The sequence below is a fragment of the Spinacia oleracea genome, chromosome 4 (genome assembly GCF_020520425.1).
Source record: "Spinacia oleracea cultivar Varoflay chromosome 4, BTI_SOV_V1, whole genome shotgun sequence".
NCBI classification, from domain to species: Eukaryota; Viridiplantae; Streptophyta; class Magnoliopsida; order Caryophyllales; family Amaranthaceae; genus Spinacia; species Spinacia oleracea.
The window spans coordinates 14604916-14677004 of NC_079490.1; the positions used below are offsets into that span (position 1 = coordinate 14604916).

Below are 72089 nucleotides of genomic sequence, written 5' to 3' on the forward strand. Positions count from 1 at the left end.
GTTTTAAAGATAGAGGATCGTGCAGTTTGTACGCGCGCCCGGCGGGCGAATGGCTGCCCGGCGGGCGGGAGCTGGCCGACCGGGCGCGTGCCGATGATTTCCAGAATGTCTTCCTCCGCCCAGCGGGCAGACCTGCGCCCGACGGGCGGATTTCGAGCTGGTCGCCCGACGGGCGGAAGGCTGCCCGACCGGGCGACGACAACCCAGGTCCCTTTTTCCGCGGTTTTCTTCCGGTTTTTCCTTATGTTTATGGGCAAACTATAAATACTAGGCTTAGTTATTTTAGTGGGGCACCTTATTTTCTAGTATTAGCCCCTTAGTTTATTTCTCTTAGCTTTGTTTTCTCTCTAAATTAGTCCAAAATACTTAGTTTCAATTTCAAAAAAAATTCAAGCTTTCTATTTCCATTGTTCTTCAATTAGGTATTGTTCTTTATTTCAATTCTTTGTTTTTCTATAATCATGTTTCCAATCATGTTAATTAGTTTGTTTATTGTTAATATGCTTGAGTAATCTAATTTCTAGGGTTTGGGGATCCATGATTAATATGAAGGGATATTGAATAGTTGTGATTGTTGGCATTGTAATTAATTCCTATTGATTGGTTTATTTCACTATACAATTAGATTTGCACAGGTCTAATTGTGGTAGTCAAGCAATATCAAGTTAAGATTCGAGAGATGCAATTTGATGTTTAGGCTTGTGTCAATAGGTAGAATTAGGATTAATACGTAGCGAGAGCCCGTTAATTCTAAGTCTATGATTAGTATCGATTCGAGAGAGCATGCTAGTCTAATTAATTACCTTGTTGATTATCGTGATTGTTCATTGTCCTGGATTGTTAATTGTTGGTGAACCTGTGCCCTAGATTCTTAATACTTTGATTCTTATTCGTTTAATTATTGTTCGTAGTTTTAGCATACAAACCACCAACCAATTCCTGCTGTTCCCAATAGTCTAGATTAATTAATTGATAGTAGAAAGAACGCCTGTTTTCCTGTGGATTCGATCCTGACTTCCCTTGCTACCTAGCTAGTGAACTTAGGTTATTTTTGACTAGGTGATACGACTTTGGCCTGTCAAATTTTGGCGTCGTTGCCGGGGAAACGGTTTAATTTTCTGTTATTAATTTTATGATCTAGATTATTTTCTTGAGTCTCATAGAACTTCCAGTTCTTTGAGACCATGTATATATTTTATTTTCTTTAGTTTATTTTTTTAAAAAAAAATTTTTTTTACTTTTTTTCCCCTAAAAAAATGGATTATTATTCTTTCCCTCTCTTTGTAAATGAGCCTTTTTGGGTGTATTTCGATAGGCTAAATGATTTTATTGGTTACCAAAATCTTAATCTTTGGGATTCTTGTGGTTTTGCTTATGGTGGTTTAAATGAGCGGTTTTTTCATGAAATGCCCACGAGGTTTAACGAAATGCACCAAATACACCCGCGTGTTTCAAATTACATAATATACCCCTATTTAAACTTATTTGCACCAAATGCCCCTAGACTTAACGGAAGTCTAACACCGTTAGTCATTAGTTCGAATTAGCCCTTAATTAACTTAATTAATTAATAATTAACTAATTAACTCCATTTTTTATTTTCTTTAATTTTTTTTTTCCTCTTTTCAATCGCCTATTCCTTCTCTTCTGGTTCGAGAATCTCAACCCATTAGAAACTGAATTTGAAAATCCCTTAAATCCTCATCCATTGACAAATCCTCAAAAAATTGAAACCTTGAAAACCCAGATTCAATCTTCAAGAACTAAAACCAAGAAGAAGCCGAAACCAGCCTTAAAGACGCAAGCCAAGATCTCTCACTCTTCAAGTTCAAATCCAGTGTCGTCGTTGTGCTCGTTCTCTTCATGGTTTTTGGATTGCTCAATTCATAGTTCGATGGTAAAGCCGTGGCTAAAATCCCATTCGTAACACAATTTATGGAAATTGAAGAACAGACTCAAGAACAATAGAAAATGAATTCGAAATTTCTGAATTCTAATCCTATAATCGAAAATCTAAAAACCAAAATAGAATTACTAGGTTCTCTAATCTCTACTAATCGCTGCTGCTATATCTCATAATTACGATGTTGCTGCTGCTATGTGCGAACAGAATCAAAACAAAAAAAAAATCCAGAAAGAAGGCAAGGAAAAACGAAGAAGAAGAAGAAAACTGAAGAACGAAAAACTGAAATTCTAGCTACAAAATTAACTTTTTCCTCTTCTCTTCTCTAATTCTATGTGCTGATGTCCTATACTTCCACCAACATATAATTCGCATTTCTAGAAATCGAATTGAGACAATTTGGGGAAAAAAAATGAGAATTTAGATTGAAGATTTTTTGTACGGGAGTTAGATTGAAGCGGAGCTCGGTGGTGGTGTGGGCGGAGGTCGGTGGGGCGGAAGTCGGTGGTCGGTGGGACGGAAGTCGGTGGTCGATGGTGGTGGAACCAGGAGGGAAGGGGATGGATTGTTGTTGAGCTTGTTGAACCAGAAGAGAAGGAAGGGGGTGAGTGAAAATAAAGAAAAAAGAGAAAAAAATTAAATTAAAGAAAATGCATAATGGAGTAAATTATTAATTAGGGGTTAATTATTAATCAATTAGGTTGATTAAGGGATAATTCAAATTAATGACTAACGGTGTTAGACTTTCGTTAAGTCTAAGGGCATTTGGTTCAAATAAGTTTAAATAGGGGTATATTATGTAATTTGAAACACGCGAGTGTATTAGGTGCATTTCGTTAAACCTCAGGGGCATTTCATGAAAAAATCGTTAAATGAGTATACAAGGAATGTGATAGAAAGTAGATTTAATGGTGATTTAATAGAAAGTAGATTTAATGTGATAGAAAGTAGTTACCAACCCACGGACCTACCCGCATTTTTTAATGCAATGACGATGCAACCTCCGGACTCTAATTGGTACATGGATACCGGTGCAACTTCTCATCTTATGAATGGTTCAGGTATTATTTCTTCTATTGTCAATTGGCGTAATTTGAATTCTCATATTATGGTTGGTGATGGCAATAAAATACCAGTTAGGGGGTCCGGCACCACTATTCTACCAAAACCTTTCCCCTCTCTTACTCTAAAAAATATTCTTTATGCTCCTAGTATCATTAAGAATCTAGTGTCAATACGTCAATTCACTTCCGATAATTTTGTGTCTGTTGAATTTGACCCTTTTGGTTTTTCTGTGAAGGACCCCCGGACGGGGACTATTCTGACGAGGTGCAATAGTGTTAGGAATCTTTATCCTCTATCCTCCATCAAATCAACTCCACCTTCTGCCTTTGCTGCTTTATCTTCTGACGTCTGGCACAATCGTTTGGGTCATCCAGGCGATCATTCCAATCAGCTATGAAATGAGCTGGCAGCCATACCAGCAACTACGAGTGCTTTGATAGATATTGGAGACAAATCCACTAAACTTGTACTGCCCTAGCCTTTCATCAGCCCTCGCGCACAGGTTTAAGACCTCGCGTGACCACTCAATTGAAGCCTTCTCTCTTGCAATCTTTAAATCTTGAGTTGGGGGCTGTGGAAACAAAGGGCGAGACACACAAAAAATTTCTTCCTTATTTTTCGGGATAAGAAAAGCGCTCTTAGTTCAGTTCGGTAGAATGTGGGTCTAACATTGAAGGCTTCGCTGCTATCCAGAAGAGAGCCTTCTGATCCGAAAATGAATGCCATGGACACCCCAATGAGCCAAGATTAAATAATATTTCATTCTGGTTGTTACCCCCAAGTCTCTTGATCCTTTCTTAGAAATCGTAATTTTATTCATTGTAATAAATGGAAAAAACATACAATTTTCCATGGCTGCCAGTTAGGCAAGCATTATCGCCTTCCATTTTCGGTTTCTTATACTAAGACTTTTTCACCTTTTGATATTATTCATACCGATTTGTTTACTTTTCCTATAAATAGTCATATGGATTTTCGATACTACTTGCTTTTCCTTGATGATTTTTCTCACTATTTATGGGTAATTCCTCTTAAATCAAAATCGGATGTTTTTTCCACATTTGTACGTTTCCATACGTATGTTAAGACTCGATTTGGGTTTTCTATTAAGGCTTTGCAGAGTGATAATGGTCGAGAATATGATAATGCTGTTTTCACTTTATTTTCTCACAACCATGGCATGATATGGCGCCATTCTTGCCCACACACTTCCCCACAAAATGGGAAAGCTGAGCGGATGATACGGACTATAAATAATATTTGTCGTTCTCTTCTTTTTCATGTCGCTCTCCCCCCTTCCTTTTGGGTTGAATCTCTTCACATGGCCGCTTATTTACTTAATATCTGGCCTACAAGGCTTCTTCATAATCTCACTCCTATGCACATCCTATATAATAAAGCTCCATCGTATGACCACCTTCATACTTTTGGTTGTCTTTGCTATCCCAATCTTACGGCCACCACACCGGATAAATTGAGTCCACGGTTTACTCCGTGCATTTTTCTAGGATATCCATCTTCTCATCGTGGTTATCGTTGCCTAGATATTAAAACTAAGAAAGTTATCATCTCTCGCCATGTTATTTTTGATGAAACAATCTTTCCCAATTCATCAAATTATACACCTAAAGCTATAGAATTCGATTTCTTAGTTCCTGACATTGAGTTTGTGAGTCCACCTCCCCTTCTTCAGTACACGACCCATCCTTCCCCTTTCCCCACTAGGCCCAACCCACACTCTTTTCCTGGTGACTCACTAACCCACACCTTTTCAAATTCCAGCACTCCTCCCGTAGTCCAGTCAAACACACGAGACTTGTCTCCCTCGCAAGTTGTTAGCCCACCTTCTGGGTCTAGCCCAGTTTCCATTTTCTCTACTCCAATACAAGTTTGGAATGGGCAGAATGGGTAACTGATAGAACGTGGGCCTGTTCAATCATCCACGGCCCATCCCTTGCCTACACACCCATCTTCTATGGAGTTGTCCTTTGTAGCCCACTCCCCACCTTCTGTTTCTCAGCCCACGCCACATCTGATCCCCCATCACCACGTCAGTCCACTCACACTATGCGGACTCGTTCCAAGTCGGGAATTTTTAGGCCCAATTCGAAATATGCAAATCTGGTTTTGTTAGCTTCGTCCACACCTAAAATATGACCCATTCCAAAATCTCCTTTGGTTGCTTTATGGGACCCTAACTGGTTTAATGCCATGAGTAATGAGTATAATTCCATGATCAATACTCATACATGGGACTTGGTTCCACGTCCGGTGGATGCGAATGTTATTCGGTGTTTGTGGGTGTTTACTCACAAAGAGAAATCAAATGGGGACTTTGAGCGTCATAAGGCCAGATTGGTGGCTAATGGTAAAAGGCAAGAGATTGGTATTGATTGTGGTGAGACAGTCCGGCTGTAAAAGCTACTATGATCCGTACGGTTCTCAGTTTGGCTTTTTCTAGAAAATGGTCTATTCATCAGCTTGATGTAAAAAATGCTTTTCTACATGGGCATTTGCAGGAGACAGTTTATATGCACCAACCACCCGGTTTTGTCAATCCAGACAAGCCTAAGCATGTTTGTCTTCTCCGTTGGTCTATTTATGGGCTGAAACAGGCTCCCCCGGCTTGGTATCAGCGTTTTGCGACTTACATCATATCGATGGGGTTTATCAACAGCAAGAGTGATACTTCATTATTCATCTACCGTCGTGGTACGGATACTGCTTATCTTTTGTTGTATGTTGATGATATTATTCTGACTTGTTCTTCTGACTCTCTTCGAACGAGCATCATAGCCCGTCATAGTTCTGAGTTTGCCATGAAGGATCTTTGTCCCCTGTCTTATTTCCTTGGTATTTCGGTCTCCTGCACAAAGGAGAACATGCTCTTGTGTCAACGTAAGTATGCACAGGAAATTCTTGCTCGCGCTGACATGTCTGCATGTAAATCGGCTGCCACTCCCGTTGACACTAAGTCCAAACTTAGTGCTACTAGTGGGAAACCCATTGCTGACCCTTCCTTCTATCGTCAGCTAGCTAGGGCTCTTCAGTACCTCACTTTCACCCACCCAGATATATCTTATGCAGTTCAACATGTGTGTTTATTCATGCACGACCCTCGTGAACCTCATCTACATGCTTTAAAGCGTGTCCTCCGTTATATCAAAGGTACTCTAGACTTTGGCATGCACTTCTCTTCTACTCCTGCTACTGGCCTGGTTTCTTATACGGATGCTGATTGGGGTGGTTGTCCGGACACACGCCGGTCCACTTCTGGGTATTGTGTCTTTGTTGGTGATAATCTTCTTTCTTGGTCGTCTAAACGTCAAGCTACTTTGTCTCGTTCCAGTGCCGAGGCGGAGTATAGAGGCGTAGCTAACGTCGTGGCAAATCGACGTGGATTAGGAACTTGCTACTTGAGCTCCATTGCCCTCTCAAATGGGCAATTGTGGTTTATTGTGATAATATTAGTGCGGTATATATGTCCCATAATCCGGTACATCACCAACGCACTAAACACGTGGAGATGGATATACACTTTGTTCGGGAAAAGGTCGCTCTAGGCCAAATTAAGGTTCTTCATGTGCCTTCATCGTTTCAGTACGCCGACATATTCACAAAGGACTCATTTTATACTTATTACATGTTTAATATGAATAGTTTTAACTTTCTAACACTCATTCCAATCTACTTATGCAAATTTAAGGCTTGTTTGGTCGTTATAGGTCATATTAGGCTAAAATGAGGCTTTTTTGCTCCCAAATATAAAATAAAGAACCTTAGGACTCATTTTAAACATATTAAATGTTTTATATGATTAGTTTTAACTTTACAAGACTTAATCCAATCTATTTATGCACATTCATGACTTCTTTGGCCGTTATAGGTCATATATAGGCTAAAATGACATTTTCGCTCCCAACTTTGATCTAACGAACTTAAAAACTAATTTCAAACTTATTACATGATTCATATGATTATTTTTAACTTTTCAAGACTCAATCCGATCTATTATGCACATTTGGGACTTGTTTGGTCGTTATAGGTCATATTTAGGCTAAAATGCGACATTTTCACTCCTAAGATTGAACTAAAGAATCTAATGACTCATTTGAAACCTTTTACATGATTAATATGCATAGTTTTAACTTTCTAAGACTCATTTCAATCTATTTATTCACATTTAAGGCTTATTGGGTCGTTATAGGTCATATTAAGGCTAAAATGAAGCATTTTCCCTCCCAACTTTGAACTAAAGAACCTAATGACTCATTTTATACTTATTACATGTTTAATATGAATAGTTTTAACTTTCTAACACTCATTCCAATCTACTTATGCAAATTTAAGGCTTGTTTGGTCGTTATAGGTCATATTAGGCTAAAATGAGGCTTTTTTGCTCCCAAATATGAAATAAAGAACCTTAGGACTCATTTTAAACATATTAAATGTTTTGTATGATTAGTTTTAACTTTCCAAGACTTAATCCAATCTATTTATGCACATTCGAGACTTCTTTGGCCGTTATAGGTCATATTTAGGCTAAAATGACATTTTCGCTCCCAACTTTGATCTAACGAACTTAAAAACTAATTTCAAACTTATTACATGATTCATATGATTATTTTTAACTTTTCAAGACTCAATCTGATCTATTATGCACATTTGAGACTTGTTTGGTCGTTATAGGTCATATTTAGGCTAAAATGAGACATTTTCGCTCCTAAGATTGAACTAAAGAATCTAATGACTCATTTGAAACCTTTTACATGATTAATATGCATAGTTTTAACTTTCTAAGACTCATTTCAATCTATTTATTCACATTTAAGGCTTTTTGGGTCGTTATAGGTCATATCTATATATTATACTAAAAGAGAGGAAATCAATGTGGTGCTGACAAATGTCACTCATTGATTGGCCTCTCTTTTAATATCAACAATTAATTAATATATAATTTTTTGTTGTCATATTTAACTTATTGTATTTTATGGTAACACTAACTAATATGGAAAATGCATAAAAAATGATCCACCAATATCTCATATTCTCATTGACACAACAATTTAAACTAATTTTCCTTTTAATTCTCAAACCTCTCCGTGTACCACGTACTGTAAAAAATCCAATATAGAAAAGAATACTCATTATATATTACCAAACCCATAAGTCATAGATAAAAATAATCTTGCATCCTAATTCAACCAAGATTATGTTAAAACAATGCGCGATGATCTTCGAGCATTTCTTCTTATTTTTCTCAAAAAAATATGCAAAAACAATATAAATAAGAGAGGATTAATAAATAAAAAAGGGCATTACAAGAATTTGTATCTGACAACCCAATAACGACAGATTAAAAATTCTGTCACAAAAGTTTTTTGTGATGGGGCAAACAATCAAATAAAGACGGGAACAACCATCGCATATCCCTTTTACGATAGGCTAACGACGATATTTTTCATCAATTCATCCCCTTTTTATAATGGGTTTGCGACTGGAAATCCCACCACTATTGATCTCTAGGGACGGGATTTCTCGTCATTAAATGGTACAATTTCTTGTAGTGGGATGACAAAGCAAGTAAAATGATAGACTAACACCAATATCAAGGTCTTTAAAAAAATGGAAGTCTATGTGTTCCACTACTTATCTAGGTCTTTAAAAAAATATCTAATTGTGATTAATTCTTATCTAGGTCTTTAAACATCTATATATATACGGAGTATATGTTATCCTAGATAAGTAGACGAACACATCAAGGTCTTTTCGTATGTATTATATTTATATTTTTGTAACATTTGTATTTAGATATATATTAAGAAGCATGTGATAAAATTAACATAATATTTTAAAATATAACATGTTCTATGTTATCCTATCACATTAGGTACTACTACGTATATATTATAATTTATTTATTTTTTCTCTTCAACAAACACTTCATGGAGTGAAACTTTACGGTAGATTTTCACGATATATTTTAGTAAAATTATAGTACAACGTAAGATAGATTTATAATTGTTATATGGAAACCTATAGAGTTGTAATTACTTAATGATTTTTAGTAACTCCTACTACATATATTTTAAATATTGTATTACAAATTTTATAATCAAAATATTTACTCCGTAGATATTATGGAGATAATTAATAAAATAAAGGGTACACAAACTTATTTAGGTACAGTCAAGCAAACTAAGACGTTAGAAGATGGTAGTATTTTATTATCCGTACTTTTATTTATTTATTTATCCATACTTAAAGCTTATAAGTTTGTACTACATGAATCATATATAAATATTCTCTTTATACAATATATCGTGTAGCGCTACTAAAAATATAAGACCCTTAACTGCCGCATTCATTATAAGGGAGCTTAACTCATTTTGGCATACATTATCTCTTATTTTATTTTTCAAAGAACACATTGAAAAATGACCGTGCATATTTGCTGAGCTATTAGAGTGCCACGTAGGAAATCTAATGGTTTCGACCAATGAAAAGTAAGATTTCTAATTTATTTTTGAATTAAAAAATGTGTGTGTCACATAGATATTTTAATTAATTAATTACTAATATATACAAGTTATACAAATCCATCCAAAATCAAACACTTTAATAAAATAAAATAAAAACTACAATAAAGTCAATTCAAAATCAAATATTAATCTATTTTTTTTTTAAAAAAACCCCAAAAACACAAATCTTCATATTTACGTGAAAAATACAGGACTTTTAGTATTGTCCAAAAAAAAAGTGTGTGCGCCAGGTAGATATTTTAATTAATTAATTACTAATATATACAACTCTATCCAAAATCAAACACTCTAATAATTAAAAATAAATCTAAAATAAAAGTCAATCCAAAATCAAACACTAATCAAAAAATTTGTAAAATAAAAAAAACGACAACTTTGTGTAAGACCCCCTTAACCAAATGACCGCTTATATTTCTTAACTTATTGGTTCAATTGCTTAATTAACGTTAAAGATAATATTTTGAGCAAACAAGTACTGATTATATTTGACCAGCCATATTTTTTACCCCGTATAAAATATTTCTCCCCCTAAATCTAATGTATAATTGATAAATCTTGAACGTACATATTGATTGAATCATCTAATACTTCGCTTAATTTTTGTATTATTTGTTTTTTTTTTTTTTTGATCATTTGGTGGGTAATATACTTTTACATTATAATCTACTGAATGCAATTTCAGATAACCAATACTTCGTATAGAAAATCTTATAATAGTTGAACTTGTACTATCCATTCAATTGTTTAAAAATTTGTGTCATATATTAATACTATCAATTATTTAATTTTTTTTGCCATATAATAAATACTATCAATTATTTTAAAAAAGATTCACGTTCTCATTATCGTGATATTTTTACACGAATTCAGAAATAACCAGTTATTCCCTCACACATAGTATTATTGAAGTCGTAAGGGCATGTTAATTTAAACTTTTGACTAATTTATCGTAATCAACTATTTCTAAAATCATACTCCCTCCGTCCCATAATATAGTGTCCGTTTGACCAAAATCACGGTTATTAAGGTAAAGGATAACATTGATAATAAAAACAATAATTATTTGTACTTTTAAGATAAAGTACATGTTACTTGGCTTTTATGAAGAGAGAAATTAGAGATTAAAGGTGTGTACATAATAAATAGGCCTAAAAAAGACAAAAATCAAGCACATGAGTTGAATAAAAGTCAAAAAGTATAATTTTCAAAGTAAAAATTCTGACTTATTTAGGACAATATTGGAATTACAAATAGTGCATGAGGGTATTATGGGTAAAAATTAATGGTTTAAAATAGAAATATGCACATCATTTAGGGACACAATTTTAGGAAAACAGGCGCTATATTATGGGACGGAGGGAGTAAGATTTAGATGATTCGATCTGTTTGCTTATTATGTTTGGAACAACAAAAATAATCTTTATATGTTAATGTAAAATATTACAAATCATTTACTCCGTGAGGTATATTTTAGATAAGGCTGAAGACGAAGATAACGTGGATGATTGACTAATATTACTAATAAATATAGATTTGGTGTTGGTGAGCGGGTATAAGGATAACATGTACCCACCTTGGTGATGGGGTGAGTTTACATTTCCTGGACTTGGATCACTAACCCAATCCTAACTATTATGGATGTCATTTTTAAATATTTTAGCTAATACAATTAATTTTAATAATAAAGTTATGCCAATATATTCAAAAGTTAGGTAAAGGTAAAGTGACTTATTTACCGAATATAGAGATGTCATATTGTCAGCGGAGGTGGTTTTTTGGGAGTCCTCCGGGCATCCTCTCCAAGTGGGAGAGAACCAATGAAAGTTTGGTGGGAGATGTGGTTAAAAATGTATCCGCAAGCGGGTAACGGGGGCGAGAACGAATTTTAAATTGGACCCTCCCGCCCGCATCGAATCGCTTATCTTTCATCAAAATGATTATGAATATATCAACATTTTTTTACACTAACGTACATATGATAATGTTTATATATTTACTCAATTAATATAACCAGACAATTGAATTATCGAAGACGTCAGAACATAGTTTTACAATTCAAAACTCTTTTACCAAAAATAAAATAAAAATTGACACTAGGGATGAGGTTACATAGGTGGGTGATGGAGCTTGGATGAATTTTATTTTATACCTGATCTCTCGAGATGGAGATTGGGAGGGGTGGGTAGGCGTTAAATGATCGAATAATGAGATAAATGAGACAAGTATTAAGTAGATATGACTAACGAAAAGAAGGGTGGATGAGATAACTTAATGTTTGACATGAGATGATGAATAGGGATGAATAATAATTTTGTCCATGCACTATTTTAATGATAATTGACTGCCAGATTTTCATATAAATTTATATTTAGATCATAAATCGTGCATCGCATGGGTATTATACTAGTTAAGGCTAAAATGAAGCATTTCCCTCCCAATTTTAAACTAAAGAACCTAAGGACTCATTTTATACTTATTACATGTTTAATATGAATAGTTTTAACTTTCTAACACTCATTCCAATCTACTTATGCAAATTTAAGGCTTGTTTGGTCGTTATAGGTCATATTAGGCTAAAATGAGGCTTTTTTGCTCCCAAACATGAAATAAAGAACCTTAGGACTCATTTTAAACATATTAAATGTTTTTTATGATTAGTTTTAACTTTCCAAGACTTAATCCAATCTATTTATGCACATTCGAGACTTCTTTGGCCGTTATAGGTCATATTTAGGCTAAAATGACATTTTCGCTCCCAACTTTGATCTAACGAACTTAAAAACTAATTTCAAACTTATTACATGATTCATATGATTATTTTTAACTTTTCAAGACTCAATCCGATCTATTATGCACATTTGAGACTTGTTTGGTCGTTATAGGTCATATTTAGGCTAAAATGAGACATTTTCGCTCCTAAGATTGAACTAAAGAATCTAATGACTCATTTGAAACCTTGTACATTATTAATATGCATAGTTTTAACTTTCTAAGACTCGTTTCAATCTATTTATTCACATTTAAGGCTTATTGGGTCGTTATAGGTCATATTAAGGCTAAAATGAAGCATTTTCCCTCCCAACTTTGAACTAAAGAACCTAAGGACTCATTTTATACTTATTACATGTTTAATATGAATAGTTTTAACTTTCTAACACTCATTCCAATCTACTTATGCAAATTTAAGGCTTGTTTGGTCGTTATAGGTCATATTAGGCTAAAATGAGGCTTTTTTGCTCCCAAATATGAAACAAAGAACCTTAGGACTCATTTTAAACATATTAAATGTTTTATATGATTAGTTTTAACTTTCCAAGACTTAATCCAATCTATTTATGCACATTCGAGACTTCTTTGGCCGTTATAGGTCATATTTAGGCTAAAATGACATTTTCGCTCCCAACTTTGATCTAACGAACTTAAAAACTAATTTCAAACTTATTACATGATTCATATGATTATTTTTAACTTTTCAAGACTCAATCCTATCTATTATACACATTTGAGACTTTTTTGGTCGTTATAGGTCATATTTAGGCTAAAATGAGACATTTTCGCTCCTAACCTTGAACTAAAGAACCTAAAGACTCATTTTAAACCCTTTACATGATTAATATGCTTAGTTTTAAGTTTCCAAGACTATTTCCAATCTATTTAAGCACATTTATGGCTCATAGGGTCGTTATAGGTCATATTTAGACTAAAATGACATTTTCGTTCCCAACTGTGAACTAAAGAACCTAATGACTTATTTCAAACTTATTACATGTTTAATATGCTTATTTTTAAAGTTTTCAAATACTCATTTCAATCTATTTATGCACATTTAAGGATCATTGGGTCGTTATAGTTCATATTTAGACTAAAATGACATTTAATCTAATGCTCCCATCAAATTTTTGTTTTTGAAGGTCTACACTACGAGGAATGCGCCTTATGCTAGTGAGGAAATTGATGTGGTTCGTGAGCAATGGGCTAAGTTTTTTACCAGCAAGTATTTATTATTGGCCTGAGCGCGTTTGATCGAGTTGGCTTAGATGTTATAGAACAATATTTTGTATTAAAATGTATGCGTACGTTGAAATTGGAACGTACATATATTTAAATGTATCAGTACGTGCACTTTGATTTTGGAATATATACAAAACTACAGTTATTGTTTATATATTTGTTATACAGGTTGCGATATTCTATTATTGTTATGACAGGTTTCTATATTTGGTGCAAAGTCCCTCAACAAAATTAGAATTTTCCCGCCAAAATTGTTTGTTGCAGCGTACATATATATGTGTACGCTGCAACAAGGGTGTAAATTTTGGCAAATTTTCAGACTTGTTGCAGCGTACAAATAGATGTACCCTGCAACAAGTGGAGTTTTTTGCAGCGTACACTTCTTTGTACGCTGCAACAAGTCACTATTTTTGCCAAAATTTTGACACTTGTTGCAGCGTACATGCATATGTACGCTGCAAAAAAGTACTTTTTGCAGCGAACATTGTACGCTGCAACAAGTTCAGACTTGTTGCAGGCCCCCCAGTTGCAGCATACGATGTACGCTGCAACAGGGGTCTAAAAGCCCGCTGCAATAAGGGTTTTTTCTACTAGTGTCACCATTGTTTGTTGATTTTCGTTTCAGTCTTAGCGTTCGTCCTCCTTCCGCCCCGACTGAGTGGGTGTGTTAGACACAATAATATGTAAATATTATTGTTTCATATTTAGTATTGTAAATATAGTAAGGTGTAAACCCTAGTTGACTTTGTAAACGATATATACTTGAATATTAATGCATAGCCTCTCAAGGGAGATTCTATCTAAACTTACACCACCCAATATAAAACCCTAGAGGGAAAAAATACATTACGAAATTTCCAATTTACCATCATAGACAGATCGAGTAAAAGTAAAAGTATGGCTGGTATTGCTCAAATTAATGTTGAGGATATTGAGAATGAGATTGCATATTGGCGTTCTGCTATTATTTTCTATGTGTACGTTAGTATGACATTGCTCCGACTCCACAGAGCTATCACTTGAGTCAATAGGAGTTCTCATATGAAATCCTGATTTGGATGCATATTGTTGTTGATGGTAATAAAGCCAATAAGGATCATCTGGCATACTGAAATTAAGCCTTAATTTGATGATTTCCAGCATTAGTGTAACTGCTGCAAAGACAAATGTTGACCAAGCCCTTCCACAACATTCTCATCAGTAAAATCATCCTATGGCTAGAAGTATTCAGGACTGGAATTATCATCAACAACCATAACATCATCATTTTTTTTTTGATCAGTAAGAAATTTTTATTAAGTTTTCACGAGCCAACAAACTCAGGAGATACAACACTACAAAGAGACAAAACGGCCAAAAGAAACCCCCAAAGGGCTAGACTTGGCACCATACTCATCACCTAGAAGTCTAACAGAATTATAGGAAGCAATAGTTCGTACATAACCAAGAATTATCACTAGAGAACAGAGGGCTACATACATCTACTCAATTACAAACCTTCAAACCTTCAAACCATGTTTTATCTATGTTTGTAACGTTATGAGGGATAAGTTGAGTAACCCTTAGTATAACTTCCTTTTTAATTTGAGTTACTAACCTTTCAGGTCTGAGGATCTTCCATTCCCAGATTGCACTATTCCTTTGCATCCAGACGTTGTAGGTAGTAGCTGCCAAGGCACAAAATATAACCTTCCTTTTAAAATTGCCCTTCACATTCTTGAGCAACCATTCCTGACATCTTATAAGCATGTGGTACCTACAAGGGACACCAAGCCAATTTCTAACAGCAATCCAAACTCTACTGCTGTATTGACAAGAGAAGAAGATATGGTTTGTGGTCTCTGGATCATTGTCACATAGTGGACAATTAATCTCGTTAATGACCCCATGATTAACTAGTCTTGTCCTTACCTTTAGTCTATCTAGCATTGCCATCCAACCAATAAAACAATGTTTTGGAATATTGTATCTACTCCACACCCACCTGTGCCAATTAACTATGGGGTGACTCGGAATCAGCCATTTGTACCCACTGGCGATATTATATCCCTTTTCAGGCCTCACGTTCCATGTATTACCAGTGTATCCATTCTTTATTGCATCCGTAGCTAGGCATATCTGCTTCCAGTTCCAGCTTGCACTCTTCGGTGGCCTATATGACCACCAATCCTTGCAAATAAACGTGATTAACCCATCACAACCACAAGCTGTCATCTTTATTTGCGATGTTCCATGTATACTTGGCTAGAGCTGCTATGTTCCAGATGTAACAATCTTTGATACCAAGGCCTCCATTTTTCTTAGGCCTGCAAATAAAATCCCATGCTACAGGAGGAGATCTGCAGCTTAATGATATGCCTTGCCATCCCAAAGGAAGTTTCTACATATTGCAGTCATTTGTTTGAGAACGCTCTTTGGGATAATGAATACTCTGGCCCAATAGGTGTGTAAAGACAAAAGCACAGAGTTAATTAATAAGCAGTGTTCTCCCTGCATAATAGGGCACGAGTTCCCCAAGTTCTCAACCGAGCAGTAATTTTATCAGCTAGGATAGCACAATCAGCAACAGAGAGTTTTTTAGGGGAAATCTTGATACCTAAATATCTGAAAGGGAGGAGAGGCTTGACAAATAAAGTGCAAGACTGTTTGATCAACATTACTCGAGTAAATAGCAGTTTTGGTATTGTTTGCTATTAGACAGTGGATGCAGAGAATGTGGCCAGAGCCCTTAACACCAGCATGATGGATGAATGATCACCTTTACAGAAGAGAAGAAGATCATCAACAAAAATCAAGTGATTAAGCCCCAGAGACGCACACTTGCTGTGAAAATTAAATCCCTCCCTATGAGCCACGTCAGAAAGTAGTCTAGAAAGGTACTCCATACAGATTACAAATAAAGGGGTGGTATTGATTTCTTTGAGGATTTTCCCAGACTTAAAAAATTGGAGGATGGCATCTGTAACATCACCACCAACTACCTCCCAACTTGCCTTAAAAAAATCACTGTTAAATCCATCAGGACCCGGAGATTTATTACCAGGGATAGAGTGAATAGCAGACTTTACCTCAGCATCAGTGAAGGGAGCACACAAGGTGGTGGCATGTTGCTCAGATACCAAAGGACCATTTTGAACCACTGCAGCATTAACAGTAAGCCTGCAATCAGAAGTAGAACCAAGTAGCAACCATAACATCATCATTAATTTGGTAGTTTGGGGAAACTGGTCTTGTACCCCTTGTCACATTGATTGCAGACCCTCTCAGAACATGCCCCTTCCCCAAATCATCACCACCATTAATCTCATTAGCAGGAATATTATGTCCCGTATTTTGGCTACCCACGTTGTCCCCAATATCAGGTTCATCCCTTTCAAGATCAGTATCCCCACCATCATTAGCTGGCCCCATGATTATCATCACCATCCTCATTACCCCGTCCATCATTATGATCATCATCATTAGCATCATTAGGCATTAGCATCATTATCATCAACATCTTCCCTCTCCACATTATATTCAGTTTCTGTTGCAAAAACAACCGCCTTAGTACTTTCATCAAAAGCCATTACAAATGGCTGAGTGTTTGGGTTATAATGGTGTAAGTTCACTGTGGTATTACGGTATTGCAAACGACCAGGAAGCCCTCTAATCATATTAGAATGTAGTTGGCCATTATGGGAACCAAGTACTACACTGCCAAGAACAGTAGTATGTGAGTTTAACAGGCCTTCTAGATCATACTCATGTGAACATTCAAAAATATAAAAACGTCCTCTTTTATGGGGATCTTTTACCAAAATGACTACTTTTATAATTTTATTTACCAAAATAGCTACTTTTGAATTCTATTTCCCAAACTAGCTACTATTTATTTACCAAAACGACTATTTTAACTTTGAGGCAAAAAAAAACCCCGGGTTTTTTTTATATATATATATCTATTGAACCGGTTTTTTCTTTTTTGATGATTGAGGTTTGTTTTATTAAGTAGGAAGGAGCCATAGAATTGGACAGTTGCCCAATCATTGTGAAAGCTCAGAGTACAAATCAGTCTTAACACTTACAAACCAAAATAATCAAAATACAAAAATCGCTGGCCCTTAGTTACAGCCAAGCTAATGAAATCATCAGCTCTCGTGAGTCCTTTCTGGTTTTGTGGATGGTTTCAATGCCATCCCCGTCCTGCGATGCGCCCCGAATATAGATAGTGATGAAGTTGAGGTTCCGCGGTCCACCATTAATCTCGTTACACCACTTTACCGCGATTGCGGAGTCCGACTCAATTATGAGTTTGGACTAAAAAACAAGTAATTTTTGCTACTAGCCGTAAAGCATTCTCAAATAAAATCAACCCAAAACATAAATTACAAACCAAATAATAATTACTTTATTATTAATGAAAAATAACTTGTATTATTAAACAAAATCACCTATTCTAAAAAACAAAAAACTCAAACCAAACCGGTTCAGTAGTTCACAATTAAAAAAAACCCAAACTGGTTCACAATTAAAAAAAACCCAAACCGGTTCACTATTAAAAAAAAACCAAACCGGTTCACAATTAAAAAAATCAAACCAATTCATTGATTTTTACTTCAAAATCAAAATAGTAGCTAGTTTGGAAAATAGAATTCAAAAGTAGTTATTTTGGTAAATAAATTTGTAAAAATAGCCATTTTGGTAAAAGGCCCCTTTTATGGACTGTATTCCAGTTATCTTCGTATGAAGTTTATTTCAACGAAAATGATAAAATGATTGCCAACTGTAAGCCGCGTTACAATGATGACATGACATGCTTATGTAATGTCATGAACATAATTGGTAACTAAAATATTTAACTTATGTAACCTATTATACATGTTACAAAAAAGGTAGAAAAATCTTAATATTCTAATTTATTACAAATATAATAAATATTTGTTTCCTTCTTTGTATCGACTACGTACCTTATCTACATATTTTCATAGTAAAAATATTGCATTTATCGTAAAAATATTTTGATGATGTATCACATATATGACGCCTATATGTACCATTTAGAGTCCGACACGTAGGATTGCCACAACTAAATGTTATCGCAATTTGCGACCTTGATCATTCCCCTTATTTCAATATGCACGGGCATTTTAATTTAGGTTAGGTTTATGTTTAGATTATTATCAAAACTTTGTCGTATTTATTACCAGATCATCATCGGGTCAATTTTATAAATTAAATCGCGTAATATTAATTATCAATAGAATGCGAATAAGTGAACATAGAAAGGAAAATCGTATCCAGTATACGTGTTGTGTACATATTAATTAGCTTGTCTTATATCTAGTTCTTTTGGACTAAATTTCATGAACTGAAATTAAAATAACAGAATACTCCTGAACTTAAATTAAATTAATTTAATTGAAATAAAATTAAATAATAATAATCACAATAATAGCACTCCAAATTATTAATAGTAATAACAAAAAAAAATACACTACTCATATTTATGTTGTTAATGTTTTTGAATTAGTTATAATGTCGGAACATTAGTTATATAATATAAATATAAATGGAGGAGGGGTGATGATCAATAATTAACTCCATTATTAAGTGAGCTATTCATAAGTTGACCTACATTTGCAAGCTCATAGTTAGAATCAAGAATGCAAGCTCATAGCTATTTATAAGTTGACCTACACAATTCAAGCTCATAGTTAGAATCAAGAAAGGGAGTGGGAGATATATTTAGCATATAATCATAAACTACAAAATATTCGGTCTTCTTAAAATACTTTAGACCAACAAATAATAATTTTATTGTAGTTAGTTAATAGTTAGTTACGTGCGTGATGCCATTTACTTGTGAAAATGGACGGATGAGGTGACATTTGCACTTGATTAAGATATTAGTTATGTTAATGAACTTAATTAAGTACAAGTGGTAAGCTTGAACTGGTCATATATGCATAGAGAAGTACACAACTTTTTGCTTAATTTGGCTTTTGTACGTGTTATAGAGTTATAGGTTTAATAAAATCTTTATATTACCGCACACAAAAATAACTTCAATTAAGTTAAGTTGGTTAAATTTGTTATAGAATTAGATCAAAGAGTAATTGGCAAATTAGTAGAACGAAAGTGGTGCTTAATTAATTAATTAATTAATTATGAGCAGCAGTGGGATGAAACTATATAGAGGGAAGAACGTGTTGAGTTGTTTAAGATATTGAAAGTTTATTGATTTTAAGGAGACAAAAGACATCATCGATTATTATACGCTAACGAAAAAGAAAGTTAAAATTAATAAAGAAAATATTATCTCCATTTCAAAATGATATTTACACTTTTCCATTTTAGTCTGTTTCATAATGTTATTTACATTTAACTTTATTCTACTTTTGAATATGAAAATTTACTATCTTACCCCTCTTATTCCACAACATTTACAACTTTCCACCAATTTACTCTTAATTAATTTTTTTTTCTTACACTCAACTCCCTTCTTAGTTCTTAGTTTCTTACACATGTACTATACCTTATCAAATTTTTATTTTTATTTTTATTTTGTCTTAATATTTGTACAAATAGTAACTGTAAGGATCATTTAGAAACGGATTAGATGTAGTATTTGTTTAAAGTCAATGTTGTACAGATAGTAACCGTAAAAATCATTTAGAAACGGATTATAAGTAGTATTTGTTTAAAGTGAATGTTTTACAAATAGTAACCGTAAAGATCGATCATTTAGAAACGGATTAGATGTAGTATTTGTTTAAAGTCAATGTATTACTGATAGCTGGGCATTACCATTAAATCATTAATTACTACGGAGTTGTCATACTAGTTGTAAGCACGAAGTATAATTTATAAAAGGGGAAGAATTGAAGGTGAGACGCGTACTACATCCGATCCCCCTCTTAAGTCTCAACCAAAAACTCAAAAAGTCAATCTCATCTGAAAACATCCATGTCTCTGGAAATGGATGAAGAGCTTGAGAGAGCAGCAGACAGTGGAGATGTGGAGTTCCTTAGAAAATGCAAAGCCTCTAATAAACCCAACGAATACTACCTGTCTTTCAATGGTATGAATATATTTCACATGGCAGCAGAGAATAACAGAGAAGATTTTATTAGAGAAGCAATTAGTATGTTACCTCCCGAAGACGTACACCAACTCCTCATCCAACCAGAGGAAGAAACAAGATTGTTTAACCCTCTTCATCACGCATGCTACATCGGTAATGTAGAGATAGTAAAGATGTTTCTAGAAGTTTACACATCTTTATCTGATATTTCTGAACGACCTTGGTTACTCAAGGATAACCAAGGAAGTAGCCCTTGCCATATAGCTGTTTATAGTTTTCACGAGGAATGTGCGTTGGAAGTATTAAAAATGGATATGGAGTTGATTGCTAATATGCCTAGTAATCGTGGCTGCCCTTTACTTTACGAAGCTGTAGTTTGTAAGTTAGGCAAATTAGCTTTGGAGATGTTGAATTCCCCTCATTCTTTTCCTTGCAACGGGAACGACGGCTACACTCCTTTCCACTCGATTCATTTTTTTGATCGCTCAGGTAAGCTTCCTGCACTTTTATTTGACATTTTACAAAATCAAATCAACTACTCCCTCCGTCCCTTAATACTCGCACTGTTTTGACTGGACAGGCTTGTCAATGCACAACTTTGACCATCAATATCTTTAACTACAAATTATAAAAACATTAATACTTCGTATTTTAAAATATATATTAAGATGAAGTCAACAATACATTATATACTAACATTTGTTTTCATATACTAGAAATAAAATGTTAAAAAAGTCAAAACGGTGCAAGTATTAAGGGACAGAGGGAGTAGTTTATAATATCACCATTTATATTTCTGTTGAAACAAACGGAGCCTTAGATTTAAATATATACTACCTCCGTTTCAGAAAGTTCTTTACGCTTTGGAAAATGTGTCCAAAGTATAAAGACTTTGACTGTAAATTCTCACCATTTTATACATCAAAACGTTACATGTAAGATCTTGTTAGATTGGTCTCGGAATGTAATATCAAATTTTTATAATTTTTTCACATACGAAATTGGATATATTAGTAGTTAAATATTAAATTGGAATCCGTACAAATAGTTACTGTAAAGATCTTTTTGAAACAGAGGTAGTATATTTCTAGTTTATACGGAGTACTTTCACGTAACCCCTGGAAAATGTTACTTGAATACAGAAGAAGCAACAGAAATCTTTCGACTATTACTTCAAAAAGGGTCGGAGCTACTTGAACAACAAAATGACAATGGATTTTCAATATTCCATTTATGGGCATCTGAGGGTAAATTGTGGCCATTCAAATATCTTCTAGAAAGCCATGTTACTATTCCAAATGTTAAGGGGATTTTCGCACACTTGATCTCTTTAACAAACATATATGGTGACAATCCTTTACATAATCTGGCTGAAACTACCTCCAATGAAGAAGTTGCTATTGAAATAGCAAAGTTGCTCATAGATATATACAAAGAAGAAGCATCTGATCTTTCAGAAGATCTACCTCCATGGTTAGTGGAGGACAATGATGGTGATACACCTTTGTCTTTGGCCATAGCTCGTCAGTACGAAAAGTTTGCACTATATATCTTGTCAATTGATGAAAATGCAGTTATTGAAACCCAGAAGAATGTTTTGTTCTTGGCTATCGAGAAGGGATGACATAAAGTTGCGGAAAAAATTCTAGAGATAGTGGATGCCAAAGATTGGAATCAACTTCTTACTAATGATCATCAGAATGTTTTGCATCTTGCACCGTTATGCACAAGTGAGTCTACTTCTCTTTTCATATATTTTGCTAACAATTATATAGGGTGAGGTTCCGGTGAGAACCCTTTTATGATGAGAACTTCCTTTACGGAGAAAACATTTGTGCGTATTTTTCGAACTATATGTGCATAATTTTTGTGCTCTATGTGCATATTCTTTAAGCTAACTTTGCACCTTTGTTATGTATATATAATTTTTGAGATCCTGGAACACTTAAAAAAATTACGCATATTTTATTTGAGTCAAATAATATGCACATATATCTCAAAAATATGTATATTCAGTTTAAAAAATATGCCGCATAAAAAATGTTGAGTCCAAGTGTCAACCTAAGGGGAGCCTTGTCCTACTTTGGCCCTTTAGTTGCCTCACCCCGCCCCGACTCCTGAGCCAAGTGGATATGTTACTTTGAATATTACAATTTGATTTTGGCTTACAATTTTGTTAGTTTGAACTATTTTCTCCCTTTAGAAATTATTTGGTATCAAGTCTCGCTATCAACATATAGTGTAAGTATAAAATAATTGAAAATTTTAGTACTTATAGTAATTTTAATAAACATTCATTGTTCCAAGTTACATATATCTTACGTGGAGTAAAAATCATTACGAATAGTTGAATAAGATGATAAGATTTATACCCTATATCTTGTTCGTCTAATGTTTGAACTTTACTATATCAATTTTTTCGAGTGACAGAAGGTTCTACGTGCATATGATTTTTTTAACCCAAAAGTTGACGAGTGGCATTATTGTAAGCAAAAGTTCATGTTCAACTCCCTCCGTTTTTACCAAAAAATTAAATCATTGTACGCACAAATTCATGTTTTATTCCCTACGTTTTTACTTAAGTGTTACACTTCCATTAAATTATCCTAAAGTGCCAATGAGAACTAACTGAGAGAGATAAATGAAAACTATGAAAACTAACTCTAAAATGATAATTAAAAACCATATTCGTCTACTAAAAGTAAATCGAAAAAGAAAATTAAGTATATCGTATAAGTTGGGAGACCAGTAATACAAATATTCCATTATGCAACTTTTATGGTTTTGGATCCTCTAGAGTTCTAAAATAACTCTACAAGTTAGAGTTTGAGCATATTAACCATTGAATGAAAAATCAATGGTTCATTTTGTTTTTCCACCTCCGAACAATCGCACTCAAGTGAAAGAAGGTTGTATTCCTGTCTCCATTCTTAATCCAGTCAACACGCGACTTTTGGTACCAGAATGTTTCCAAAAGGAGATAATGGTGAGTGGATTAATGATAAAGAACAAATCAAAAATCAGGTTGTCTCCTATTTCACTAACCTATTCACAGAAGAGGGGGAGCCAAGCTCATTCAATGTTCCGTCTGATGTTTTCCCCGAACTCCCTTTGTCAAACTGGGAAGCGATCTCAAAGCCATTCACTAAGTGTGAAGTTGATATTGTTGTCAAACATATGGGAGCTCTCAAGGCTCCTGGACCAGACGGTTTCCAGGCACTTTTTTACCAAAAAAATTGGGAAGTCGTAGCCAACAAAGTGTATGATATGGTACTACCTGTGCTTCAAGGCCGAAGTTTACCAGCAAAAGTCAATGATACTCACATTGTCCTCCTTCCAAAAGTTGATAACCCGGAGCTTCCCTCACAATTTCGACCAATAGGGTTATGTAATGTAACTTACAAGATCATAACCAAGGCAATTGTGAACCGTATCAAACCAGCCCTGCCCCTCCTTATTTCCAATACTCAGGCCAGTTTTGTTCCAGGGAGACAAATAACTGACAATATAGTCATCTTTCAAGAAGTGTTGCATACTATGAGAAGAAAACAAGGGGGGAAAGGTTTCATGGCTCTGAAAATTGATTTCGAGAAGGCATATGACAGGTTAAGGTGGTCTTTCATTCGGGACACACTACTTCAAATGAACTTGCCGTATCTTCTTGTTAATATCATCATGGAATGTGTTACTTCAGCATCTCTGCAGGTCCTTTGGAATGGAGAGCCGTCTCAAAGCTTTAAACCCAGTAGAGGGATAAGACAAGGGGATCCCTTATCCCCCTACCTCTTTGTAATGTGTATGGAACGGCTTTACCAAACCATCGAAGAAGCAATTGTTGCTGCTAAATGGAAGCCCATTCGGGCTAGTAGAAATGGACCCCTCCTGTCCAATCTGTTCTTTGCGGATGACATCCTGTTATTTGCCGAAGCAAGCAGTGACCAAGCTAAACTATTCGTAATTGCCTTGACAGATTCTGCCAGGCCTCGGGGCAACGAGTAAGCCTTCCAAAATCACGTGTATTCTTCTCGAATAATGTCACAGATGCTGTACAAGGTGAAATCAGCAGATCATTGGGGATGGAAATTACTACGAATCTAGGCACGTACTTGGGTATGCCTGCTATTACCAGCAGAGTAACCAGAGCAACCTTTAGCCATCTATGCGAAAAGATTGACCGTCGGCTAGCAGGATGGAAAACCAAATATCTTTCTCTAGCAGGACGCATCACCCTTGCAAAGTCTACATTATCGTCAATAGCTTGCTATTCTATGCAAACAGCAAAAATACCCCGAACGGTATGTGATGACATTGACAGGAAAACCAGGAAATTTGTTTGGGGTGGTAATGAGGAAAAAAAAGGAACCCACCTACTAGCATGGGAGGTTTTACAGAAACCTCGAAATCATGGGGGTATAGGAATTAGGTCGGCAAGGCAAGCCAATTCTGCTTTCTTAACCAAGCTTGGTTGGAGAGCTCTTATGGAACCAAACACCTTGTGGTCACGAGTGCTAAGATCAAAGTACTGCCAAGGACGGTGTGACATTGACATGTTTGTGCCAAAAAAAAGCATGTCCAACGTATGGCGCGTGATTACAGATAATGCCCGCCTTCTCTGTGAGGGAATGAAAATGGCAGTAGGTAACGGCTCTCAAACCCTCTTTTGGGACCACAAATGGGTGACAGACCAACCACTCAATGACTTGGTGACACACCCCCTTCCAATGAAGCTTGCCGGGGCAACCGTGGAGGAAATGTGGGAACCGGAGAATGGTTGGCGCTGGGAGGTGTTCTCACCTTTCCTCGATGCAGACACTTTAAAGTTGATTCAATCATATGAATTAAAAGTAGACACTGACATGGGAGACTTAGTGTACTGGAAGGATGGGGAAAAAGGTAAATTTTCCATTAAATCTGCACTAAGAATCATGAGACATGAAACAGATGTAGTTGATGATACCTGTTGGGAAGCAGTGTGGCGAGCACCAGTCCAGCAAAGGGTGTGTGCCTTCCTGTGGCTCTCATGCCATGATCGTATTCTTGGCAATCTCAATAGGTACAAAAGACGCATGACGGACATCCCCAAATGTTATATTTGTGATGCTAATGAGGATTCCACTATACATATACTTAGAGATTGTCCAGCTGCTCGCATGATTTGGAGGAAACTTGGAGGTTGTGCATAATCAACTGCCTTCTTTCAGGAAGGGCTGAAAGACTGGATCACCAATAACCTCAGTGCTAAGACTGATGCATATGATGAAAAATGGCCGACTTACTTTGGAATTGCAACATGGTGGATATGGAAATGGCGTAACGCCTTTGTGTTTGGCAGAAGACATGATATCCCAGTAGATTTTGGTGCCTTTCTCATGGTCCGATTCAATGAAGCTAGGAAGTGTATGGCAGATTTAAAATCAGAAAGAGGACAACAAAGTGGAAACAAAATACAAACCTATGTTCAATGGAAACACCCACAAGACAGTGCCTATATTCTAAACTGTGATGGAGCCGCGAAGGGCACACCGGGGCCTGCTGGAGGTGGAGCAATTATTCGAGACCAACAAGGTACTTATGTATCAAGCTTAGCTGCCAATTTTGGGTGTTGCGTAGCTTTCAAAGCTGAAATCATGGCTCTTGAAAAGGGATTGGAACTGGCTCGAAATCTTCGCATTCATGACATAGAAGTTCAACTAGATAGCCTAGCTTGCATCCAGGCACTTAAAAGCAATGACAACTCCCATGGTGAATACACGCACATCATCAATCATTGTCGCACTATGCTAAGCAGCCCAGAATGGAAGGTTAAAGTGGTTCATGTCTATAGAGAGGGGAACCGCGCGGCGGATTGGCTTGCCAATCACGGTGTCGCTCAAAGCGTTAGGCTTCACATTTTTCAATTTGTTCCGGTAGGGATTAGTCGTATCTTAGAGGAGGACCTTAGGGGTGTGGCCTTGCCACGCCTAATCCCTCCTTAATTTTTTGCTTATTGTTTGTTTTCCTTATTTTGTTGGCTTTTCGCCTTCTCTTTTGAATCAAAAAAAATAAAAAATAATCAATGGTTCATATATTATCTTTCCAAAATTCCCCCTGTTTTTTCTCATCAATATGAGCCATTGATTTTAAAATGTATGGTTTAGATACAACTCTACCCTGTAGAGTTTTATTAAAACTCTAGAGGATCCGAACTCAATTTTTATACGCGATTTTTTTAACATTTATAATTATCAAGTAGTAGGACTGATAATATTTTCATTCTCTTTGATAATAAGAAATTTAAATCAATTATCCTTTATTTAATTTTAAAATTTTGAATGAGAATGTCACAAAAAAAAAAGTTTAAAATGAGAATTGAGACCTAATTTACTTTAGTTCCACAAAACACAGCAAAAAAAAACATAAAATCAATTATTATTTGTTTTTTTTTTGTTTTTGTTTCTTGACATATAAAGGTTGTAATTTGCATAAATAAAAAAAGTGTTACAAACTACTAAACCACTAAGGACTTTATAGACCATCACACATGTTACATAGTTAAGAAAATACGTACGTAGATAGGCCGCACCATTCTCATTTGCATTAAGTATGATCTTCTTGTGTCATCCCGTGTTTATCGAACCTGCCTTGTTTGCACCACCGATCGACAAAGTGTTACCGTGTGATCTGTGAATCCTTTATAACAAATGGCGTAGAAGCTAGGGTGGTTACCCAGTGGAGTCTCTTTCAAGAACTTGTAGAGATTGAAAAACAATAAAAGAAACAAAATGATAATAATGTCTCGGGAAAGGGTGAAAGAGTAAAAGACCTTGTAAATTTAACACAAGCGGCGTGAGACATTAAACACGACTTGGTTAGCGTGCTAACCCCTCCCACCCAACCCCAAAAAAAACAAGGAGCAACGTTCAAATATTGGGTTTTGAAAGCATCAAGAATCACTTAACACTGACTTAAGAGGGAGATTAACATAACCTCTAAAGCCAAAGAACAACCACTACCCGAGGAAATAGGAGTGGATCCTGGAATTAGTTCTATACTAAAGTCTGTCTCTCTTGGTGTGGGCATACCAGGTATCTCCTCGGGAAAAACTTATGGGTATTCACAAACAATGTGTATGTCGGTAATGGATGGTTCAGAAGTATTAAGGTCAACCACACTACAAAGATAACCGGTAAAGCCACCCTCAATCATTTTCTGAGCTCTCAAATTATAGACAATTTGAATTAACGGTTTTCTCCTTAATATTTGGAACGAAATCCTGTCCCCATTTGGTGTTGTAAGGGTCACACTCTGCCTTAAACCATTAATGCTAGCCTTGTGCTTAGTCAACCAGGTAATTCCCAAAATCACATCAAAATCAGATAGGTCAAAAGCTATTAGGTCAGATAGGAAATATACTTCCTCTAACATGATAGGGCAATTTCTCTATAGGATTCTACGTTTCATAATTTCTCTAGTAGGAGGGAAATGCCCATAACCTGAAAATCATAGCATGGTTTGAATTTTAAGCGTTTCACAAATGATGGAGAAATAAAAGAATACGAAGCTCCAGAATCAAAGAGAACATGGGCAGGTTAAGAGTGGATAGAGAAAGTACCGGTGATAACATTATCGTCCTCATCTGCCTCTTCTTGCCTCATTGCAAAAACTCTTCCAGTTGTCGGTGGTCATGGTGGATTGCGGTTTACGCCTCCTGTATTGTTGTTGTTGTTTCTTCCACGATCAATGCCAGTTGAGGCTGGTCCATGATCCTCTTGCGGTTGGTGCTACTGGCCTTGGACAGTCTCTGAGGTAATGATCAGGGCGTCCACATCGAAAGAAGATGTTTGTGTCATCTCGAAACTCGCTCTCAACATGACTCCTTCTTCCACATTTGGCACATTCTTGTGATCTATTATAGTGATTTTTTGTTGCCTCCGTGATAACTTTGACCCTTATTGCCAGCATCATTCCTCTTGTGATTTCCTTAATAGCCTTGGTTAGGCCTCTTTGCTCCTCATTAGTTTTGATTATCACTCTTTCTTTTATACCCGGCATTTTGTGCTTCTCGGAGTAGCACCACTCGTTCCATATTAACTGCAATGTCAACCATATCTTGATAAGAAGAAAACCTTTGAGTTGCCAACCTGTCTTGGTACTTGAGGTGAAGGCCACTCTCAAAGCGGTTCATTCTGGATTGCTCTGTCGAACCAACTCCGGAGCAAATCTTGATAACTCCATGAACTTATTTGCATATTCCATTACACTCATCGTCCCTTGTTGTAAATGAAGAAACTTGTCTTCCTTTTGTTTCCTCAAGGATGGTGGGTAAAACTTGTCTCTTATTAACTTCAGGAGTTGGGTCCAACCAAATCCCGGCTCATTCTTCCTTTCCATGCTGACTTTCCACCATAATCTTGTTTGACCCGTTAAGTAAATACAGCAAAATCAACTCTCCATTTCTTAGGGCATTGCAAGGTCTTGAATAACTGATATATACGACAAATCCAATATTCAAACTCAACTGGATCGGGCTTGCCAACATAGGACGGTGGTTTCAGAGATGAAAAGTTCTTGAACATCGCCGCACTCTTATTCTCATTTACATCTTTCTTCTTCCGAGAATCTTGAACTAACTCGGTTTACATCGCACTCACATTTTCTAATCGTTCCATCCTTTCTTCATGACCTCCTGGAGGCTGGTCCTCATATTCATCATCGTGAGCACCATTATCGATGAAAGCATCGTCATGAGTACCTCAACATTCTTCTAATCATGCATGATTAAGAAAAAATTTAGAAAATAAATCATTTTTTTATCTCGTGCCTACTCTCACACTCATTTCCAGTTATATTCATTTTAACTTAGGGTATTTTTACTCCTTTTTAATGAAATGTTATCCTACAACTCTAACTTAAAGCCTAATCTAATTCTAGTACATGCAAAACCCGCGAGGTTTCAAATGCAGGATTCAAAACCGTGGCTCTAATACCAAGTTGTAACGCCCCAACCTCTAGTTCCAGTAATTAAGAAGCGGAATTACCCTGATTCGACCGGGACATTACTTCCGTAACTCCCTCTTGGGAATTACAAAGTCATTATCCTCATAATAGTTTTAATTTATAAAACTAACAGAACTATCTTTTATATTATTATATAAAAGTGGCTCACACAACTTAGTAGAAAATTCTTACTTGAACTTAGTATAAATTAAGCTTAAACTAGGTGAACCTTATCATGGTGGAATCCTTGCTACTACTCATATCCGTCGTCCTGGTCGGCACCTAAAACATAAAAAAAAACGGTGAGCCGAAGACTTAGTAACGTACCATTCTAGTAACTTAAAATCGTTTTGACTCATTTTAGTTACTAAAACAGGGAGAATAGAATATTATAAAACATCATATTAGTTCATTCACAACCCTTTTCTTTAACATGCAAGTTGTTGGCAAGTATGAACTGATGGAACATCTTCCACGATGGGCCAATGCCCATAAGAGCATGTGCTCAACTGTGGGCATATGCCCCTGGGGTATATGCATGACCAAAACTGTAACCTGTGAACTGATACTGCCAATAGAACTAGGTCTTTCACTTTTATTTATCATGTTGTAATTAATTTACATTTCTAGCATCTATACTTCAGTTGAAGTAAAATAACTCTTAAGACCAGGTGATCAGTAAAACATAATACATCATATAAATATGAAAGCATACTTCTTTCATGCAAATCATAACACGATAAACATGATTAAAATTCATATTGTAACGTCGTAATTTCATAAACTCATTTAGAAGGCACTTGCGGGTATTAATAATAGCCGTTACCTCAATTTCGTGATTGGCTGGGCTTTTTCTTTAGCCTTGATTATCATCCTTCCTGAGGTCCGAGGGTCGAGATCTTTATGAAAATAAGTATGGTCAAGGTACTTACTTTTAGTAATAATAATAATAATAATAATAATAATAATAATAATAATAATAATAATAATAATAATAATAATCTGGGTTGTCTGGCTTTGCTTCGGGCCGAGTTGTGACTGATGCGGCTATTCGGAAACGGGTCAAGTACGAAGCACGTTGCAGGGCCATTGGTTATGGCTTTCTTCCGTTCGCTTTCTCTTCTTTCGGGGAGCTGGATAAGGATGTTGTTGCGTTGCTGAAGCGGATTCAGAAGTTTTCTAGGACTCAAGACATTAGGGCTCGTGCTGCTGCTCATACTTTTACTATGATAGGATTTTCTATAGTCAGGGGAGTGGGGGCCCAGATTGTATCTCGGCTTCCCACTAACTATTTGTAAAATATTTGACTTTGTTAGCATTTGATTTAAATAATAATAATAATAATAATAATAATAATAATAACAATAATAATAAAATAATAATAATAATAATAATAATAAAATAATAATAAAATAATAATAATAATAATAATAATAATAATTAATAATAATAATAATTTGAACACATTTTGTCTATAAAAGGATTGAATATAATCATTTGCTTTTAAATCTTCACTTATACATTAATCTTAGTAGCTTACTTTAAACGTCAACTTATAAGATAATAAATCCCACAAATTTTTTTAATGGAAATAAAAGCCCAATAAACTTTAACAAAGAATTACCTCAAAAAAAAAAAAAAACTTTAACAAAGAAAAGTTACGGAATACGGAGGTCCATTAACGTATTATAAATTTATACCGTTTCGCAACGTAGAGGAGCAGAGAAGAAAAAGGAGATCAGCTGCTAACCGGTCGCTGCTCTGCGTATGAAAGGTACAGCCGTGTGGCGAGATGGTGGCAGCAAAAAATCCAGCGGAGGGTGATAACTGGGTGGTTGATGTCGGAATGGAGCCGTCGCGAAAAAGGGGGCAGCTGGAGAGTCGAGTAGAGGAGGAAGAAAGGAGAGTACAGGGCTACGAGATTGGTGTTTAGTGGTCTGAAATTTAAGGGTGATTCCTTGTGGTGGTTCCCGATCGAAGGTGGGAGGCGGTGGTGTTAATGATGGCTAGTTACAATTAATTTGTTCAAAGAAGATAGATTTGAATTTATCAAGAGGGCTTATGAATTTAGAAATTGGATGACTATTATGTTTTGTATTTTGTCTGAGATAACTGATCAACTATTTATAGAGGCTTTGGTGTTCCATGAATGCAACAACTCATCTTGATTGTGTTGGCAAATGGAAGAAATGGAGAATGTAAATTGTTGATTAAGAGAGGCTAGTCTAGTTTCGGTCTTCAGTTTTTATAGGTAAGTTGATGAATCAAGGAATTGAATGAAAAATGATGGAGACACATCAAGGTGATGGATGACTCTTATGGAGTACATGACACGATTGAGAAGACTAGCAGAAATTGTTTGTTGGTCTTTTGACTCAAATAGGGGAATTTTCACTACTACAAAAAAAGGGCATAGAGTACTGTTGAAATACACTTTATAGGACGCCTTAGAGGCGTTCTCCAACTCAGCGCACTATAAAGTTTATAAAACGGGTAAAAGAAGCGTTTTATATTCCTAGTCATAAAGTACAGTGATAAGAGATAAGCGTCCTCTATTCCCTTTCTAAAATTTGTAAATGTAGAAGGAATATATAACGGTTAACGTACATAACCGTCTCTTATACTCTATAATAAAAAGCTCCTTCCGTACATAACGGTGCTCTATTCTTCCTATTAAATATTGAGATACAAAACATCTTCCGTACATAGGCGTACTACATTCAAAAGAAGAATAGACGGGTTGCTTAGATAACCGTTCTCTATCCTTCTTCTTTTTTTTAAAGAAAAATAGTATTTTTTAATTATGAATTACCGAGTAGATGAAAATATAAGACTAAAATTACGGGATCCAATAAAAAAATTAAAGGAAAAAAAATCTCTACTTTCCAAATACAAACTGTTATTATTAACATTGCATTGCATTTCCCAAAAATGAATGAAGTCATTGATATTTTACGAAATATATCTATTCCGCCATTTTGCCAGGTCGGTACATACATTGATACATATGTCAAAGAAAAAATAACACTAGAAAGAACATGAGTTGGCGGTGATCTACTCGAAGATCATGGTTGGCTTTTCTAAACCATGACTGCTAGTGCGCACTTTATTGCTTCAAGTCAAGTCCCCAACTGATGCATCCTGCAGAATTGTGACAACAACAAATCACATAAGTAAATTATGCCCCAAAAGATCTGCGAAATGTAAACCAAGGAATTGGGTTATCCAGCTATGTGATAATACCAGCCTAGTGTGCCTATTAAAGAGCATAACAACACAAAACATTAAGATGGGCAATAAGGGGACAATTAAAAAGACTTTGAAGTTTCAACTCAGCCATTCATGATCATTGAGGTTTAAGTTGCATAAACAGAATATTGCCAAATATCTACATATTTTTATGTCAATCTCTTCACACTACTTCACATTCATCCTCTTTTCACCGTACATATAAACAAATTTTTGGTTTATGAATCTAAAACTACATCTCTTAATAAAAAACAAAAGCAACCCATTATTTCAATTTAAAACTGTTGCAGGAGAAATACCATATTCATATTAAACTATTTAGGATATATTATCGCCTAATCTATGAGGATTAACAGATAGATACTCACATTTGGGGTTTCTTCCATTGACTCTGAAACTCGGGTTTTGAATCGTCTGCCTCCTAGTGTATTCTGATGAATCTGTCGAAGATTGACCATGATGGAGGAAATGCATAGATGTAGGAGACAGTCAATATGTTACGAAACGGCTTCATATAATGTATTTGCGGGGAATTGGGTTAGGATTTTAGATATGATTTGATGTGGGTATATACTCAAATTATCAACTAGATCAAACAATATTATCTAGGATTATGGATCGATGAGCGGTTAAGTATAGATTAAAGACTTTAAAAGAATGAGAAAGATGATAAGAGGTAGGAAGTAGGAAGTAGGAAGTAGGAGGAGGTGGTTAAGAATCATAATGACGGCTCACAATATCTCATATAAGTATTGCTATTATTAGGTTAAGTGACCCAATCAAAATATTAGATGGAAAGTGGAATATTTATTTTTAAAATAAAGCAGCATTAAACGAGTAAACGCCTGTGTTACTTAGGCGTACTGTATGTATTCCACAATTATTTGAAAATAAATATATTAATATATCATAGGAATAGAATACGGTTAACTAGGGAATAGTTTTCTATTATACCTTTTATATGACGGTTATCTAAGGGAGGCGTACTCTATAATTGTAGGAGACGCATATCTAAGTTGACTGTTGTCTATCATGCGTTTTTTATTCCGATTTTTGTAGTAGTGTTTGGTAACTAGATAATTATTAGATTTTTAATTCTCCTTTTTGCTGAAAAATCGAAAATCTAAATAAAATTAAATATAATTTATTAATTAAATCATAATACCTGAAAATAATGTTTATCATTAAAATATTTAAAATTTTCAAAAATCTTCGGTAATCAAGTTAAAGCTTAAATAAAATGGCTAATTAGCATAATTAATCAAGTTATAAAATCTGGGATATTACACCAATTAGAGCTCATCAAATAAACAAGGAAGAAAATAATAAAGCTAGACATGAAAACTAAGAAAAGAAAGTAAATAAAGCATTAAAGATAGGTAGATAGAGGATATAGTAAGAAAAACTCATCAGAATTGGCAAGGAAGCTTCAAATGTTATATTGAATCTTCAAAATCCAAGCTTAAACCATGAATTACCCACTTTATCTCTCTAGAACTCTCCTTTATCTCTCAGAAATCCTCTCATAGAGGCTACATGGTGGGAAGAGATAATGAAGAACTTAGGGTTTGAGTGTATATATATACTAAAGTAGTTACAAGTTAAAAGAAAAGCTAAAACAAAAGTAAAAAGTGCCGTTGAAATTGGGCTTGGAAGTTTCATGACCCGTGCAATAGTTGCACAACCCGTACAGTAGTTGCACGATCCTTGATGAGATTTTCTCATTTTCTACTGCTTGCTCAACCCTTGGGAAGCTGCACGGTTCGTGCTGCGGCTTGCGGCCTACTATCCACTACTTCTCTTAAAAACGTAATAAGTCCATTTCTACTCATCAAAAAAGGATGTGTGACCAATCGTTGGAAAGCTATCGAGATAAGATATCCCCTGCAACTTGAATCAACTTAACATGTTTAGTATATCGGGAGTTATGAGCATTTAAAGTTGACTCTTGTGCATGTACTCTCTCGAATCTTCTTGCAACGACTTTAAACTATCGGAGATACTTCTCCATGCTTTGCAAGACCTTTTAGGATGTACCTACAAGACCTGAAAAAGTAGGAGAAGTACCAAAGTACTAACAATATAACAAAAGAAACAAAAACATACAAAAACACAAACATTACAAATAAGAGAAACTAGGAAAAACTAAGCTATAACATGCAATGAGGATGAAAATGGAGTAGAGGATAGGAATTGGGGGACTAAAATAGGTGTAAAAACCACTCATCAAATTCACCCAAGCTAAACCTTCACTCGTCCTCAAGTAAAACAAAACTACAAACAAATTCCTCAGAAAGAAATAAAACCTAACCCACTGTCGTAGGAATCATGGTTATATTTAGCATGTGCAACAAGTTCTTTAAACCCCCAGATCGCTCTAGTGGACGAGTTTGCTCTCACGAGGATTTCCATGGAGCTTATCCTACAACTTTATGTCCAAGGTCCCCTTTAGTAGGATAGACTAATAATCAATGTGTGAACCAATGTCATCATGCATCAAGATAAAGGAGAAACACTTCTAATAATTAAGGTCACCACTTTCCAAAATAACTCTCCAAGCACAACCAAGATGCAAAAGAACATGGCAACAACCAAATCACAAGAAAGAGTAATTCCAAAAACATATATGCACACAGTTTTCAAAAATCAAGTTCAAAAATATTTTGGGGTTCCCTTAAGCTAAACAAAACTTTGCTAACCTCACTTTCATCATACACTCCCTCTGATGTGTGTTTGAGAGACTAGAATCATCCTCTGCGTATTTCTCTATGGTGGAGAAATTGTCTTCATGCTCGACTTAGTCAAATGTCATAGTTCTACATGTATTGAGAGGGCTAACTATATTACTCAATCCTATTTCCGGGGTGGAGAAATCATCTTCGGGCTTGACCAAGTTCTCAAAGTTATTTGCAAATATTAACAACCGTGCCAAAACTCAAAAGGACTTATTCTGGTTGAGTGTTCTTTGTGCAAGTATAATGTGCAAAAGAAATTGGAAATGAGATGAAGCTTCAACAATCAATGGGATACAAACATTCCTTGCAAAGGGTCGAGCAATACAGTATATGCTAGTGACCATCAACTACTTTCAAGTACACTTTCCCTCTCAATAAGGCACAAATATAACACTTAGAAAAAACAACATGGGGTACATCAATGTAGACAAGAAAAGGAGAAAAATGCTTAAGGATGATGCTACACTTACCACTTGAAGACTTTTGAATTTTTTCAACTACACTAACTTTTTATTTATTTTGGTATATGCCTCATTTTCAGAGTAAGATATACATTCTTTTTCCTTTTTTTTATTTTGTTTTTGAACTTGAAATAAAAAACGAACAAATAATACAACACAAAACAAACATGAGGTGAATAGACACGACTTTCTAGATATTTTAGAAGCTATCATAATTCCATCATGAACCTTAACGTCCAAGGATTGAGGTATCAAAGAAAGGCTATTGGCTTGTGTTTGAGAGTTGAGTTGGGTATATTTCATGAATATGCAAAGATAAATCAAGAAAGACTTGTGTTTAGGCAGAACATGATAAAAAAATGTCCCGCATCATCTATTGTAGCATGATGTATGTAACCAAAACAAATAAGCAAAGAGAACAAGAGCAAAACGGAGATTTATCCTTACAACACCCGGAAAAACTACACACACCAAGAAAACGTAGGATCGGATGTTGATATTTTGGTCAAAGGCTCTTTTCTATGGACTCGCCTCCTAGGCTAATGGTGCTAGCTAACTAAAGTAAAGACTTATAAATGGAACATACTATTTTTGTGAAAACAAGTAATGTGAATAAGTGAAGACAATCAAGCATCCAACAAGCAATGGTTTCCATGATAAAAAAAAAAACATAAACTCTACGATTATTGAGTTATAGAGAAAGGTGGAAGGTCAATATACAAACTTGAGTGAGTCTCCATATTTACATGATAACTTGTTAATCCATCCCATCATGAAAGTCTCTCTGTAGAACAAGGATCATCCTAAGGACAAACTAGTTTTTAATTTTTCAAATGTTTTTGGGTTTCTGAATAATAATGAATACGGAAGAAAATGAAAAAAGGAAACACAAATCTTTTTGGAATTTTTCAATAAAGCTACACAAACTACACATTAGCTACACTAATCACTGGAAGTATATACAATTTATGCATTATGTGGTATTTCACATCAAATCTATAAACCACAACTCCATATTATCATCAAAATTCACAAAACAAACAAATGTATGTGACAAAAATTATAGAGATACAACACCCAAGACATAAAACACTCCCCCGAGCTATCGTCTTAAATGTTAAACAAGGGAGGGGGCCAAAAATAACGAGAGGGAGAAAATCAATATAATTGACACAATAAATTCATATCTTCAATTAACAATCTCCATAATGTCACAATTAAAGAAATTTAAGCACAATAATAAGATTTAGAGAGAGAAATAGGTAACTCACTACACCCTCTAGGGGTGGGAAGATGTTGTCGTACTATTTCCTTTGCTATTGTCTCCCACTATTGCTATTTGAAGTTGGAGCACACCAAAAGTTGAATAAGAAGTTGAGAAGTGAAGTTGAAGAATCCCGTAGGTCTTCATGATACCTCACCAAAAACCACTTTCCAATCTTCAAATTGTAGCAAAAACCTCTCGTGGGATGAGACAACACCTTAAAGTCTAGCAGACCTCGTTCAACCAGAAATTTCACCAAAGCTATTAATAGAGCTCTCCAAAGGTAGTACATACACCCAAGCTTGTAATTTTAGTTTGAAATTCAAATTTTACCATCAAACAAACCCTTACAATTGAGACTTTTTTATGGAGGGATCTACCAGCTTTGAAAACTTCAATAGAAGTGTCATAAGAGGAGTAGGAACACATCTATGAAGTTAATCTAGGGGTTTGAAATCGTGATTACGAAGTATGGAGGAGAGAGAATAAAAATTTGGGTTTCCTTTAAAATTTTGATTTTGTGGAGGATGATGGATACAGAAGTGGAAACATGATTAATGATTGAAATGGGTAAAGAAGGTTGAGTTTTCTTGTGTTTGGAATGTGATGCATGATCGTGAAATTTAGTGAAAATGGGTGAGGTGGTGTTTGAGAGCTTGAAGAAGACTAGGATGATAAAAGGTGAAATTGGGTAAAAGTATACCAAATGGGAAAAAATGGACAGTTAGGCATAACCATGCTTATGCCCATAAGCTATTCATGCTATTGTTGCACAACTACTCAAACCTCGACCATCCAATCCTCTACCTTGGCTCCATACGGCACAATGATGCCTTAAAGCACCGGCGAATAGTGGCACCCATTTTCCGCCGTTTGTATCAACATCTAGCAAATTCATCTTTCCCATACAAGTTCCTCCTAGTTGAAACTTGTACAAAAACATCAATTAGCTCCATCAAATCTCGAACAAGTACAACAACAACAAAGATACACACCATCATATAAACGTAACTTAGATTTTATATTCCACATGCAACAAATGCATAAAGTTATATGCAAGACATGAATGACAATAGAAATAATGAGAAACACTCAAATGATCCAAGATGCACATATAAACATGAATGTACAAAGCCTAGTCAACAAAACCTCATGCTAAACTAATCCAAGACCTTTGTTTCCACGGCAACGACGCCAAAATTTGATAGGTGGTCGTCACAACTATGCAAAGATAAATCCTAATAAAACCTTTCTAACTAAGTACATAGAGTATGTAAGGGTCGAACTCTCCGAAAACAAACGTATGAATTAGTTCCTCATTTAATTTTGTCAACTAAGCTAGCATCAATATCAATTTGATGGATTAATTTGTAAACTAACAACTATACATTTCAAAAGAAAAGTCTAGAACTAAGATTAACCACTAATCATGATTGAGAACTGATAAACCCACGACATTCCACTTTAATACGTGAGAACCCACAATGAAGAATTAAACATTTCAGAGAATAGGTGCGCCCTAAATAATATCGGATATCTCTGCCGAGTGAAATCACCGACTTCCCCCACTTCAGTCTCATCCTGTTCGAGATCAAGAAAAATAAGAGACCTTGAGTATAGCACCCTAACATTCAACCGATTCCTATCACCTATTTTCATGGGATAGTTCAAGGTCTAGACAAGAGCTCTCAACCCTACTCAAAACCAACTCCCGTTGGTGCACAAGCAAGGGGTTCTAACCTTCCTAAAATAGTCATCTATGGCTAAGAATGAATGCTAAGCCCTCCTTGATTCACCAACATCAAAATCAATCACAAAATATAATTTAGGATGTAATATTCCTAATCTTAGTCAATCATTGAAAAACAAGAACGATAAACCTTTCTCAAGCCCTCTCCCGAGCGTACCCAAATAATAAAAGCCAATTGCCCTTAACTTCTCCAATTAATTAGTCTAGGAAGTTAAATATCACTACTCCAATCTAGGATAAACATAGTAAATTAACATTAAGGGGGAGATTATGTGAGTATCAAAACATCAAACAATTATTAGGACTCATCAAATAAACATGGAAGAAGATAATAAATCTAGACATGAAAACTAAGAAAAGCAATTAAATAAATTATTACAGATAGATAGATAGACAGATAGATAGACAGACAGATAGACAGACAGATAGAAAGACAGATAGAGAGACAGACAGATAGATAGATAGACAGATAGATAGACAGATAGACAGACAGATAGACAGACAGACAGACAGACAGACAGACAGACAGACAGATAGAGAGACAGATAGAGAGACAGACAGACAGACAGACAGACAGACAGACAGAGAGACAGACAGACAGAGAGACAGACAGACAGAGAGACAGATAGACAGACAGACAGAGAGACAGACAGACAGAGAGATAGATAGATAGATAGATAGATAGATAGACAGACAGATAGATAGATAGATAGATAGATAGACAGACAGATAGATAGATAGATAGATAGATAGATAGATAGATAGATAGATAGATAGATAGATAGATAGATAGATAGATAGATAGTAAGAAAAACTCATTAGAATTGGCAAGGAAGCTTTAATGTTAAATTACATCTTCAAAATCCAAGCTTAAACCATGAATTACCTATTTTCTCTCTCTAGAACTCTCTCATCTCTCTCTAGGATCCTCCCATGAAAGTTATAACTTAGGGTTTGAGTATATATACTAAAGTGGTTACAAGTTAAAAGAAAAGCTAAAACAAAAGTAAAAAGAGTTGTTGATATTTGGGTTTGGAAGTTGCTTGACTTTGCAATAGTTGCAGGACCCGTGCAGTAGTTGCATGACCCTTGTTGAGATTATCTCATTTGCTACTGCCTGCAACACCCCTGGGAAGCTACACGGTCCGTGCTGCGGCCTACGACCTACTCTATACAATGTTTCTTAAAAATGACATAACTCCATTTCTACTCATCAAAAAAGGGTGTGTGATCACTGTTGGAAAGCTATTGAGATAATCTATAACCTCCATTTCTAATCACCTTAATATGTTGAGTAGATCGGGATTTATGAGAAGTTAAAGTTGACCCTTGTGGAAGTAGTCTCCCGAATCTTCTTCCACCGACTTTAAAAATATAACAAAAGAAACAAAAAGGAACAAAAAGAAGCACAAACATTACAAATAAGTGAAACTAGGAAAAATTAAGCTATAACATGCAAAATGAGGATGAAAATGGAGTTAAGAGAAAGGGAATTGGGGGACTAAAATAGGTGTAAAAATTATTCATCAAACGATTAAAAATTACATATTTGAAAGAAATCCGATAAAGAGAAAAACATTAAGAGGGATTGGAAGATTCGATTACACAAACCATGGCTTCCCCTTCTTATTCTTGGTTGGAGAAAGCCTCTTCGTTCCTTAATTTCTACATTGTGACGATGACGCTTAGTCGGTCACACTAGAGACGAGCACGCCGACGACTCGAGGTAGTCGTGCTTAGGCCGCCGATGAGCTGAGGTGGTGGAGCTAGAGTTTTCCTTTAGATGGTTTAAATAGAAGGGCGAGAGAATACGGTTTTAGAGAAATAAACTTTTTTTCCAATATACAACTCAATGGTGGGACATCTTATTAATGAAAACGAAAAATATGGTCGAGGCCTTGTGGGGATGAAAAAAGCACATATACTTCCTCCGTTATTATTTCAATGACACAATTAATTTTGGCACACATATTAATGAGAGGTAAATAGAAAGTTAAAGACAAAATTACTCCTTATCACAACCAACCAACCATCTTTTTCACCAAATCACCAAAAAATTAAGGGTAAATATGAAAATTCACCATACAAAAAACATTCCCATAATAGAATTCGGTGAACTAAAAAGGAATTTCCGTGAAAGGAAATTGTGTCATGTAAATAAGAACCGAGAACGTATTTTTTCATACCAAAAAGAAAGATAAAGTTTGGGCGCTTTCATGTAAAATTTTAAATTAGTATTGGATTGTTTTATATAGCACCCTTATTTATTTATTTTCCATATACGCTTATTACGTTTAGAAGTATTAAATATTTTATTTAATTCCTTAAAAAATTGTTTATTTAACAATCTTTATCTAATGACAGATGACTTTTGTGCACGACTTATCGAAAGACATCCGGAGTTACTCACAAGAGTAGACAAAGGAGGGGTTTCAGTATTACAAAATTGGATAATAAAAAATGGTGAAATGTGGCTCTTTGAATACATTTTAAAGAGTAAATGGAAGAGTACTTTTGTGAAACTCATTGCTGATGCAGATTACAATAACAGAAACAACCCTTTTCATATTGCGGCCACTACCAGCCATGAGGCGACGAACCAAGTTGTAAAGCTCCTTGTTGAAGCTTACAAAGAATATAGTCCTAGTTGGAGTGTCAATGACGTAGATCAGTTGCCATGGTTTATAACGAATAAAGCATTTGAAGGGCCTTTGCAATTGGCCATACGCCACAAAAATGAAGAACTTGCATTAGACTTATTGAAACTACACAAGAATGCTAATGATATTAGTGAGCTATTAGATTATTACGAGCCACCGCACACTACTTTATTTCTAGCTGTACAAAACAATTGCTTTGAAGTAACAAAATATATATTGTCAAAATTGGATAGGAAAAGTTGGACCAAATATCTTAAGGATTTCTCTGATGATGGTGATGGAAGTAATATAATGCATCTAGTTCCAAGTTTGACAAGTAAGATTCTATCTTTACTCTTCTATTCATCGCTTTATATAGTCCTTATTTTACATATCTTATTTTAGCCCCCAATAAAGCTTGTTATTCCTTATTTCTAATATTGATATTGAATTAAATTTTATATATCCTAATATCTCAAATTTAATTCATTATATTATTTATTTATTGCAATCTCGAAATAAGCTCAACAATGCTTCCCTTTACTAACTTTGGAAATACAAATTGAAACCAGATGAAAAGTTCGGGACATGGCTAGTAAAAGAAGTTCCAGAATTCATCACCCAAAAAGATGACAACGAACAATCAGCTTGGGATAAAGCATATGAAATCGGTCCTGCATGGTTTATAAAAGCAGTTTTGGAAAAGGATCCATCTGTGTTCGATAGTGCACCATTGGTTTGGACTAAAGCATGTGAGAAGGGTCATGTATTAGCTCTTTGTGCCTTCATCGAACATAATCCTGGAGCGTTTAGAGATCTTTGTATTGAATATAAGGATTCTCCTTTGCATCACATAAAACTCAAAAATTTAACTGGGTATGAAGAGTTTCTCAAGATTAAGCGCATGAAGGATTTAATCAATCTTCAAGATTCCAAAGGGGTAACACCTTTACACAAAGCAATACGAAATAAAGACTTATTCTTGACGGAAACGTTACTCACCATGGATAAGATAATATATAATGTTTTAGATGATGCAAATGTATCTGCCATAGATCTGCTTTCTGAAGAATGTGACAACAACCAAACATGGGTATGATTTCTATCTACAATTTTCCAAATTAATTCTTTTTTTTTGGAACATAAAACGAGAAGATGCCTTATCAGTTCTAATGCGTTAGCAATTTCAGCTACTACCTTTTAGTTGTAACTAACTTATTTGCATCCATATATGTCAGTCACAGTTCCAAAATACAACATTTTCATGTACACAGCCTTATTTTAATAAGATTTTTTGGTAATGAATAATGTGGAAAATTAAGCTTTTTATCATTATATATGTTGCAATTGCATGAATTACATCGATCTTACTACTATTGGATGGTATGACATCCATTGTAAATACGTACAGGATCGAATGTGCAAAAGAATTGGACTTGACCCAAGGATAAAAACGACATATTTCCAAGATAAGACAAAATTGTTAGATGTGCGAAACTCTCTATTTATAGTGGCGGCTTTACTAGCAACCATTACGTTCACTGCTGGATTCACTCTCCCTGGTGGATTCAATCAAGAATCCGGAGTAGCACTATTGGGAAAGAAGTCAGCGTTTCTAGGGTTTTTAATATCTAATGCATTGGCCTTATTTTTTTCAATGTTGGTGTTGATTTGCCTCACATGGTCCATGGTTTTCGATGACAGTAAAGCTATGGTATTGATTGATCGTAGTATGGTGCTACTTCGTTTAGCACTTAACTGCACCTTATTGGCGTTCATGACTGGTGTATATGTTGTCATAGCTCCAAAGTCATTGTGGGCAGCTATTCTTATTATTGTCATCATGAGCTCCCTCATTGGAATTTCAGTCAACAAGACTTTCTTGTATAATTTTCTAGAGTATGTATACAAGTTCATCCCTACTCTAGTTAAAAAGCACAGAGGTCGAATCCATGATGTGGAACGGGTAAGCTCTATTATGCTTAATTTGGTGGTCTTATATATGTTTATGTATTTTAACTAGCCACTAATGCTCAAGTTTATGTTTGAATTGCAGGGCATCCCGAAAGAACAAGGCCACTTGCATGATGCTTAGTCGTTGTGGGGCCTTGATCATACTGCTAGCCAGAGCCAAACAAAGTAGGACTCAAACGCGAAAGTGTGAAGAATGTAGCTACCTAGGTTGAACTCGAACCCACTTTTGAATATGGAAACCGGGAAGTTGTAAACATTGTAACGATTTGCTGAACATTGGTTTGCTTATACTTCTTTTTGCATGCTAATTAGTCTTTGTGGGCATCCCTGCTGATTGCTTCTAATACAAAAATATTCTTATGGAGTACTTTAATGTTGTTGATGTCAATTTCCAATTTATGATCAAAGCGAGATTAATTGATGGTGAAAGAATGATTTCAGTAGACATAGTGCCTTTCTACAATAAATAGCTTGGAGGAATTATTGAATCAATGTTTGATGCAAATACATATTTGTGCACAGAGCTGCAAATGAGCAGCATCGAGCTTAGTATAAACGAGTTCGAGCTAAGCTTCAGGAATATTGATGTTTGAGCTTGTCCGAACTTGAACGTAACGAGCTTTTGATTTATTTGTTCGAACATGGCTCGTAAAGACTCTTGGGATGAAACCTAGGAATGAACATATGGAGGTTTTCTATAATTCAAGTATATCTAACATCTTAGTATATGAGACATACCAATATACTTCCCATTCAGAGAAAAACATTTCATTTATAAAAAGATGGATTGCATATTAAAATAATTAGGTATAAAAATCTAGTAATTAGAGAAGAAAAAGTCTAAAATGGTGCATGTTTGGGCCCATGTACATGGTCATCCCAACTCGACACAAAAGGATAAAAATTCCCTTGGGTCCCTGGAATCAAGGAGGACGACTATTTATTAGAATTAGACGTATTTACAAAATTTCCCCTATGTAATCATATAAATACTCTGCTGTAATAATTTAAAAAGCTATCTAATCATTACCTAAAAAATAAAATCAGTTACTCTCTCTCTAGTCCTTCTTACTTAACAATCATTAATCCAATTTAAGCATTATACGAAGGTTCCTCGGACATATCCAAGGACTTCTAATGGTAATACAGGTGGTCGACTAAAAGGAGATAGCGATCAAACACGCCATCGGTTAAGCTAATCCCCAAAAAAATTATATTTGTAGTTTCTCGTGCTGAAACAGTTTGGCGCCGTCTGTGGGAATCGCTAAACAAAAAAGCCATGGTGAATACCAGACGTGCTCAACGACCGTCACCTATTCGACATCCCTCACCTACCTAGTCACCCTCTCAAGGAAGTTCCTCGGCATCCAGACATGTTTGAAAGTCTCTTGAACAAACGATAAAGTTAGGGTTTGTAAGTTCAATTGTTGTCTTTTCGACACGATCATGTGCTGGAGTCGATCCATGTCAGCGACCCGCAACCTCATCGAGAAGTCGAGGGACCTTTACCCGTCACACAGGAAGACCTAAGGAGATCGTCCGAACAGTTCAACGTCACCTTGGAGCGCAGCCTCAAGGCCGCTGTGTTGAACCTCCAGGATGGTAATGAAGGCCCATCTCGACCTAGAGGGAAACCACGATCACCTATGGAACTCCTAGCCCCTCGGGAGACAAGATCACGTCCCCAACCCCTAAGAGGCACACCCTCTATGAGAGACCCTCTTCGGCCGGAAAGAGAACAGGAACCACCAATGAGTCCTCCTCGACACACAAGGAGACACCAGACATCGAGAAGTCTCCCCCGGCCACCCCAGAGGTATGGCCGAAGCGATGCTCGAAATGTGATTGTCCGACGAAGACTCGGGAGAGGCTAGCTCGACGCCCGAAAAATCATCAAATCTCGAAGAAGCGACGGGAGGCATGGAGATACCGGGAGGGTCTCTGGTCATTCTCAACACGAAAGTTCGAGAATGTCCCCTAGCCGGCCTCAACGTTCCCTCACCCCAATAGGTCCTCCAAGATCTCGACACGGATCCTCTCGGGAACGGGATCAGGAAGAAAACTCAATCACATCTGGAAGGAGGGCGGATGGACACACCAAAAAAGAGAGGGAACCTCCTCGGAACAGGAGACGGGAACCAACCCCCCCTCAAAACGATGTGCAGCTTGGCAACCTCACCTTCCTAACTTATCAAATCGATGCATCTATTCGATAAAACGAAAATAGAGAAAAAAGAATATTAGGCAAAGAGAAGAGAGAACAGTGAAGGGGTTGGCGAGACGGATGGGGAGAAGAGGAGTTAGGGTTGAAACTTGAAAGAAAGAGAAGATAAAAAGAAAAATAAAAGGAAAAACAATCGTACAAAAGAAAACAAAGGGAAAAGGAAATAAAACAGAAAGAAAAGTAAGAAGAAGAAGAAGAAGAAGAAGAAGAAGAAAAAGAAGAAGAAGAAGGGATTTGAACTCTATACCTTTGGAAACTCAAGATAAAGCTTCTAAAGGGGCCTTTTAATTTTTTCTACCCTTGTAAATAGTTAATTTCAATCTTTTACTACCCAAAGCACTATTGATAATAGTGTTGGGAAGTTGGTGCATTTTAAAGGTTGGAGATAAAGTGAAAGATATAGTTTGAGACAGGGACGGATGAGAGAAAATGTTACTCCCTCGTACTTTTTTAGGAGTCACATTACCATTTTTGGTCGTATTTTATTAGGAGTCACACTTCCATTTTTAGTAACTTTTATACCCCGCTTTCTAATTATGTATAAATCTAATTTTCTCTAAGAACCACCACTAAAATAAACCCCCTCTCTAATTTGATTAAAATACTTTTTCCATCATTTTTTTCCTATTTATTTACGTATTTTTCATAAAATACTCTTGAGTTTTGGCGTAATTCACCGAATGCTACTCGACTTTCAGAAATTCATAAAATACCTCTCTTTCAATACTTAATACACGAAATACTCTTATGACGTAATCAACCCCCAATAACCCAATTAACCCACCCATTAACCCATTTTCCCCCTAATTACTTTTTCTTTTCTCTCACCCCCCTTCCTTCTTTCCTTCCCTCCATAGAAGTTACCTTGCTGCTACTATGTCCTTTGTCTCCGTCGAACCTGCAACCTAGAAACGACCAAATAACCTCCTCTAAAATCCCGTAAACTACCAAATCGTCGGATTTTGATTTTCCCCTTACTCCCTCTTCCCTTCTCTCCTTCTCCCTGTTCTTTCGTATACGCCCAATTTGGGTCATCCTTGATCCTTCCGGTGGGAGGTTTAATTGTTTAAGAGTGTTAAGGGCAATAAAACCCCTTTGTTGTTCTAACTAACATATCACTAAACCCAAAAACAATGGGGTTAGGCACTAAAATGAAGGTAGATCTGTGTATCGATCTGAAGGAAATAATTCCCTTGGTCCAAGTATGCATTTCATGCTAAGTCTAATAAATGTGGTTAAGTACTAATTATTCAAGTTAATAATTCAGTGAGATCAAGTGAACTGTATGCCTAGCTAGAGGTCGCTTCAGTTCAAGTGGAATTAATAATATTAATCCACAGCTTACTCTTGACTGAACCCGTAGGGTCACACAAATAGTACGTAAACGGATCAAGTATTTAAAGGAATTAAATACTCCATTTATGGATATTCGGAATCGACGGATCTCGGTTCCAGTGGGAACTGAAATCGTCAAAAGGCAAATTATGAATACTCCGGAAACGATGATATTGCCGGAAACGGAAATATGGATCGTATCGGAAATATAAATATTATCCAAGTCGTAGATGTTGCCGGAAACGGAAACATGGTATGTATCGGAAAATATTATCGGAAATGGAAATATTGCTGGAATCGGAAATATTGCCGGAAACGGAAATATTGTTAGAATCGGAAATATCATCGGAATCGGAAAATAATTCCGGAATCGGAAATATTAAATATTTGTTTGAAACGGAAATTAATTCTGGAATCGGAAATATTAAATATTGTTCGAATCGGAAATGAATTCCGGAATCAGAAAATTAAACGGAAGCGCGTCGTACGAAATAAACATCGGACGATCTTGCTAGACGCAAGGCCCAGCACGAAGCCAATCCCGCGCCTAGCAAGCCCAGCGCGCAAGGCAACGCAGCAGCAGCCAAGGCACGCAAGGCCCAGCGCAAGGCCAGGCCCAACGCGCTTGGCAGCTGGCACGCCCATGGGCTGCGAGCAAGTCGTGGGCTGCGAGCAAGTAGTGGGCTGCGAGCAAGTCGTGGGCTGCGAGCAAGTCGTGGGCTGCGAGCAAGTCATTGGCTGCGAGCAGTCGTGGGCTTCTCCGCGCTTGCGCATGGCCTGCGCCCCTTGTGGGACGTGCGCGTGTGTGTGTTGAAGTTCGTGCATGCATCAAATCCTTAAGCTATTAGGATTAGATTAAAAGATTAATTTCCTAAAGTTACTAGTTTTAATTAATGTCTAATTCTAATAGGATTAGATTACTTGAAACCTAGTAGACTCCTAATTCCATTATTCCTACCCTATAAATATGTGATGGCATTCACAATTTATGAATACATAATTTCAAGTATTCACATAGTTTTAAGGATTAAAACTAACGTTAATATTGCTCAAATTATTCGAATAAAACATAATACCTTAGGTGCAATTCTAGTTAATTAAATCTAAGGCGGATTCGAACGTGTTGTGGACTATCTACGGAGGGACGACATTTGGAGTCCTAAACTTGTTCTTGTTCTTGTTCGGTTCGGGAGCAGCTAGGGAGGGCACGCTACAAAGAGTATGCATCCTAAATTATGCTAATTGTTATGTGGCAATTAATTTGGATTCCTGGCTTTATGGTTTTTTCGCATGAAATATATATGCTTTATATGTATCATAACCTAACAGTGGTATCACGAGCCTCTAATTAATTCCATAATAATTAGTTAACATGGTTAAATTTTATAAATTTGCAATGAATTAAAGGGGTGATTAATTTCGTTTTTTGTAATTAATTGCAAATTCGTGCGAATATTTAATTATATGTTCGCAGAATTTTCGGCAGTTTAGTCAATAATGGTCGGAATCATATAATTTTATAGTGTATTTCGCATGTAAACGGCATTTTAAAATTTTGACTAAAATCAAAAAATTTGATGTCAAACCCAGAATTCCCAAATTCGAAGCCTAACTATGACTTTTCGGAGGTTTTAGTTTTTCGAACGCAAAATTTGTATTTTTTAAGATGTTAAATTAAATATTTGCGATTCTTGTTTGTAAATCTTGAATTTTTGATTGACTTATTGTATATGTTTGACAAATTTAAATGCCTAAGCTTGTTAATTATACAACCTAATTTGTAATTGTAATTAATTTGTTGAAATTCGAATAATTTAATTTAGAATTTGATTTGTTTTTCATAATTAATTGACAATTTAATTAGGTATCCATGATTAAAAAATACCATAAAAATTGTTAAATTTGGTAAATTTTAAATTTTTATGACCTAAATTTGAATCCATGATAATCGGAAATTAATTTGAATAATAAATTTTCGATTTTCGCCCTAAATTTATGAAATTAATATGATTTATTAATTTGTCAATAAATTTGAATTAAAAAGTTTTGATTTTTATATAATCCGCTCATGAATCTTGCAAGAACAAAGCAATGGACGCTACGTGTTACCCTTAAGGGGTGTTGTATAGTGCGGGCATGCGACGACGAGCAAGGGAGCTCGTCGCCCATGCGGTACGAATGCAGCGAGCAAGACGAGTGGCACGCGACCACAAGGCAGTGTCCCTGCCTTGTGTCGAGTGCTGCTATGTGCATGGGCGGGTGGGGCGAAGAAGCAAGGCGAGCAAGCAAGGCAGGCGCGCGCGCATGCAGCGAGGGATGCCTCGCAGCAGCGAGCGCTACCTCGCCAAGCAACTGCTGCGCTACGAAGCCAGCGAGCAATGCTGCGCACAAGCGTGGCTTGGCTTGCTGCGTTTGCGCGTGGCTGCTGCTCATGCCTTGCTGTGCGATCACTCATAAGGGGCGATGCTGCCTCGTGACTCGACGGGGAATGGGCGCAAGCCCATGGCCTCGTCTTGACCCGATTGATGAGCTTTGAATTTAATTTTGATTTTCAGTTGGAAAACGTTTTTTAATTAAATTTAAAATTCGTAATTTAATTTTTTGTCGGAATTTAATTTTGAATAATTTAATTATTATAAATTTCATTTATACTAATTATTTTACGAAAATTAAAACCTTGATTAAATTTAAATTAATAAATTTAATAAACTGAAAATAAATTAATAGGATTCAAATAATTATTTATATGAGCTTTAAATTTTAATTAAATTTGTGTGTTTCCGGTTAGACTAAGAAATACAATTTTATGTTTAAAATTAGTAAAGCATGTAAATTTATTGGTTTAAGTGGGAGCGTTGTAGTCATAAACTCTTGATTAGGTCTACATTCCTTTAAGGCTAAAACAACTTGATTAGAATTAATAAGGATTGAATAATTGGTAGATTATTGGAACCCTTGATTAATTGCTGCAAATATTTATGTGATGCATAATATGTTCTACTAACCAGCTATGTGGGCCATTCATTGATAAATGAATAGGTGAATGGTATATTGTGAATGTACTGTTTTGCAGGTTATGGAAAGTGACTAGTATGGCCCAAATAGGATAGAAAATATGGTCTGCGTACCATTAATTTGAATGTAAAATTGGTCTAATGCACCAAAGTTTTTAATTTAAACATGGTATGCGTACCATCAAATACTTGTAATTAGTTTCAATTATAGTTTATCCTATTTAAAGAAAATGGCGCCTCCCATGGTGAAATTCAAGACGGAGTTTCCAATCCATTTTCAAGACGGAGTTTGAAGTTGAAGCTTCAAGATGAAGTCGGGCCATACTAGATCACAATTATATCTTATGCATGCTTTAAGTTATTTATTGCTTTAAATATGTCTTAATTGTGCATGAGATTATGGCTTGATTATGTTGCATGATTAAGGATTTTAGTTCACTTAAAATCTAACCAACATAGTAAGAGCCTTAAGTTCCAAACTTTAAAAATTGAGTTAAAAGGTGCCATGCCAAAATAACACTTACTTGGATAACCTTTACATCAATCTTAGTAATAGTTTTCCACCTAAGCGAGGTGTTACTTATTGATCCTAAAGGGGTAAGGTACACAAATAATTGTGAGTACATGTTAGTTTTGGTGAAACTCAACGATATAAGTAAGGAGTCCTTTTATGTCGTGGCAAATGAGATAGGTTTACCTAATAAGTTCTTAGACGTACCTATCAACCAAGAGTAGTTTCTAGACTATTAGCAAAGGCTTTGCTTACCTAAAATATTTTAGAATTGAGTCTAAATACATAATGTGCTTAATTCTTCAATGATTTAAGGATCTTGGAATCATTTTATTCACACCTGCCGGAACACATAATTTGAATAAAATGCTTAATAAATGATAAATTATGCATGTATGCTAGAATTTAAGTTTATTAAGAGAACTGTGAATGGTTATTTATTTGTTTATTCTTTTCAATTGTAGTTTTACTATGGAAAACAACAATCAAAACATCATCATGGGTTCTGAGCATATGGTCAAGCTGAACCTAACAAATTTTCTTGAATGGAAGATAAGCTAGTTGAAGTACTCAGACTCAATGAATTTGAGTATGTATTGTTCAATCCAATGCCAAGCTACTGTGCTAGAGACATGACCCCTGAAAGACATGCCGCCTGGGATGCGGATCTCAAAAAGGTTATGAGTCTCATGCTGAACAATATCCCTGATGAATGGGCTAGGAGGTTTGTAGCTTACGAACCTTTTATGCTCATCAAGAATCTGAGGGATATCTGTCGTGGAAACACGGAGGACAGAGACCTAAATGTCCATGAGTTGATTGAATCAATGTCATGCCTAAAGGTTAGTTCTCATAAAAAATGTTTTAGGATGGAAGTCCAAGAAACACGTGTTCAGGTCCTTCGCACTAAACAAAGGGTGGGAGTTCCGCTAAGGTTCCATGTAGACCATATGCTTTCATTGTTTGATCGATTAAGTCTGCTAGGAACACCAATAAGTGAAAGGACGGCAGTCTCTATCTTGCTCAATTCACTGCACAGTGGGTTTGGTCTCTTTAAGCAACTATACCTAAGTGAACCAAGAGAAGAAATATTTGCTGAGTTTGTTCGCCTGGTCAAAAAGGCTGAGATAATACTCGACTGTGAAGCCAAGGATTTACTCAAGGCTAAAGGGAGACCCTTCAAGAAAGGTGGAAAGTCCAAGGGCAATGCTGAGTCAAGAAAGAAGACAAAGCAAGACAAGTCCACATCAAGCTGTCTTTATTGTGATGGAATTGGCCATTACAGGAAAGAATGTCTAAAGCTTAAGGAAGATCAGAAGAACGGAACAGTCGTTCCATCTTCAGGTATTTTCGTTATACACTGTATACTTCCTAATTCAACTTCTTGGGTATTAGATACAGGTTGTGGCTCACACTTATGTTCCAATTCACAGGGACTAAGAAGAAGTAGAAGGTTAAGCAAGGGTGAAGTCGACCTACGAGTGAGAAATGGAGCACGGATTGCTGCATTAGCTGTAGAAACTTATTATTTGTCGTTGCCTTCTGGGCTAGTTTTGGAACTGGAAGAATGTTTCCATGTTCCAAGTCTTTCTAAAAACATCATTTCTGTTTCTTGCTTAGATGCTAAGGGATTTTCCTTTTTAATAAAAGATAATAGTTGCTCGTTTTATTTTAAAGAGATGTTTTATAGATCTACTAGATTAGTCAATGGAATTTATTTATTAGATCACGACAAACAAGTTTATAACATAAATACCAAAAAGGCCAAAAAAGAATGATTCAGATCTCACCTATCTGTGGCATTGTCGATTAGGCCATATAAACATAAAGCGCATAGAAAGACTTCAAAAAGAAGGAATTCTAGAACCGTTTGACTTAGAGGATTATGGTAAGTGCGAATCATGTTTACTTGGCAAAATGACAAAGCAACCTTTCTCTAAAGTTGGAGAAAGAGCAACTAAACTATTGGGTTTAATCCATACAGATGTGTGTGGAACAATGAGTACAAATGCTAGAGGTGGTTTCAGCTACTTTATCACTTTCACTGATGACTTCAGTAGATATGGTTATGTCTACCTAATGAAGCATAAGTCTGAATCCTTTGACAAATTCAAGGAATTTCAGAGTGAAGTAGAGAATCAATTAAGCAAGAAGATTAAGGCACTGCGGTCTGATAGAGGCGGTGAATATCTGAGCTATGAATTTGATGACCATCTGAAAGAATGTGAAATTCTATCAGAATTGACTCCTCCTGGAACACCTCAATGGAACGGTGTGTCTGAACGGAGGAATAGAACCTTGCTAGACATGGTTAGATCAATAATGGGTCAGGCCGAACTTCCAATAGAATTTTGGGGACATGCACTAAACACAGCTGCACTCACTATAAATAGAGCTCCGTCTAAAGCTGTTGAAAAGACTCCATATGAGTTATGGTTTGGAAATCCTCCAAAAGTGTCTTTTCTTAAGATTTGGGGTTGTGAAGTATACGTCAAACGATTAATTTCAAACAAACTTCAACCAAAATCTGACAAATGTATCCTTGTGGGTTATCCAAAGGAAACAAAGGGGTATTACTTCTACAATACATCTGAGAACAAGGTGTTTGTTGCTCGAGATGGTATCTTTTTGGAAAGAGATCACATTTCCAAAATGACAAGTGGGAGAAAAGTAGACCTCGAAGAAATTCGATTCGAACAACAAACTCTAGAGAATGCTCAAGATGACATTCAGGATGAAACTCAGAGATCTTTAGAAGTATCTAGTGAGAATCAAGGACCATCTAGAAATGTAACCCCGCGTAGATCGCAGAGATATAGATCTCAGCCGGAAAGGTACTTAGGTATTTTGACGAACGAGAGCTATGAAGTTCTATTATTTGAAAGTGATGAACCTGCGACTTACAAACAAGCTATGACAAGCCCTAGCTCCAAGCAATGGCAAGAAGCCATGCAATGTGAATTAGACTCCATGTCTGAAAACCAAGTTTGGGATTTGGTCGATTTGCCAGATGGCTACCAAGCCATAGGAAGCAAATGGGTTTTCAAACTGAAAAAGGACAAGGATGGGAAACTGGAAGTTTTCAAAGCTAGATTGGTTGCAAAAGGTTACAGGCAAGTCCACGGTGTGGATTACGATGAAACCTTTTCACCAATTGCATGTTAGCAATCGCTGCATATTACGATTACGAAATATGGCAGATGGATGTCAAAACCGCTTTCTTAAACGGCGTATTAACAGAAACTGTGTTTGTGACACAACCTGAGGGTTTTGAGGATCCAAAGAATGCTAAAAAGGTATGCAAGCTTAAGAAATCAATCTGCGGATTGAAGCAAGCATCAAGGAGCTGGAATATACGTTTTGATGAAGCAGTCAGTGACTTTGGTTTCATCAAGAACGCAGACGAATATTGTGTATACAAGAAGGTCAGTGGGAGAAAAATTGCTTTTCTAGTATTATATATCGACGACATATTACTTATCGGAAATGACATTCCTATGTTGAACTCTTTCAAGATTTGGCTTGGGAAATGTTTTTCGATGAAGGATCTAGGAGAAGCATAGTACGTACTGGGCATCAAGATTTACAGAGATAGATCTAAAAAGATGATTGGACTTAGTCAAAGCACTTATATCAATAAAGTGCTTGAAAGGTTCAATATGGCAGACTCCAACGAGGCTACCTACCCATGTCTCATGGAATGACTCTAAGCAAGACTTAGTGCCCAAAAACACTGGATGAGCGTAGACGAATGAGTGGGATTCCACATGCATCATTGATTGGTACAATAATGTATGCTATGATATGTACACGCCCGGATGTTGCGTACGCACTCAGTGCTACGAGAATATACCAGTCAGACCCAAGAGAGGCACATTGGACTGCTGCCAAGAATATTCTGAAGTACCTGAAAGGCACAAAGATGATTTCCTGGTCTATGGTGGAGATGATGAATTAATTGTTAAAGGCTATACGGACGCAAGTTTCCAAACCGTCAAAGATGATTTCAGATCACAGTCTGGGTTTGTCTTCTGCCCCAACGGAGGTGCAATAAGCTGGAAAAGTGCTAAGCAAAGCACCATTGCGGATTCTACAACTGAAGCGGAGTACATTGCTGCACATGAAGCTTAAAAGGAAGATATTTGGCTAAGGATGTTCATAGGTGAACTTGGTGTAGTCCCCTCCATTAAAGGACCAATAGCTCTATATTGTGATAATAACGGAGCTATTGCACAGGCAAAGGAGCCTAGACACCACCAGGAGTCAAGCATGTACTTCGTAGATTTCACCTTCTACGAGAGTTCGTTGATAGAAAAGAAGTCGAGATAAGAAAGATTGGAACAGACGACAACATCTCAGATCCATTAACTAAACCTCTGCCGCAGGCGAAGCACAACTCACACACTGCAGCTATGGGAATCAAGCATGTTGGAGAATGGCTTTGATGTCCTTATTTAATGTTTTAAATTTTTAGATTTTTAATACTTTGTAAAACATTATTGGTTAACCATTGATATTAATGAATAGAATTCATTTTTCCATTTAATTTGTGGTTTATTAAATGATGAGTCCCTTCAATTTGACGATATATTCAAGATAGACTGTCAGGACCAGTCTTGTGACTAAGAAATGTCTATCAAGTGAACTTGAATGTCAAAAGTTGAAAATGGTCCCTGTTCGGAGTTTTCTATAAAGATGGATGCATAAAAAACGTTAGACGACTAGAATGCAAGATGACTAGTAGTTCTGTTTCTTGAACTATGTGGACATGGCAATGTCGGAATCATTTACATAGATACTTACTTTGGGAAGACTAGTATCGGACAGACCTATGAAACTTTAATGTAAGAGATGAAAATCTGTCATAAGTAAATTTCATTAAAATTATTAGACACTAATCCTCAATACCTGAGTGATTTGAGATTACTTGTTTGAGAACTGCTTACTTTGACGTTTTCAACCGTCGCACCGTAAAAGGAGGCTATAAAGGCAACGCTCGGGTAATCACCTATCAAACGAAGTCTAATCTCAAGATCGCAAGATTGGGATTGTCCTCCCATAAATCGGGATGAGATGCTGAAAGTTGTACAAGGCCACTCGGAGAGCTAGAAACTGTAAAAAATGCATGGCCGTGCTCAGATGATTCATAGGCTATGATTATCTGTTTATTTGATCAGTTGAACTCTGAAACCGAGAAACACCTCTGGACATAATAAGGATGACAACTCTTACCTTATGTTCAAGAGCAAGCATCAAGCGACAAAGGAATTAGGAAATGCACACTTGTCCCTAAGGACAAGTGGGAGACTGAAGGAAATAATGTCCTTGGTCCAAGTATGCATTTAATGCTAAGTCTAATAAATGCGGTTCATTATTAATTATACAAGTTAACAATTCAGTGAGATCAAGTGAACTGTATGCCTAGCTAGAGGCCGCTTCAGTTCAAGTGGAATTAATAATATTAATCCATAACTTACTCTTGACTGAACCCGTAGGGTCACACAAATAGTACGTGAACGGATCAAATATTTAAAGGAATTAAATACTCCATTTATGGATATTCGGAATCGATGGATCTCGGTTCCAGTGGGAGCTGAAATCGTCAAAAGGCAAATTATGAATACTCCGAAAACGATGATATTGCCGGAAACGGAAATATGGATCGTATCGGAAATATAAATATTATCCAAGTCGTAGATGTTGCCGGAAACGAAAACATGGTACGTATCGGAAAATATTATCGGAAATGGAAATATGCCGGAATCGGAAATATTGCTGGAAACGGAAATATTGTCAGAATCGGAAATATTATCGGAATCGGAAAATAATTCCGGAATCGAAAATATTAAATATTTGTTCGAAACGGAAATTGATTCTGGAATCGGAAATATTAAATATTGTTCGAATCGGAAATTAATTCCGGAATCGGAAAATTAATCGGAAGCGCGTCGTACGAAATAAACATCGGACGATCTTGCTAGACGCAAGACCCAGCATGAAGCCAGGCCCGCGCCTAGCAAGTCCAGCGCGCAAGGCAACGCAGCAGCAGCCAAGGCACGCAAGGCCCAGCGCAAGGCCAGGCCCAGCGCGCATGGCAGCTGGCACGCCCATGGGCTGCGAGCAAGTCGTGGGTTGCGAGCAAGTCGTGGGCTTCTCCGCGCGCACGCATGGCCTGCGCCCCTTGTGGGCCGTGCGCGTGTGTGTGTTGAAGTTCGTGCATGCATCAAATCCTTAAGCTATTAGGATTAGATTAAAAGATTAATTTCCCAAAGTTACTAGTTTTAATTAATGTCTAATTCTAATAGGATTAGATTACTTGAAACCTAGTAGACTTCTAATTCCATTATTCCTACCCTATAAATATGTGATGGCATTCACAATTTATGAATACATAATTTCAAGTATTCACATAGTTTTAAGGATTAAAACTAATGTTAATATTGCCTCAAATTATTCGAATAAAACATAATACCTTAGGTGCAATTCTAGTTAATTAAATCTAAGTCGGATCCGAACGTGCTGTGGACTATCTACGGAGGGACGACATTTGGAGTCCTAAACTTGTTCTTGTTCGGTTCGGGAGCAGCTAGGGAGGACACGCTACAAAGAGTATGCATCCTAAATTATGCTAATTGTTATGTGGCAATTAATTTGGATTCCTGGTTTTATGGTTTTTCCGCATGAAATATATATGCCTTAGATGTATCATAACCTAACACGATCATCTTCTTCTCAATTGCTCTTTTGTCTTACCCTGTTTTTTCGGATCTAATTATCTCCAAGGTTGATCGTCGCGTAATCTCCATTTCTCACTCTCTCTTCTCCTAATTTTTCATGTTTCACTACTATCATTTCCGTGTTTTGGCGACTTAAAAATGGCTAAATAGCGACGCCAAAAGGCGTCGAGAAAATGTTCCTCGACGCCCTGGGTTATCGTCGAGAAAATTCTAGTCGAGAATTATCAACGCCAACTTGCGTCGCCAATGTAGACGTTGTTTGTTGTCTGGAGATTGATCAGTCGTTGACATTTAATACGTTGTTTTCTATCCAGAGTTTGATGAGGCGTCGAGAATGGCGACGCCTTTTCGCATCGAGAAACATGTAGTTTAACAACAACAACAAAGCCTTAGTCCCAAAATGATTTGGGGTCGGCTAACATGAATCGTCGTAGGAGATCGTCATTGTCACCAATCAAACCAGAAAGGAGCAGGAAGTAAAAAGAAAAAACAAGGAAGAGAAAGTGAAATTAATGAAAGTAGGATAAGAGAAAAAATGTATATATATACATATATATTATGGAAGAAATATTGTAAGAGATAATAAAAAAAATAAGTAAAATTTAAAATAAATAAGTAAAATAAGTACATTCCGAAATAGCATGTGAAAATAAATAAAAATTGAAAGAATTTTAAAAATAAAATAAAAGTAAAAATAAAAAAGAAAATAAAAAGAAAATAAAGAGAATCAGAAACATTTAAGTTGTATAAGTCAAATGAAGTCATCAATGTATATTCTCTCCCTCCACTCAGTCCTATCCAACGCCATATTTTCCTCAATCTCAAGAAAGCTCATATCGTGCTCAATCACCTTCCTCCAAGTTTTCTTAGGTCTTCCCCTACCCCTTGCAATTCTATCCCTTTGCCACCCTTCTATCCTCCTAACCGGGGCATCATTTGATCTTCTGCTTACATGTCCAAACCATCTTAACGATTTTCCATCATCTTAAACTCAATCAGTGCAACCCCTACTTTCTTCCTAATAATCTCATTCCTCAAACAATCCTTTCTTGTATGCCCACACATCCAACGTAACATGCGCATCTCTGCCACATTCATCTTGTGCACGTGACAATGTTTCACTGCCCAGCATTCCGTGTCGTATAACAAAGGTGGTCGAATTGCCGTGCGGTAAAATTTTCCTTTCAATCTTTGGGGCATGCCTGAATCACATAGGAACCCCGCGGCACCTTTCCACTTCAACCAAGATTTAATGGGCCACATCACCATCCAATTCTCCATCCTTTTGGATAATAGATCCTAAATAACGGAACATTTCAGAGCCTTGAACAATTTTCCCATCTAAGGCAATCGCCCCTGTCTCTCTATCTTGGACTCCACTAAACTTACACTCCATATATTCCGTCTTGTTTCTACTCAGCCTAAAACCCCGAGATTCCAAAGTTTGTCTCCATAACTCCAACTTACTTTCCACTCCTTCTTTTGTTTCATCAATCAACACAATATCATCTGGAAACATCATGCACTAGGGTATACCATCTTGGATTGACCTCGTCAATTCGTCCATGACTATAGCAAAAAGAAACGGGCTAAGTGCGAAACCTTGATGCACTCCAATCGTAATGGGGAATTCTTCGGTCTTACCAACACTAGTTCTCACACTCGTGCTAACTCCCTCATTGTAGGGGGTTTTTTTGTGCTCGAATTGCTTTTTTCCCTACAAGAGGCGGTTTTTAGAAACCTTTGAATTTTTAGATCTTGAAGGAGTCGCCACCAAACATTATTTTAGGGTCCCGTTTGGAAAGACCAAGAGTGACTCGATTTGGATAAGGCTTTGAATCTTCGAAACGGATGGGTGAGATCCGGGCACGGGAACGATATGCTTATTCCGCGAGCTTTAGAAATTATTCAAGTACGTAGCACAACATTTTCGAAAATACCCTAGTTTAGACTATGTGGGTTTGAATTTAGGACCAATTGAATTCCTACTTTGTATTGTAGTCACTTTGCTTTAAAGTTAATTTAAGGGAACCTAAGATCGGTTGTCCAAGAAATTATCTTTGTTAAGCGTGATGTAACCTTGAATTTGTTGTATTTAGCATGTGCGGTGATGAAAGCAATAAAGCAAATAAAGCAACATCACAATGGTAAATAAGTGCGGAATTAGTAAATACAAGACCCCCTAGAAATGGACTAGGGAGTAGGTCCACTTTGCCTAGAAGGACTAGGCAAGTAAAGTTGCATAATTGAAAGTGCGAAATTGAAATGCGTTATTGAAAGTACGAAATTGAAAGTGCGGAATTGAAAGGTGCATAATTGAAATTGCAATATTGAAATTTGAACTTGGGCACATGAAATCCGAACGCCAAACGGCTACTTAAAAACAAGTGCGTTCGACACGAATTCAAAGCCAAAAATCTCAACTTGGGAGAAGTTGCTCACCCCAAAGTATCCTAGATTTTTCATATAGAACTTGAACTTGAAAGCTTGAAACTTGAAATATTGAACTTGGAATACTTGAACTTGAACTTGAAATATTGAACTTGAACTTGAAATATTGAAATTAAGAGACTTGAATCTCAAAGATCGGGCCTTTTAATGTTGAAAAGGTTAGATCTTTGATGTGCTCTAACTTTGAAAGAATCCTAGTTTAGGGAAGTAGTCATGAGCAACCCTAAACATTGTTGGATCTTGAAATTTGAAAACTTCAACTTGTATATTGAAAAATGGAGTCTTGAATCTCAAAGAATAAACCTTCAAAAGTTAAAAAGGCATCATCTTTGATTACTCCATGTTTGAAAATGATTCTAGTTCAAAGAAGTGATTACAAACAACTTTGAACATCCTTGAATCTTGAAAGTTTGCATTTTTGTATTTTGAAAAGTTTGGATTTTGAAGAAATGTATGATTGTTGCAAGTGACATTTTTAAGAGTAAAAATGCCAACTTACTAATCATTTTGAAATAGAAAGTCAAAGCAACATTGAATAGATTAGGGTTGGGATTCAGAATTACCTAGTTAGGTTTAGGCAAGATTTCCGATTAGAACTCCCAATTTCTTAAAGCTTGAAGATTGTATAGTGTTTCTGAAGGATTTTGTATTGATTTTTGTATTGAATTTTGAGGTGCAATTTTTTTATTACGATGTTGTATGTCGATTTTTTCCTCCTTAAACTGCTCAGAATTCAGGGTATTTACAGGGGAGTTTGCTGCTAAACGCCAGCCATTGCCAGCGCAGCGCGCAGCTGGCAGCGCCCAGCGCTGGTGACGTAGCGTGGATGCTGCCAAAAAGGACGGAAAGATGTCGTCCTTTCTTTTGGATTGTATTGTTGTACCATTGTACGATTTGTATGACCATGGCACGTAGTGATTTCTTGGGGATTAAGGCTTAGCTTTCGCATAAAAACAAGCCATTTCGGGTTTTTGAATTCGGTTTTATGGGACGAGGCCCGGCTTGCTCGGTTTTGTGGGTCGGCGCCCGAATTTGACTTGCCTTATATGATTTTGAGTAGAAAAGGCCTTGTAAAACCAATGGGATAGTCCATTGGGTGAGATTGTACTTGGATTTTGAACTTGATTTTCGAAATTTGTATTTTGTACCGAGTTCCGGAAGGGGAACGGCCTCGGGGATTGGATTTTGGCTCTTGGATTTTGGCTCTTGGATTTTGGACATGCTTTTAGCAATTGGAATTTCCGCACGGAGTCGCTCCAATTACCTAACAAGGATAATGGTATTTTCATTATCCCAATGGGGAGACACAAATTATGTGTCTACGGAAGCCCCCACTTTGACTAAGCGTTCGGTTAGGAAAGCGCAAGTCAAAGTTTTCGACTTCGGACGGAGAATGATCAAGATGTTCTACAATCAAGACCACTCTTTGTACGCCGGTACCTGCACAAAACAGGCGTTAGAAAAAAGGACATAGTCTACCTCGGTTCGGCTGTGACAAGTCCGGCTTGTACTTGTACTGCACTTCCGCCTTAGGACGGAGCTTGGCATCGAAAATTTTGAATTTCGAATTCTTGAATTTTGACCTTTGAATATTTTGAATACCCGGAGTTAATCCGTTGGGGATGTTCTTCGCTGGGGACAAGAGCTTTTTACTGGCCCTTGAGATTTTGAAATTTCGGTTGACTTTCCTGGAGCTTGGGTCTGTTGGGAGTCGAACGCCTAAATTGTTGCATTTTTTGGACTTTGAAATTTGTATTTCGGAAAACCAAAACTTGGATGTTGATTCTTGAAATTTGTACTTTGTATAGGAGCGCCGTCGAGGTCGCAGAGGTTCCGTTGACAGGGAGCCTCAGGCGGAGACCTCATTGAGGCAAGAAGAACCAAGTTTGGATCTGGGACAGGGGTCCCGTGCTGGTACTTTCCAGAGGCATTCTGATGCTGGTAGGGGAGCTGCCCCTTTTGTATATATTGATCCCACCAGGCATTCTTTTGGGGATGCGAGCAGTTCGAGGCCTTTTGTTCCTCCCCCTGGTTACTACTTCGGAAGGAGCGGTCCTCAGCCTTGGGGTGCGAATGCTTGGGCTTATTGGTCGGAGATGGAGAGGATGCGTCAGGCTCAGATGTTTGGGACCCAGTTCATGGGGATGCTGCCAACTTATCAGTACCCGTCCCATCAGCAGGGAGTTTATCCTTCCTCTGGCACTCTTCGTATCTCGGAGCAGGAGCCTGGTACCCCCGGTACAGAGCTGGATCTGGAACTAGAGCTTTATCGGAGCCGAAACAGGGGCAAGGAGCCTGTCATTGACATTACGGCTGGTGATGACTCAGACTGATCCTGCATGGTAGCGAGTTCCAGCTTGCCTTGGTTTGATTTTTTTTTTGTATGGATGGTACTTTTATGGATTTGTATGGTTTGGAACGTGAATTTTGTATGGTTGCATGGTTTTGACCTTGAATTGCTTTGGAATTTGAAGCTTCATTTTTTGTATGTTTGAAAATTTAAACTTGTATGCGTTGTGTGTGCCTTTGCAAATTGTAGCTATATGCATGCATGAGGAATTTGCGAAAATTTCGAAAAAATTTGCCCACTTTTTCGGGTGTATATACCCACTATAATCCCCTTCTTTGACTGAGGTTTTTTGGTTAGGAAAAGCGCAAGTCAAAGTATATTCAACTTTTGCTATATATGCATATGAAGACTCGACTTAGGAAGCCGATCTAGGACTAGAATGCTTGACTTTTGAATAAATTGACCCGAAATCTGCCCGAAGCGTTGACTCGGACTGATTAAAATTGCGTGGCTTGCGGCTTTGGAATCTTGAATAATGGAGGTTGTACTCTGATGTCCGAAGCACTAAAGGGTGTGTACTCAGAATTATAAAGGAGGACGGTGGCCTCGTCCTTCGTTGCAGGCTCCTGCGTTTGGAGCGGGGCTCGGCGCCTGGGGCCAGTGTGCTGACATGCTTGTATAAATAGGGGCTCGTCGGATCATTTCTTTGCAACAATCCTTCCCTGCTTTCCTTTGCATACTTCTTCCTCACGAAAAAGAAGAGAGAATATGGCTATGTCTTTTGAAAATGCCTTGAACTCGTGGCTCGGTTCGCTAGGCAAATTGGAGAAAAGGGAGCTTGATGGCCTGCATCTTGGGGTGCTCGCCTCCTTTCGATTTGTAAAACTTGATGTACACTTCATTCTTACTGCTCTGGAGGCTTGGGATCCGAATCATCATGTCTTCCGCTTCGGGAATAATGAGGTATGTCCCCTCCCTGAAGAATTTAGTGCCATATTGGGGTGGCCCATTATGCTGGAGCCATGCATGCTCAGTGTTGAAGAACACTTTTTCTTGGATTTTGAAAGATATTTGGGCTTGAAGCCCCCACCTTTTGAGCGCTGTTTTATATGGCATAGGGGTGGATTTGTCCCTCCTCGTCACCTATTTTGCTGGGCTTGATGTCCCCAAGGCTTTCCGCTTGAGGGCCTTGACCTTTTGTATCTTTGCTCGCTTCCTCTTTTGGAAACAAGGGTTTGGCAATGGTGATGCCTCCTTAATAGAGATTGTAGAGCAATTTGCTAATGGTCGGGACCCAATGCCGCTCGTGATTGGCGAAACATTGATGGGCCTTGACATGTTGAAATCGGACCCCTCTTCCTTGCCGTCGGGAAGTCCGGTATTACTCCAAGTAAGGATCTGGAGCTTTCTTGTATATTGAACTTGTACTTGCATTTTGAAGGTTGAATATTGAAATGCTTTTCTTGTATACTCCCCAAGGTCTGACTTATGGAGAGGCTCATGCTGGTGGCACCACCGGAGAACATGGAAAGCTATAATAGAAAGGGATTCACTGTGCGGCGCATGGTATATGGCCGGCTTTTTTTTGATGAGTGGCGAAGTGCACTTTCTGGAATTGGATCTTGTATAAGATGGGTAGTTCCTTGGTGGGGAATTGCTGCTATGAGACATGCCCCAGGTTCTACTGCTTTGAGGGTGCCAAGCCTCACAATGTTGGTCTTCTACTCGCCTGGTAGAGTGACGAGACAGTATGGCTTGAAACAAGAAGTCCCAGATTGTGCTGAAGAGAACCCGAAACCTGTTGCGCTGAATGCAAATCGACTTGAAGTTTGGAGGCGGTATTGGGTCGCCAAACCATTCTTCAGTGTTCAATACCCGCCCGAGCCTGATACTCTGTCTGCAGGGTACATTGTATGGATGAATGGCCCAAGCCAGAGGGACATTTCTTTCTCCGGACCAGCTAGAGTCCGAGGTTCTAGAGCTAGACGCCTTGCATCAACTGATTATGAGGAAGGTGACGGGAGTGTAGCTCGTCCGGTGCTTGATCGTTCGGAGTCCAAAGGAGGTTCGTCATCCTCCCGCCTTGGAAGACTAGCAAGTTCCTTCTCCTGCCGCTTGGGCAAGGGGAAGATTGATGATTGATTGCAGGAAGAGCCAGGGGATAGTAATCAAGGTGCAAAGACTCAAGAGCATAGTCTCCCGACCCTAGATCTTTGTAGGCTAATGTGTTTGAAGTTGCATTCGAAGGAGTTGTGTTTTAAGAATGTGTTTGGAAAATGTGTTTAAAAAATTTGTTTAGGAAGTGAAAAAGCTTTTGAACTTTGCTTCACTTGATCCTGACCTTGTATTAGCTTTAAAGGCTTTAGAGCAAAATAAATGGTTATTGTGTTAAATTCTGCTTGAACATGCTTTGCTTTGAATTTGCACGTTTGGAATAAAGACAACAACAATTGAATTTTGAATTTGATTTGATTTTTAGGATGCCCTTAATTGAGGAAATTTTGAATTTTTTTTTTGTATTAAAGTGGCCGGGCCTCAAAATGAGGTTGCCTACGTGCCCCGTTAAGGAATCAGGTCGGACGTAGTTCTAACCCTTACAGGACTTTGAATTGGATTCTTGAATTTGAACATAGAACTTAGACATAGAACTTCTTGAGTTGATCGAGGTTTGTCAGAGATCGGAATTCTATTCCATCGATGTCTGTTAGTTCGATTGCTCCCCCGGAGAGGATTTTCTTGACAATGTATGGACTTGCCCAGTTGGGTTTGAATTTTCCCCTTGGGTCCATGATGCTTTTGCGAAGGGCTTTCAGGACAAGCTCACCGCCCTTGATGTTTCGGGTTCTGACCCTTTTGTTGAAATGTCTGGCCACTCGCCGCTGATAGACTTGTACATGGTGAGTGGCTTGAAGCTGATGCTCATCAAGCATGATTAGCTCATCATACATTTCTTGTACCCATGCAGCTTCTGGGATTTTGCTTTCGAGGACTATCCTTAGAGAAGGTATCTCCAGCTCGATAGGTTGTACTGCCTCCATTCCATAGACCAATGAGAATGGGGTTGCACCAGTTGAAGTGCGAATTGAAGTTCGATACCCCCACAATGCGAAGTGCAGCTTCTGGGGCCAGTCTTTGTAATTGGTTGTCATTTTCATGATGATGGCTTTTATATTCTTGTTGGCTACTTCGACTGCCCCATTGGTTTGTGGGCGGTAAGGCAAAGAGCGATGATGTTGAATTTTGTACTCGGTGAATAGATCTTCACACTCTCCTTGAAAATGGGTTCCCTGGTCACTAATGAACTCGTGAGGAACTCCGTATCTGCATATGATGTTTTCTTGTATGAACTGGGCCACTTGCTTGGAACCCAACACTTTGAATGACCTGGCCTCGGCCCATTTGGTGAAGTAGTTGATAGCAACCAGTATGAACTCATGACCCCCAGTGCCCGTTGGAGTGACTTTGCAAATGACGTCGATACCCCAGGCTGAGAATGGCCACGACGATGATTGAGAGTATAGCAATGAGGGGGGGAATGTACTTTAGATTCGCACACTTTTGACAGGTAGGACATTTCTTGACATAGAAGTAGCAATCTCGCTCGAGGGTAGTCCAGTAGTATCGAGCCCTGATCATCTTGAGGGCCAACATCTTCCCGTTCATGTGGGTGCCACAGAATCCGGCATGTATGTTGTCCATGACTCTTTGAGCTTCGTTCTTATCAACACATCGGAGATTAGGGCCGCTAAGGGACCTCTTGTATAGAATGTCGCCTTCTATGATGAAATTGGCTGATTGTAGTCGTAGAGCCCTTTGATTCTTGCTTGAAAAGTGCGGGGGATACTCTGAATTTTGCAGATACCTTTGAATGTCTGTAAACCAAGGTTCATCTCTGTCTTACTCGACGTCCTCAATAGCATGGACATATTCTGCTTCTTGACGCGTTTCAATTGTAAGTGGCATTTCGGCCATGCCATTTGGAATGTTGATCATTGAGGCCAGCTTTGCCAGTGCATCGGCGAATTGGTTCTCCTCTCTCGCGAGGTATGTATAGCGAAGCTCTTCTACTTGCTCAGACAGCTGTTCAAGATAGGACTGGTATGGAGCCAAGCTCTCGCTCCTTACTTTCCATTTGCCGGAAATTGATTGATGATTAGGGAGAAATCCCCGTAGACTCGAAGTTTCTGGACACCTAATGCTAAGGCGGCTTCCAGGCCCATGATGCATGCTTCATATTCCGCCGCATTGTTTGTGACGTTGAATTGCAGTTTTGCTGATATAGGAATGTGAGTGCCGTCTGCGGCTACTAGAATTACTCCAACACCACATCCGTTCTGATTTGAAGCACCGTCAAAATGCATTGACCAACTGTCATCACTTGTCATTAAGTCATCACTTGTCATTAAGATTTGCTCGTCGGGTAAGTCGTAATCATCCTCTTCTGCCTTGATAGGACAGTCGGCTAGGCAGTCTGAGACTGCTGAACCCTTGATTGACTTTTGGGGAATGTATTTGAGATCGAATTCTGCTAGCATGACCAACCACCTGGACAACCGTCCGTTGAGAGCTGTTTTTCGAATAAATACTTGAGAGGATCCGCTTTGCTGATTATATGAACTGTATGGGAGAGCATGTAGTGCCGTAGTTTCTTTGTGGCCCAAACCAAGGCGATGTTGAGTTTCTCGAGCTGAGTGTATTTGGTCTCGTACTCGATCAGCTTTTTGCTTATGTAGTATACGGCATTCTCCTTGCCTTCAATTTCCTGGGCAAGCATGGCCCCTACTGCTGAATCTGTTGTTGTGAGGTAGAGCCTGAGGGGAATCCCTGGCATGGCTGGCTTTAGTACTGGTGGGTTGGAAAGGTAGTTCTTGATAGTGTCGAACGCATGCTGACAGTCGTCATCTCACACTTTGGGCCCGCTTTTCCGGAGCTTTCGAAATACCGGTTCACATATCATAGTGAGTCTTGAAATGAACCTACTGATATATTGTAGTCTGCCGAGAAAACCCCGAATTTCCTTTTCATTCGTTGGTGGTTGCATCTCTAGAATTGCTTTGATTTTCGAAGGATCAGCCTCGATGCCCCGAGAGCTGATAACATATCCGAGCAACTTGCCTGACGTTACCCCGAATGCGCACTTTTGAGGATTAAGTCTCATGTTGTATTGCCTGAGCCTGTTGAAAAACTTACGAATTACTTAGGTATGCTCGTGTCGCTCTTTGGACTTGACAATCATGTCGTTGACATATACCTCAATTTCCCTGTGAATCATATCGCTCATGATGGTTGTGGCTGTTCTTTGATAGGTAGCCCCTGCGTTCTTTTGTCCGAACGCCATAACTGTGTAGCAATATGTACCCCACTGAGTGATGAAGGTTGTCTTCTCCATATCTTCCTCTTCCATGGGAATCTGATTGTAGCCTGCATACCCGTCCATAAAAGAGAGTAAGGCATCATTTGCGGTGTTGTCGACCAAGATGTCGATGTGAGGCAAGGGAAAACCGTCTTTAGGGCTGACCCTGTTAAGATCTCTGTTGTCCACACATATTCGTACTTTGCCGTCTTTCTTTGGAACTGGGACGACATTTGCGATCCATTCTGGATATTTTGCTTCTTGAATAAACCCGGTCTCTAGCTGCTTGGAGACCTCTTCTCGAATTTTGAGGGAAACGTCTGGTTTCATGCGACGGAGTTTCTGCTTGATGGGCTTTGAACCTTTATGAGGGGAATTGTATGCTAACCGATGCTTGGATCAACCCCTAGCATATCATGATAGGACCATGCGAAGACGTCTATGTACTCTGATAGTAGCTTGATAAGATCATCCCGCTCTGCTTGAGAAAGAGTTAGACCAATCTGAACTAGTTTTGAATCACCGTTGTTAGAAAGGTTATTTTTTTCTGTTTCCTCAATTATGGGCGTCCTGTTTTCGTGATTTTCAATAGCTTTTAGAATTTCAAGTTCAGTTTCTTGTGAAGAAAGGTTGTTTGGATTAGGATTGTGTTTTGAATTAGAACTCGAAGAGTAAGCAGAAATTGAAGTGTTATTGAAATCAGCAATCATTACATCGACTGTTTTGACTTGAAGCTCGGCCTTTAGAGGCTCTTGATTGATGCAAGACTCTAGTCCTAGACTCTTAGACTCGTTGCTAGACTCGAAAATTGAAAGACAGACTCTGGACTTGAACAAAGACACTAATCGTAAAGATAGTTCTCGGGGTATTCCCAAACATCCACGTCATCGTCATAGTCATCATAGGCGGGGCTACATGCACAGATCTTCAAGACTTGATGCCAGACTTGGTCCCGCGTGCTGTAGGGAAATGCAGCGAAGCAGCCTTTGCATGAAGTATTGAGCCCTAAGAGGAACATTCTCACCATTTTGCCCTCTGGCAGCTCAGGCTTGATTGTACGGGCAAAGATTGCCCACCTGTAGTAGTATTCTTGGATGCACTCATCTTTTTCCTGGCGTACAGCTGGGTTTTGCTTGATGGAAGTGTCACGGAAGCTCGAACCTTTGAGGGTGAGTCAGGTAGGGCCGTCCAATATTTCCTCAAACCAAGGCTCTCCGAATAGTAGATCGAAGTTGGCAGGCACATCGATGACTAGGAATCAGCACTGTTGTAATAGGTGTCGAAGGAAAAGAACAAATCGAGGACTCCCAGGTGTAGACACCTACTTTTGTCCCCATTCCCGAAAGGGAAGGTTCGATGATGAGAACATAAATCTCCACTTGACAACGCATGTCCTATGAAATAACGAATCTCAATTCCCCTTTTCATTTCACCAGAAACCTGCTATTTATGGAAACCTGCTAAAAATAGTAACTGCCGTAATGGGTAGTTGTTAAAAGTGGCAAGTCATAAAAGATAGAAACCTGTCATAATTAGGTGTTGCACTCCAACATAAATCCTAAATGAGATAGAAATTGCGAGAGAATCCTGTTCCTAATACGATTCGAAAATAAGAGTTACGTATTAATTAAAATCCTAACGAGCCTAGAGTTCGTAACGGGCCCAGATGCATTCCATCATAAAATTAATACTCACTAAAAGACTCGATTAAAATCTCATACACTCCGAATTCTAAGAGTCCGAATTTGACAAAGAAACGGCCCAAGCCCTATTTTCAACGCCTGGCTCTGGGCGCCGAAATCTTCGGCACCCAGCCCTGGGCGCTAAAATTACCTGGTACGTGTTCTTTCCTAATTCCTCGTGGATTAGAGTTCTACAATTCTATCTTTCCACGAACTCTTTTCTATAAATAGGGCCCTAAGTTCGACGTGAAAAGAACACAACACACAATTATTATTCTGAGTATTGACTCTAAACCCCTAAGCCTAAGCCTCACGCTGCAAAACTGATCACGCGTTCTGTCGCAATCGATCCAAAAATCGAACAGAACGTATCCTGTCCTATAATTTGAGATTCGTTAAATAAAAGGAGAAATAGAAAAGTCAAAGTGGTTAGTTTTCTGAGAACCGTGAAGCACCTCTCAAGGGTGCGTCGTAATGTGTCCCTCTTCCATGGTTTAATTGCTTTCCTCGCCCTTTCATGAACTGTTAAACTAATTAAATCTGATTGTTCTATCACGCCTAATAAAGATAATATGTTGGGAAATTGGATTATCATGCTAGGTCCCTTAAAACAATCTAAATCAGATAATCGCGTTCGATCTAGTACTATATGTTGCATATTGTTAAAATCAACTCAGATTAGTTTAATAGTTAACGCATGTCCCTTCAATTATTTATGCTGAGCTAGTAAGGATATCCTGCCTCTGGAGTTATCGAAGAGCGAGTACTCCTCTCGGTAGTTACAGTCCCCCGAACCCTCAATCTCTACCTTGCGGGTGTATGTTGAGAGATCCCCACACCAGGGATCACAAGGGAACCTACGGCCGTCGTGGTCAAACATAATTGCACTCCCTTTATATCACGATAACCGGGTTTTGTCAGTTTTTCTCATTGTCGTTAAAAAACTGAATGGCGACTCCTATATTACTAGTCAATTGGGTGTAAACTCACAGGAAATCCAATTACACTTGATTTGACAAAAAAGAAACGTCACACCCACGAGGGACAAGGTCACGCATTAGCCTCGCGCTTTTTCGACCCCCTCACAGTGGCGACTCCGCTGGGGATAGTGAAGGAAATACCCGTGCTCGTAGGTGATCAAAATAGCCGAAGGGTGAAACGATCCTACCCCGCGTTTATTTCCCCATCAAGTTGGGACGACCTGAAAATCAGCATATTAATGTGAACGGACAAAACCGCATAACGAATCTTGGCTCCCTCAGGGAGTTAGGACTAAGGATACCCATCGCCAACCGGGGGGTGCATACGCTTCAAATGTTGTCCACTCGGCACTTTCGCTAGTAGTACACCCGTCCCAAACCCAATCGCTCGCCCATTAGGTCCCTCTCATTGGTGCATGCCCCCTTGGCTTACATCGTGATTGGCCTCTTGGGCGAAATTCGTCTGTTGAAGGCACTACCTCGACCGGGGTATGTGTTGGATCTGCGATAGAAGCGGTACCAAGCCAGGTGCAAATACTACCCATAGAAGCCTATCATAAACTACATGACATATTATTATTGCCTCATGATGTAATGTTAGTTTTGTGTAGCGAAATATGTGATTGTGTGTGACAAACAATGTTAGAAAACCAACGACCTTAAAAATTGCCCAAACATTCATAAACCAATTGGCCAAAGAATTATACCGAAATACGTGTTTCGCAAACCCGAACGATCGCCACAAAAATAAGCGACGCTCGGGATGGCCTGTAACGAATCTCACAAACGCTGCACAATGCGTAAAGGACGTTATAAGGCAAGCACGCAAAATTAAAGTCGCAAAAACAAAAGTAGACGTAAACAGAAAACGAGAACCAGCCAAGGACGCATTTTCAACGCCCCTGGCTGGGCGCCATAATTTCTCACGCTCTACGCTTGGCGCTGAAGTTGCTGCCTGGACTTTTGGTCAGGCGCAGCAGCCTCGGTGCCCGCGCAAAAAATATGTAGCAAAAAAAACCATTCGTAAAAAATTGCTGCAAGGGCGTATGAAAAGCACTCGATTCTTAAAGCGACTAAAAAATATATAAATAACTCTTCGAGTCGTTGTTAGGCCTCCTACGACGACAATGCTCGGCACCAAAACCGAACATGCCAATAACTATGAATGTCACAATGGGCAAGTGTTTCGAAAATCCAAAGAATGACCAAAAGAAAGAACCAAAAGTGTACCAACAAAAGAAAGAGCGAAGAAACCAATAGAGAGAGAGTCAAAGTCTAGACTAAGTAATGCTTGAAACTTTGGGGCCTAAACTTTAGCTTATCTTATGCATAGGACTGGTCCTGCCACTTGGTGCCGATCGGGAAATCAAAGGTTAGTGCGTCTCAAAGATACATCGCCAACACCAGGTTTAGTGACTCCAAGCTCCGTCCGTCATCCCTCATTTAAAAGGATCTCCGCTTCCCCAACCTCGATTCGCACCCTCAAACATGTCCATCGAAGAATTGCGAGACCAGATGGCCCAAATGACCCAACTCATGGGCCAACTGAAAATGGAAAACGAAGCCTTAGCGGCTGCACAAGCCAAAAATGACCTCGATAACGAGAAGAGGATTGAAAAAATGGTCCTACAGCAAACCATGGGGAGCAAGTACTTCTCCCTTGATCCTGAACCTTTTCTTGGCAAACTACCAGAATAGTTTAGTTCATCTGACTTACCAAAGTTTAAAGCCACGGACAATCCCCGTGATCATCTATTGAGCTTTGTGAATGCTATGAACTTGAAAGGCGTGGACAAGTCCATGTATTTACCTGCCTTTCCTTTGTCCTTGGAACCTGTGCCGCTCAAATGGTACTACCACCAGGACCCTAAGCTCTT

At 37.5% G+C, this 72089-nt stretch overlaps 3 protein-coding genes and 1 long non-coding RNA gene across 6 annotated transcripts; 3 read left to right on the forward strand and 1 right to left on the reverse strand.

Annotated features, from left to right (window-relative positions):
* The first annotated feature begins 5179 nt into the window (after nt 1-5179).
* LOC130471340 (uncharacterized mitochondrial protein AtMg00810-like) lies at nt 5180-14192 on the forward strand. The gene is made up of 3 exons (XM_056841401.1): nt 5180-5374; nt 5488-6443; nt 14147-14192. The coding sequence occupies exons 1-3, from the start codon at nt 5180-5182 to the stop codon at nt 14190-14192; spliced, it is 1197 nt and encodes a 398-aa protein (XP_056697379.1).
* A 6091-nt stretch (nt 14193-20283) lies between these two features.
* LOC110794712 (protein ACCELERATED CELL DEATH 6-like) lies at nt 20284-44055 on the forward strand. 2 transcript variants are annotated; one of them, XM_056827120.1, is made up of 7 exons: nt 20284-21076; nt 21730-22317; nt 41387-41998; nt 42234-42754; nt 43073-43266; nt 43366-43627; nt 43718-44055. In XM_056827120.1, the coding sequence occupies exons 3-7, from the start codon at nt 41491-41493 to the stop codon at nt 43754-43756; spliced, it is 1524 nt and encodes a 507-aa protein (XP_056683098.1). In that variant the 5' UTR covers nt 20284-21076; nt 21730-22317; nt 41387-41490; the 3' UTR covers nt 43757-44055. The 2 variants fall into 2 exon arrangements, with proteins under 2 accessions (XP_056683098.1, XP_021855366.2); XM_021999674.2 differs by having other exon boundaries at nt 20302-21076; nt 43073-43627.
* LOC130471341 (uncharacterized) lies at nt 20482-22211 on the forward strand. The gene is made up of 2 exons (XM_056841402.1): nt 20482-21076; nt 21730-22211. Exons 1-2 carry the CDS (start codon nt 20482-20484, stop codon nt 22209-22211), a joined length of 1077 nt encoding a protein of 358 aa, XP_056697380.1.
* LOC110794713 (uncharacterized) lies at nt 26962-34805 on the reverse strand. 2 transcript variants are annotated; one of them, XR_008919166.1, is made up of 3 exons: nt 33181-33756; nt 30390-32704; nt 26962-29845 (listed from the first exon to the last, which is right to left on the reverse strand). It is a non-coding gene; the product is annotated as an uncharacterized lncRNA (long non-coding RNA). The 2 variants fall into 2 exon arrangements; XR_002535105.2 differs by lacking the exon at nt 26962-29845 and having other exon boundaries at nt 32403-32704; nt 33181-34805.
* Nucleotides 44056-72089: the final 28034 nt, after the last annotated feature.

Bases quoted from the DNA above. Each gene is read 5' to 3' on its own strand.
- LOC130471340 (XM_056841401.1), top strand. From the start codon at position 5,180: ATGAGTAATGAGTATAATTCCATGATCAATACTCATACATGGGACTTG. The intron at 5,375-5,487 runs GTCCGGCTGTAA...GGGCATTTGCAG, and splicing joins GTATTGATTGTGGTGAGACA to GAGACAGTTTATATGCACCA. The intron at 6,444-14,146 runs GTATATATGTCC...TTTTCGTTTCAG, and splicing joins ATTGTGATAATATTAGTGCG to TCTTAGCGTTCGTCCTCCTT.
- LOC130471341 (XM_056841402.1), top strand. From the start codon at position 20,482: ATGGATGAAGAGCTTGAGAGAGCAGCAGACAGTGGAGATGTGGAGTTC. The intron at 21,077-21,729 runs GTAAGCTTCCTG...ACTTGAATACAG, and splicing joins TCATTTTTTTGATCGCTCAG to AAGAAGCAACAGAAATCTTT.
- LOC110794712 (XM_021999674.2), top strand. From the start codon at position 41,491: ATGTGGCTCTTTGAATACATTTTAAAGAGTAAATGGAAGAGTACTTTT. The intron at 41,999-42,233 runs GTAAGATTCTAT...AATTGAAACCAG, and splicing joins TCTAGTTCCAAGTTTGACAA to ATGAAAAGTTCGGGACATGG. The intron at 42,755-43,072 runs GTATGATTTCTA...AAATACGTACAG, and splicing joins GTGACAACAACCAAACATGG to GATCGAATGTGCAAAAGAAT.